The sequence below is a fragment of the Nicotiana tomentosiformis genome, chromosome 5 (assembly GCF_000390325.3).
Source record: "Nicotiana tomentosiformis chromosome 5, ASM39032v3, whole genome shotgun sequence".
NCBI lineage: Eukaryota > Viridiplantae > Streptophyta > Magnoliopsida > Solanales > Solanaceae > Nicotiana > Nicotiana tomentosiformis.
In genome coordinates, this window is record NC_090816.1 from 94,736,024 (window position 1) to 94,808,112 (window position 72,089).

Here is a 72,089-nt window from a genome sequence, read left to right on the forward strand (position 1 = left end):
TAATGATGTAGCAGTATGACATGGACTTTTATTTTTAATCTATATGTACTCTAAAGTCAGCCCCTTTAAGCTTACTGATATGTGTTCCTTATCCAGTGTCAAAAGTAATATGTGTTCTCTTGTGTTATTATTAAGAGAAAAAGTATATATTTTGTGGTAAGTATTACTTTAGTACTTAGTTTATATTGGAAGGGGCTCATTGGCACTTAAACCCGTAGGGAAAACATGTTCTTAGTATTTAAGGGTATTAGGGAGCGGAGTTCGACTCTAGGTTGGGCGGCCCTCCATGTCACAAGCATTTCCATGGGCCTTGACTCCCTTGGGAACTTTGAAGTGTCGGGGATCCAAAAGGGAGCATCGGTCTAGAGTTGGGTTCCCTCCTTAGCTATTAATTCATTGACACATTCAGCTCTTTAAGGGTTTAATGTTTAATGACAACGAAAGGTTTCCGATGTGAACTATTTGCTAAGTAAAGCCACCACATTAATATATATAATTTTCCCTTATAGTATTAATCTTATTCTTGTTTCAATTATCTGTTTGTATACCTAGCATATGCATCACAAGTGTGATATTTTGTTAGAGTATGTTTAGTATATGTTGAATAATATATCTAATGACTTTCTTATTTTTTTGGCATGTATATCTGTTTGAGACGCTAAGTTCCTGATGAACTCAGGCCCAATTCCAGCCTTGTTGCATTTCGTCGAGGAGCCCGAAATCATGTTGTACTCACGTCTCTTTACAGATGGGCCTACCTTCTTGAGGCCCAATCACCAGAGTCCACTCCTCTTTCCCACAACTCCTTTACCATTATTTACTGTCTCGATTAGTTTAAGTTTACCGCTTCTGCTAGTTTAATTTACTGTTAGTTGCATTTGTTATGCCTTTGTTGTTGTCTTATATCTCATGTATATGACACTCATATATTAGATCACATGCATTTTCTTTTATGTTTTAATATCATATAAACTTAGGCAAGCCATAAATAATATAGGATTTAAAAAGGGAAATTAGTTAGTAATAGATCCTTAGTTCCATAATTATAATTTGCTCGCTAATTATTGTATTTCACTCATATTTCCTTCCCACAAAAGATTTTCAAAGTCCGGAACTTAGCAAAGTAGCAGCTCTATTTTAAAAAAAAGGAAATCAGATCTCAGCTTCATTTTCAAAGGGAAAATCAAAGCTGTCGCCCTTAAGGAATTTCCGCCAAATAACCTCTTCTTTGAAGACCCTCCGAATCTAAGGTAATTTTAGGTTCACTTTTCTTATAAAACTCCCTAGAATTATATATAAATAACCATCCCACCAATCAAAGTGTTTTCATAACTCAACTTCTTTTACAAGCTTGTAAAATTAGACCACTTATATACCAATTTCAAAACTCTATATCTTATGAACTTCTTCGTAAACTCGCATCCCTTTAGGGTCTCACATTCCTTTTATCATACATTCCCCTTAGGTATACAGTAATCAATACTCCTTATCACTAATCAAAGCATTTTATAAATAATTGATTCTAAACCTAGTCTAAGTCCTATGGAGCTACCTCAGGTAGATTTTATGGGGTGCCTAACACCTTCCCCTTAAAATAAAAAGAACCATTACCTATAATTTCACTGGTTATCAGACTAATGAAGAATATGACTTAGTAAATAAATAGGTACCCTAGTATACCTTTAAAAATTAGGCGGGGACTCTCTTTCATCAATAACAGAACCACAAGTTGAATCCTGTCTTGACTAGTACAAAATAGGGTGCAACAACCCCTACCTGGAGAGGTAGAGAGGTTGTTTCCGATAGATTGTTTCCGATAGACCCTCAGCTCAAAAAAGGTGTAAAGGAAGAAAAGGGAAGAAGAAGAAGAAGAAAGAGGGGGAGAAAGAAAGAAAGAATAGGGAAACAAAAGACGATAAGGAAAAAGCGGAAAAAAGTAACATCGAATAGTAACAAGCAGGGAGCATCAATTTCCAGTAAAAGGGGAAAAAGAGTAGCATCAAATAGTAACAATCAGGGAGCAACAATTTTCAGTAGCTGTTTTCAAAAACAATGGACGTGCTTGCTAAGTACGACATATAATAACAAACTAAAAGGAAGTAACTTTCAACCAACATCAGGAATATTACTAGTACTACTGGTAAATTTAGGAGAAACTCATAACTACCTGTCAACCCACCACCTTAATCTTCGATCTCACACCATCCTATCGCTAGTCATGTTCTTGGTTAGGTGAAGCACCGACATGTCCTGCCTAATCTCCTCTCCTCAATACTTCTTTGTCCTACCCCTTCCCTTTCTCAAGCCCGCCATGGTCAACCTCTCACACCTCCTGACTGGGGCATCTATGTCTCTCCTTCTCACATGCCCAAACTATCGCAACCTCGATTCCCGCAACTTGGCTTCCATGGATGCATTTCTAATCTTGTCTTTCCCGATATGTCCACACATCCATCTCAATAACCTCATTTCAGCTACGCTCATCTTCTGGATATGAGACTTCTTGACGGACCAACACTCAGCTCCATACAACATAGTCGGTCTAACCACAACCCTGTAGAATTTGCCCTTAAGTCTAGACGGCACAATCTTATTGCATAAAACCCCTGAAGCTAGCCTCTATCTCATCCAATCCGCTCCAATGCGATGAGTAACATCCTCGTCAATCGCCCCTTTGCCATGGATTATAGACCCAAGATACTTGAAACTATCTCTTGTGGGAATGAACTGAGTATCAATCTTTACTTCCACTTCTTCTTCATGCCTCTCATCACAGAACTTGCACTCCAAATATTCAGTTTTCGAGCTACTCAACTTGAAACTTTTGGACTCCAGCGTCTGTCTCCAAACTTCCAACCCAGTGTTAACACCTCCTCGCGTCTCGTTAATCAGAAATATGTCGTAAGCAAATAACATGCACCATGGCACCCTCCCTTGTATGTGTCGTGTCAGCACATCCAATGCTAGGATAAACAAAATCAGGCTAATGGCTGATCCCTAATGCAACCCCATCTTCACAGGGAAATATTCTGAGTCTCCTCCCGCAGTCCTCACCCGTGTCTTAGCACCTACGTACATGTCATTAATCACCCTAATGTACGCTATCGGGACTCCGCTAACCTCCAAACATCTCCATTGCACCTCCCTCGGGATTTTTTTATAAGCCTTCTCAAGGTCAATGAACACCATGTGCAAGTCCTTTTTCCTCTCCCTTTACTTCTCCACCAATCGTGTAACAAGGTGAATGGCTTCTGCAGTTGACCGTCCCGGCATAAATCCGAACTGCTTCTCAGAGATAGATACACTTATCCTCACTCTCTTCTCCACCACCATATCCCAAACCTTCATAGTGTGACTCAACAGTTTGATACCCTTATAGTTGTTGCAATTCTGGATATCACCTTTGTTTTTGTACAAAGGAATCATCAAACTCCACCTCCAATCTTCGGGCATCTTATTCGTCTTGAAAATGACGTTAAACAGGCTAGTAATGCACTCCAAGCCTACCCTACCCGCTTCTTTCCAAAATTCCACCGGGATCTCGTCAGGCCCAGTTGCCTTACCCCCCTCATCTTCCGTATTGCCACATCAACCTCCTCACACTTAATACGCCTACAAAACCTAAAATCTCTCCGACTCTCTGAGATCTCCAACTCGACCAGTACGATGTTCCTATCCCCTTCCTTGTTCAAGAGTCTATGGAAGTACTCCTGCCATCTACGCCTGATACACGCCTCTTCCACCAATACCTTACCGTCTTCGTCTTTGATGCACCTCACTCGATCTAGGTTCTGAGCCTTCCTCTCCCTAATCTTGGCTAACTTTTATAGCTTCCTATCCCTTCCTTTGCCACCAAGATCCGCATACAATATATTCTCTCCTTCATTCTAGTTTAAAATACTCACTACTAGAAATTCGCTAAAAACCGACCAAAAATACCGACCAACGTTGGTCGGTTATGGCAAATTACCGACCAAAACGCGACCTTTACTGTGTGGACGGTATTTTGATGGTCTGAACGGCTTACCGACCAAAGTTGGTCAGAAATTACCGACCAGCTTTGGTCGGTATATTAAAACGACTATCTGACAAGTTTAATTACTTACCGACCAACTTTGGTCAGAAACATATTTTATTAATTTAATTTTACCGACCAAAGTTGGTCGGATTATCTTTTTTTATTAATTATTAAAATTAAAAAAAACCGACCAACTTTGGTCGGTAATTGAAAATATATATTTTTTAAAACTAATTAAAATTAAACATTACCGACCAACTATGGTCGGTAATCTCAACAATGCAAGCAAAATACCGACCAAAGTTGGACGGTAGTCTTGAATTCTGGGAATTCAACGTTCATTAACCGACCAACTTTGGTCGGTATTTTGGAATAATTTTTTTTTAATTAAAAACCGACCAACGTTTGTCGGTTTTTCTGGGATTATTTTTGGCATAAAATGCCTGTTTTGGCAGCTAAACCACCTGCCAGCATACCAATACAACAACACAACAACAACAACAACAACAACAACAAAAACACAACAACAACAACAACAACAACACAACAACAACAACAACAACAACAACAACAACAACAACAACAACAACAACAACAACACAACAACAACAACAACAACAACACAACAACAACAACCAAAACATTCAATAAATACTTTAAAACTAACAAATTAAAGTTCAATTGAACATAAAAATCCAAAACCAAGTTAAAACTAATTACAACTAGTTCAAAACTGGTTCTATTTGTCTAGTTCAAAGTATATAAAAGTCAAGGGGTGTTTTGTACAACATCATCATCACCGTCTGATGAACTTTCATCTACAAGACGATATAGAGAACGGTCTTGTGGAAGACGGGAAGCACGATCACGGGGAGGACGGGAGGAACGATCACGAGCAGGGCGGGAGGAACGATCACGTGGAGGTCGACCCTCTGGAGATGACTCACGAGATCGGGGCAACGGAAAAGCTCCACTAGATAGGAGAGTTCTGATCTGAGCTTGCATGCCAAGGAATTGAGCATCTCTAAGCCTTTCTCTTTCCTTGGCCGCTTCTAGCTCTGATGTGAGCTTTGTCACTGTCTCCCGCATAGCGGAGAGGCTCTCCCTATTAAGTTGCTCGCCATGCGAGGAAGTCCCTATTCCTCGCATTCCACACTTATAGCGATGGAAGTTTTTAGTAGGAAGCCCGTATACCTTCCCCATTTTGGACCGCCAACAGACTCCAACCATATTCTTTCAGCATCCTCGTCCGAAGGTTGGGTTGGCTCACCCGATTCACCAGTTGGATGACTACGGATGAATTCCTCCACGTTACTTTGGTAGCGACCCTATATTATTTTAAATTAAATCAGTATTTCAAGTTGTTTATAAAAGTAAATTATAATACTTAAATAAAATTAAAATCTTACATATGCAGTCGAGGCCCGGTCCTCGACCCACCTATCTTGATCCCTCTCTTTCTTCTTCTTCACAACATGTGTCTCCTTGAATAGCTCATCATGACTCATTGGACGCCCATACTTCTTTTCCTGAAAACAAATTAATTTAGTTAATAAACAGAATAGATATACTTAGAAAAGTAAAATAATTTAAGCAATTACGTACCAATCTTCTTTTTATTGTCCCTAGGCTGATCGCACCTCCAGTGTGCAAGGAGCCTCCCTTCTCGGATGCACGAGCTTTCTTTCCTTTTTAGCTCATCTCTAAGAACTCTGCGGTAAGCCATTGCCTTTGCAAATCATTCCACAAATTCTCAAGTAACCAGCCATGCCTCTTGTTCTTCTTTCTAGCATCCGAGAAAGCATCCGCCAATCTCTTGCGAGCTTTATGATGAAAATTTGTAGCCACTTCCGCGCTATAGCGGTCTTCCCATACACACTTGCTCTGTATTTCAAAAGTTAAATATTAGATAGAAACATCATAAGTATAAATTATTAAACTGTTTAAAAGAACATTTATACCTTAAATTGATTGAAAATTTGCTCCTTCAGTGAGAATGGGCAATCAGTCCAAGTCGCATAAGGGCCATCATAAAGCTTTCTGATGGCATTGGTGATTATCCTCGTAGTTTTATTACCCGGCCTGAACCTACAATTTAACAATAAAAACACATTAATATCTTAGTAAAAATGTTACAAATCAATAGACGCAAAAATAATGAATAACACTTACCCATCACCCTCAGGGACTATGATGATCCTGCCATATCGATCATAATGCACTACCTCGTCATCACCATCCGAAGCATGTGTATCAGATGCATGTGAAGACGGTGTAGGCGGGTCAGAGCTAATGCCTCCCAGGCGAAGGCCTGCAATAGATGGAGTCGATGATGAAGATGGTTGCGATCCCTGTGACTGCGACATAGCTGGATGCGACCCAAGTGGATGTGATACCGATGGCTGTGACCCGAGTGGCTGTGACTCGAGTGGCTGTGACATGGGTGGATGCGATCCATGTGGCTGTGATATGTAGGGATGTGATCCATGTGGATGTGATGCAGATGGCTATGAGGCAGCTGGACTGTATGCCAGACGTATAGTCCTGTGACCCTGTGATGGAAGACTGGGTGTCTGAATGAAGGTGTACGGCTCGTGATGCTGTGGCAGCTCAGTATAGCCGTGTGGTGGAGGATAAGACATAGGCATCTCTGAAAAAGGTGGACAAGAGGGAGTATTATTTTCTACCCTCCTCTTTCCCTTCCTACCCTTTTCTCGACCCCGAGAACTAGTAGGGTCATTGTTACCTTGACCCTTGCCTGCCATCTGCATAATATAATACACATTTAGATTGAAACATATAAGAAACTAGCTATAAAACGAGAGTGCTTTAAAAAACCAACTTTTTAATCCTCATCGACGTATTGTTCCTCGTCCGAGAATTCTTCGTCCTCACTTGTTTGAGCTTCATCAGTTGATTCCTCGTCCTCATTTTCTATAATTGTTACTTCATTTATATCAACTTCTTCCAATATGCGTTCAGGATGTTCCAAATCATTTTCTAACTGATCGTCCACTATTTGGTGAATATTGGAGATATCGTTTTGATATGCAACATCTAACACATTCTCGACTTCCACCCTACCTACAGGCTTAGTTTTTATTACAACCCACCAATCGGACTTATTCCGCCGCAATGGATAAGGAGCATAATACACTTGCCTAACGTTATGTGCAATTATGAAAGGATCATAGCGATCATACTCCCTCGTATGATTAACCTCAATTATGTTGTATTGGTTGTGTACTCTTGTACCTCTTGTTGGATTTGGGTCAAACCACTTGCATCTAAAGAGTATCAATTTCTTATATGGCCAACCTGTATATTCTAGTTGTAATATTTCTTTGACCACACCATAATAATCAATATCTCCAACTTGATTGCCATCACCACCTAGAACCCACACCCCGCTGTTGTTGCTATTTTTATTTTTAGAGCAATCCTCTGTATGAAACTTATAACCATTCACTACGTACTTAGACATTGTTGTGACCTGAAGCCCAGGTCCCCAAGATATATCTTTCAAAAATTGATTTACACCATTATTTGGATTATTTACCTACATAGAGTTAAAAAAAGTCATAAGTTAGCACAACTTATGAATCAATTTTTATACATTCACTACATATGTATATATATATATATATATATATACACTTACAAACTGTTTGAACCACGTATCAAATCTCGTATATACAGCATCATAGCCAAATTGACCCACGAAGTGACTGTGACATATCAAATATTTTTAGTAGTTGCATCAATATGTAGTCACAGTAAATTTTACATTTTGATAACTAATAAATCAATACTTACTTGAGAAATGGTACAACTTCGGGACAATTTAGCAACACATGAAGTGTAGCTAACTTGTACTCCATATCACTCAAACTTCTCTTTCTAACATCCTTAGAACATCGGCCTGGTTGATTGAATATGGACATTGGTGGATATAATGGATCATTCACACATTCGACCGTGTGCCTATTGGGCCTATTCCTAGAACATGGCACGTTACTCTCAAAATAATAAGAACAAAAATGTGCAGTTTCCTTTGCAAGATAGGCTTCGCATATAGATCCTTCAATCTTATTCCTCTGCTTAACAAATTGTTTGCATTTGCCAATTGTCCTACATAATCTCATGTTAGCCAATAACATTCAAATAAAATAGAATAGTACATCAAACTTATAATATTACCTCTCAAAGGGATACATCCATCTGCATTGAAGAGGCCCTCCAAGTCGTGCCTCGTGTACAAGGTGTATTGGAAGGTGTTCCATCACATCAAAGAAACCACATGGGAATATTTTTTCCATCTTACTAGAAATTACAGGGATGTTCTGGTCCATCCGAAGTAGGTTTTCTTCCCTTAATGTGGTAGAACACAAGTCTTTGAAAAACAAACTAATTTCTGTGATGGGTTTCCAGATTCTTTCAGGCAAACCACAAAATGCAATAGGCACTAAGGTCTCCATGAAAACATGGCAGTCATGACTTTTCAAATGACTCAACTTCCCTACCTCCATACCTACTTTTTTTCCAAGATTCGACGTATAACCCTCAGGCATCTTTAATTTCGTAACCCAATCACAAATTTGTCGTCTTTCCTCCAAAGTGAATGTGTAACTTGCTTTGGGCTTGAACACTTTACCATTGTTTGCTGTCTGCAAGTATAATTCAGGCCGCCTGCAATATTCTTGTAAGTCCATTCTAGCCTTCGGGTTATCTTTTGTCTTACCTTTAACATCCATCACTGTGTTGAACAAATTATCAAAATAATTCTTCTCAATATGCATGACATCAAGGTTGTGTCGGAGAAGATTATCCTTCCAATAAGGCAACTCCCAAAATATACTCTGTTTCGTCCAATTATGATTAACACCATATCCGGGGAATCTATAAGGTGGAGCCTCAGTAACTTTACTGAAGTTCTGGACCCTCTCCCAAATTTCCTCACCTGAAAGTATCGGAGGTGGAGAATCATATTCCACTTTATTCTTTTTGAATGCATTTTTCATCCTTCTAAACTCATGATCATCAGGCAAGAATTGACGGTGACAATCAAACCATGATTGCTTTCGGCCATGTTTCAAAGTGAACGCTTTACTATTTTCCATGCAGTAAGGACAAGCTAGCCTCCCAGCAGTCATCCACCCAGACAACATTCCATACGCAGGAAAATCATTAATAGTCCACATTAAATTAGCACGCATATTAAAATTCTGCTTGGTTGATATGTCATATGTTTCAACACCATCATACCACAATTGTTTTAGCTCATCAATCAAAGGTTGCAAATATACATCAATCAAACTTTTCGGATTACGTGGACCGGGGATAATACAATTTAAGAATATATATGGACTAGTCATACACAACTCAGGTGGTAGATTATAAGGTGTAAGAAAGACAGGCCAACATGAATATGGTGTCGCAGATATAGAAAAAGGCGTGAATCCATCGGCACACAGACCTAACCGAATGTTCCTTGGTTCACTAGCAAAATCTGGATATGTCCTATCAAAGTGCTTCCAAGCTTCTCCATCTGAAGGATGACACATAACACCAGGTGGTCTTCTATTTTCAAAATGCCATCTCATATGAGGAGCAGAACTCATCGACGCATATAACCTCTTTAACCTAGGTATAAGAGGTAAATAATGCATTGCCTTGACAGCGACCATATTCCCGCTGGAAAGCCTCTTGAAATGAGGCTTTTCGCAAAATTTACAACTGTCTAAAGTTGCATCATCTTTATAATATAACATGCAACCATCTTCACAACAATCAATTCTCATTGACGAAAGTCCTAACTTAGAAACCAATCTCTTCGCCTTATAGAAATCACCAGGTAAGTTGATATTAGGGTCAACTAGTTCACTCATAAGGTCAATGAAACAGTCCATGGCTGCTTGAGAAATATTCCAATTAGATTTGATACTTAGTAATCTAACTGCAACAGACAGCTCAGAGTGCGGACTTCCTTCACGTAGTGGACAACTAGCTTCCTCTAACTGTTCATAAAAACGTTTTGCGTCATCATTAGGAGTTTGTTCAACATTTTCATTGAGCTCACCCCCAAAAGCATCCGCAACCATATCCTGAATTCTAGAATCAAGATTTGTATTCTCCACCGACCTACTACTTTCACCAACAACCATGTTATGAAATATCCCACGGCTACCATCGATCTCTCCATGATTAGTCCACACAAAGTAATTCTCTATAAACCCCTTCCTATAAAGATGAAGCTTAACTTCCTCCGATTTTTTAAACTTCATACAATCGCACCTGACACAAGGGCACCTAATTACTCCTTCACTTTGGTATGGTGGAAGTGACATTGCATGTCTAATAAAGTCATCAACCCCTTCTACAAAATCCTCCCGCAATCCCCGCCGATTAGGATAATTTCTATTGTACATCCAAGTACGATGTTCCATCTATACAAATAAAACAAGAATAAATTAATTTATTCTATAATTATAAATTAATTATATCCTTTTTAGTTAATTCAAGATAATTATGTTTTCCTAATTACATCAATTTATATCCTAAAAGTTCAATTCATATCCAATAGGTCCAATTCATATCTTAAAAGTTCAATTCATATCCTAAAAGTTCAATTCACAAGAACAAATCCTAGAAACTAAAATTTCAATTCATATCCTATGAGTTTAAACATAAACTAACTAAACTAAAGAAATTCAACCCATACCCTAAAAGTTCGATTCACAACAATAAATTAATTTATTCTACAATTATAAATTAATTAACAAAACTAATTAGTTAATAAAACTAATTAAAACAAGACCTAAACCCTAATCCTCAATAAAATGCAATGTTCAAATAATTGAAACACTAATCAATTGAAACTAATTCATAACTAATTAACAAAACCTAGAAATAATAAATAAATGGGTTGTAATAATTCAAACCTAGAATTTTTAGGAGATGGAGAAGGAGAGGGGCGGCAGTGGCAGTGGCAGCGGTGACGGCGATGGCGACGACGCGGCGACGGCGCGGCGACGGCGAGTGGGAGGGCTGGACGCGAGGGGGAGGGCTGGGAAAAGGAGAGAGGGGAAGAGGGAAGAGGAAAATATTTCAGAGAAATGGGGGTTTCCCCCGTTTTTCACTTCTCTGATTTTAGAATTACCGACCAAAGTTGGTCGGTAATTTTGGTCGGTACATTAAGTGCTGACCGTTTGACCAAAAACCGACCAACTTTGGTCGGTTTTAAAAAAAAAAATTAAATTCTTTTTTTTTGTGTTTGTTTTCTTAAAATATTATAAATTATAAAAAAAATATTATAAACTACAAGCATTTATTTTATTTAACTATGCAATTATTATAAATAATTATAAACTATAAGCATTATCTTTATAAATAATTATATTAACTATTTAATTTTAATAAATTATAATAGCATCTATCTAAGTAAATTTTCTAAGTTATAATTAAGTATGTGAGTAATTTCTCACACACACACATACACTATATTGTAATTGATGCTAATAACTTCTTTTTTCATTCGTTCATCACTAATAATGCATGACATAGATTAATCGATATATAGGTCGAGACGTTTTGATGAATCATCGATTAATATTCATCAATACATCTAAGTAAGTTATAAGTCGATGAATCAATTTACAAATAGATATAATTGATGATAAAGTATATATACTAATTAGTATCTTCCCAAGTCTATCCCTAAAAGAACCCGACCCTGTGGTCCTAGCGCTTCATATTCTTATATATATATATATATATATATATATATACACACACATACAAACACACTTCATTGTAATACTTTAACTATATATATAGCTTGTTATAGTATATGTTAGTGTGTATATATATAGCTTGTTAAAGTTTGACCATGTTTGACCTATTAATTTAACTCGTTTACTTAATATTAATATCTTCTTTCGTTTATTTAATTTGTGATCCATATATATATATATATATGTATATATATATATATATATATGTCACAGATGTTTAGTATTAATTCTTTTATTTTTCATTCATTCATCACTAATAATACATGGCATAGCTAGATTAATCGATATAAGTCGAGACGTTTTGTTTTTACTATTAGTCGATATAGGTCAAACGTTTTGTTTTTAATATTCATCGATGCATCTAATTAAGTAAGTTATAAGTCGATGAATCAATTTACAAATAGCATGTTATATATAGTATATGTTAGTGTATTAATTATTTGTATTACAAAAGTGTTAGCGAATTACATTTATATTATTTAGATAGTAAATATAAAAGTAATTCGAAAGTTTGATCAATATTGTTGACGTAATAACCGACCAACTTTGGTCGGTTATTTTGCAGAAAATAAAAATTACCGACCAAAGTTGGTCGGTAAATGCTTCCCCTACATTAACCGACCAACGTTGGTCGGTAATTTTAAATATAAATTCTTAAATATTATAAAATATTTTAAATAATAAAATAATTATTAAAATTTAAAAAATTGGATCCAGATTACCGACCAACGTTGGTCGGTAATCCAAAATTTTCTTGTCTGACCAGTTTGGTCAATTCATTGACCAATTTACTGACCAACGTTGGTCGGTATTTAGTTTTAAAAAATGTAAATATTTTTTTTCCTCAGTTTCCGTCCAACCCGGACGGTTTTTGGTTGCATTTTTTGACCGACCAACATTGGTCGAAAATTGTTTGTCGGTTTTTAGCAGATTTTTAGTAGTGACTACTCCAACATTTACTCGCTCGTCAAAGTTAGTTGCTTTCCTACCCCCCGCATTAGCTATTTCGTCAAGCAGCTTTCATAGAAGATATGCTTGCAACTACTTTGCAGCTTTCTCCCCTCGTCTCCATTCTCAAAGCGATAAGCATGCGGCACATTCTCCCCTCGTCTCCATTCTCAAAAAGCGATAAGCAATAGCATGCGTTACATTCGAGTGACCTGTTATCAGACTAACCCATAAGCTTCTATCTTCTGAAAACTAACTTAGACCTCTTCCTGTTCAACATTTCCTTGTAATTAACAATAGCTTATCTACATGAGTTCCAGGAAACAATACTAGCCAGTATCATGAAGATAACCTTAATGCTTGAAAAAGCCATCAATGAAACAAATTAGAACACACTTAATGGAAAAGAAAAAAGCATCCAGTTTCCTTGTCCTAGAAGCACAAGTTCTCATGGTAATTCTCTCACTGAGGTTAAAGCATATGAGCTCATATCAACTGTTGTATCCGGGAAGAATACCAAGCATGTTATGTAACCTGAACGGTGATAAAATGGAGTATAATTAAGACGCAGAATTTGTAACTTTTCTTTTCCTTTCCGTTCTTTATTAGCCAACTAGGGAGATTATATTGGAGTAAAGTTTCGATACCAAAGAATATTCTGTACAAGTGACACTGTAATTAATGAGAAATCGTGAATAGTAGGACAAACTACTGGTAGTACTGAATGGAGATATTGCAACTGGTTAAAAACATGGCATTTTTGAAAAAGTGTATTGAGAAATTTATTCTCGGCATGCAAAGGCTGTTGAATTAAACAGTGAAGAAACGAACGACAGCTTACTAATGCTGTCTACGTGGGTCCAAACTCAAGTTAGTTCTAAATTTTGATCAAAGAAGAACATATTTATTTCTTGTTTTCTTTTCGGTTGAAGTTTACTTATAGCATGTGGAAATTTACTTTGAAGTGAAAATTTAATAACAGTAACAACAGAGATGACGACAAATGATGAACAACCAGAAAGGCAAATGTAAGAACAAACCAATGAAATTTAGTCAATGAAACTTGTGGAGGGAAACTTTAACATCCTTTTTTGCCAGTGCTTCTTGATTAGGGTCATGGCAAACTAATTCACATACAGAGGCGATTCGAAAGCATCCTTTATATCAAAGCAAGAGATGTTATAAAAAGTTGAGCAGGCTAATGTTGTTCATATAAACACCAATAGAGCTAAATTAGCATACTTTTTAGCTGCGATTTTTTATTTTTTCGGTTTGTCAATTTTTTTGATTCTTTCCCGGTTGTTTTCTTGGCACATGAAATTCAAATTCATGATAATTTTCCCCCTTACACATGATAATTATTCCCTTTCATTAATTTAACTTCCACAGTTCCACTCATATATACTTTCAGGCCTAACTAAATTTTAATTATTAGAAATAATAACAAATGACTCCCAAAAACGTTTTGATATGAATGCAAAACTTAGTACAATGCTATGCTTTTTTCACGGGATACCTGCTACTTTCCGCCAGCAATAGATAAGGTAACTCTATCCACCAAGGCTTGAAAGAAATCACATAGTATTTTTGCCTCCGCTGAGAGTTGAACGTGAGATCTTTTCTCATCCCATTGGCCGCTAAGCCACACATTTGGGTGCAACATGCTTTATTTACTTCTAAAGAATTGTGGGTAAAAATATCTCAGAATCAAAAAAGATATATGGGCTTAACAAATATATTAACGTGTGAAAATGAAAGAATACAAGAAGTATTAAATAACACTTGCTAACTAAGCAATCGATCATACACATTAGAATTAGGTAGATAATTATGTTCAAAAAGCAAGAATCAGAAATATGTCTAGGCTAATTTTTAAAGAAAAAATATTTATAATTTTAAATTGTTTATAAAAATAAATATATTTATATGTCTTTGATTCGATTTTTTTGGGGGTCAAAATTAAAAAAAAAAAAAAAACCAAACACATGTTGTCTTTTAAAATCGTTTTTTTAATTTTGAGTAAGAATCGTACTACTCAATATAGGCTCTTGGTAATGGATTTAGCTATCGTGAGGAAGAGGAAAAAGAGGAAAATGTATGGTCAATCCAAGAAAGTGGGGAGCCTTGTCTAAGGACGAAATTCAGGAGTTGGAGGAGGAGTTGCTGGCTCTGAGGGCCTGGAGGAGTAGCGGGGACGTGAGAGGTACGTTGACCACGACAGCGAATTGCATAAGGGAAGCTGCCAAAAAGGTTTTAGGGGTCTCGAAGGGTTACTATGGTGGTCATAAAAGGAATTGGTGGTGGAATGAAGAGGTCAAAGGAAAAGTAAAAAATCAAAAAAGCGACGTATTTGAAATTAGTGGAGAGCATAGACGTGGAGGAGTAAAGGGTGAATAGGGAGTGGTATAAGATAGTTAAGTAGGCGAAGTCAGCGGTTACAACGGCTAAGACCGCAGTATTTGAACGTATATATGTAGATATTAGAGACAAAAGCGGGAACAAGAAGTTGTCCAAGATGGCCAAGGTGATAGAAAAGAAGACCCGAGACATGGACCAAGTGAAGTGCATCAAAGACGAGGAAGGCAAAGTTTAATGGAAGAGGCACATATTAGACGAAAATTGCGGACTTACTTCTATAAACACTTGAACGAAAATGGGGAAAGGAATGTTGTATTGGATGGGTTGGAGCACTCCGAGAGTAGTAAAGATTTTTTTTATTATAGGCATAAACTAGTTGCGGAGGTCGAGGGGATTATGCGTAAGATGAGCAGGGGAAGAGCAATGGGGCCAGGCGAAATCCTGGTGGAGTTTTGAAGGAACGCGAGCAGGACCAACTTGGAGTGGCTTACTAGGTTGCCTAATGTCATTTTTACGACGAAGAAGCTGCTCGAAGAGTGAAAGTGAAATACGATGATTGCGGTGTATAAGAACAAGGGTGATATCCAAAATTACAATAATTATAAGGGTATCAAATTGCTAAGTAGGAGCGGATCCACCTTATCCCACGCGGTACCACGTGACATCGCTTCGTCGAAAATCTTTACTAATTATATGTATATAATTCAAATGAAGAAACAATAAAATAAAATAAAGTGATACCGCTTTTCACGAAGAGCTCTGTAACTTATCCGGTTAGAAGTTGAGGATTGCTATGCGAGGTTGCGAGTTCAAACCTTCGTAGCCTCATTTTGTGTTTTAATACTTTTGTGCCTCATCTATAAACAATACGTACCCAGTGGGGTTTGAACCGCTAACCTGTTGGACCTTATCAAAGCACCGAATTAGTGGATCATAAGCTATTACTGAATACACCAGCACAATACTTTTTTTAATTGAAGGAATGTTGCTTCTTCCTTTGTAAGTTGTATTTTAAAAAAAAAATGATATTATTATAATTTATTTATTTTTCACGTATAATGGTGACACCTCTTACAAAAACTCATGTGTACGCCACTGTTACTAAGCTATACTATAAAAATTTGGGAGAGGGTGGTAGAAGTGAGGATGAGGAGGAGTGTATGTTTCCAAGAACCGATTTGGATTCATGCCGGGGCGTTCAACTAGGGAAGCCATTCACCTTGTTAGGAGATTGGTGGAGCAATATAGAAAGAGGAAGCAAGACTTATATATGGTGTTCATTGACCTAGAAAAAATATACGACAAAGTCTCAAAGGAGGTCCTATGGAGATGTTTGGAGGCTCGAGGTGTTCTAGTGACTTATACTAGAGTGATAAAGAACATGTATGATGGAGTTTAAACCCGAGTGAGGACAATGAGAGGAGAATCCGAATACGTTTTTGTCGTGATGGCGTTGTGCCAGGTATCAGCCCTTAGCCCATTTTTATTTATCTTGGCGGTGGATGCATTGACACGTCATATTCAAGGAGAGGTGTCATGGTGTATGTTGTTTGCATATAATATTGTATTGATTGACGAGACGCGGCTGATGTGAACACGGGATTAGAGGTTTGGAGACAGACTCTGGAGTCTAAATGTTTTCAGTTGAGCAGGACCGAGATTGAACATTTGGAGTGCAAGTTTAGTGATGTATCTCATGAAGCGGATATGGACGTAAGGCTTGATACACAAGTCATCCCCAAGAGAGGAAGTTTCAAGTACCTTGAATCAGTAATTCAAAATAATTGAGAGATTGACGAGGATGTTACCCATTGTACCGGAGCGAGGTGGATGAAGTGGAGGCTTGAATTTGGTGTTTAGTGTGATAAGAATGTGCCACCAAAACTTAAATATAAGTTTTACAAAGCGGTGGTTAGACCAATTATGTTATATGATGCTGAGTGTTAGCCAGTTAAGATCTACCATGTCCAGAAATACTACAAGAAAATTGCGAATTACATGGAAATTTTCTTAGGGATTATACAGAAAAATTCGCAAGTAATTCAGTTTCCTACGGATTTTCCTGCGAAAAATATTTCGATGGAAACCTCCGTAGGTAATTGGAAGTCGGTCACTAAAAATGCCCATATCCTATTGTCTCTATCCGGTGTGGGACAGACCTAAGCCATTTCTTTCACAAATTTTCAGTTCACTAAATCAAGATGAAAACTTATATATATTTTTCATTTTTTGTTTTGAAGAAATATATCGTGAGTATGAATTCCATAATCCACAAAACAAAATTTTTATTCAAGTATAACCAGGTGGATTGAATTATGATCGTTTCTTTAAGAATTAACTGACTGTTCAAAAATGTATTTTTTTCTTTTAAGAAAAAGAACAAGAATACAATATTGGGAATTAGAAGTCTTAAAAAAGAAAATAAACTGATAATGAGACATTTATATACCTTGACTAATGCATTAAATCTTTATGTAATAATTTTTCTAAACAAGAATTAAACACACTTTACATAACTAAGCAATTGATATAAAATATTTTGTCAATTATAACACGAACAAAAGATTCAGATAGCTCAATAATATTATAGGTTAATCAAAAGTACGCTTAAGAATAATGTTAAAAGATCACTCAATACTTAATTCTCACTCATAATATTTACTATATTTAAGTTAGAAGATCACTCAATACTTAAGTCTCACATATAAATTAATGATGTTAACGATAAATGTAACTGTATATTTTGTTCTACTTAAAAACTATACTTACGTTAATAAAAAACAAACAATTTAGTTTATGTTTTAACGATATTATCTCAACACTAAATAGATTTAAATAATAATAATTGAAATGTCTCAATTGATTTAATTTAATTTCTTCATATTTAATTCTTTTGTTGACATTAATTAGATTTATGACAATTATTTTGTTATTGGATTAGTAGCTACATTTAGCTTTAAATATTGATAAATATGCCATGACATTATCATCAATAAATAAATCAACTAAATACGATAATTTTATTAATAATTGTGTCAAAATTATTACTTTAAACCTTTTTTATTCTAGAACTTATTAGAATGAGATTATTGCACAATAAACTATTTGAAATGAAAGAAATTTGCAAAGCAAACATCCCAAAGTAATTTTTTCAAGTAAGAAAACACCTGGTAAATGCCCAAGAAAAATTCCAAACTAAAGTTACAATAACGAAATCCCTAGGTAGATTCCCAGGTATGAAAATCCTCAAGCAAATTCCTAAAACAAATCGCATCTAAATGAAAATCTCCAAGTAAATTCCTAAAAAAATCACATCTAAATCTTAAATAACAAAATCCCCAAGTAATTCCTTAGGTAAGTAAATCTTCAGGAAAATCCCCAAGTAAATTTTCCCAGATAATTTCACAAATCAATAATTCCCAGAAAATTTTCCGAGTAAAACAATCTCCAAGTGAATTCCCTAGTAACTATCCGCAGCTAAATTCGCAGGTAGCTTTATCTAGGAAATTTCCTACGAATTAATAAAAGAATTCATTATTATTTATTTACTTGCGGATATACCTATGAAAATGGTACTTGCAGAAAATATTTTCAAATAACTCCCCAGGTAATATTTTTGCGCAAAGTGGCGCCAAATTTATATGGGAATTTTCTTGAAAAAATAATTTTCACAGGTAAAGTATTCATCAATTTAGGAATTTTAGATATCCGCATGAAAATCCGTAGAAAATTCATGAGGAAAACATTCCCAGGTAAAATTCCCAAGTAATTCAAACTTTTCTTGTAGTGAAAATGAAGATGTTGAAATGGATGTTTGGACAAACCAGACTAGATAAGATTAGGAATGAAGTTATTCATGAGGACAAGGTGGGTGTGGCCTCTATGGAGGACAAAATGTGAGAAGCGAGACTTAGATAGTTTGGACATGTGACGAGAAGAGAGGATGATGCCACAGTAAGGAGGTGTGAGAAGTTGGCCTTGGTGGGTTTGAGGAGAGGTAGAGGTAGATCAAAGAAACATTGAGGAAAGGTGATTAGGAAGGTCATGAAGTTGTTTCAGCTTACCGAGCACATGATCCTCGATAGAAAGATATGGATGTCGAGAATTAGGGTAGATGGTTAATAGGAAATTATGAGTTTTCCGTGTCCAAATTACTAGTATTAGTGTTAGTCTTGTACTTTTTTATTGTTTTTGAGATTTTCTATTAATGCATGTTGTTTCTTTCGCTTTGGCCGGCGTTCTTGTTATCTTGTTGATATTACTATCTAGTGCTACTGGTTCTTTTTATATCATTCTGTGAGTCGATAGTCTACCAGAAACAGCCTCTCTACCTTCTCAATATAGGGGTAAGGTCTGCATACACACTACCTTCCCAGATCACGCTCGTGGAATTACGCTGGATTTGTTGGTGGTGGTGGTGTTGTTGGTTTGGTTTGATTCTTTTTTCTTGATACCCATTGATCACCCCTACATTCAACGATTGTAGAAATCAAATTTGATTTCAAATGATGTTTGCCTCTACATCAACAAACAAAATTCATATTTATGTGATGAACGGATCATATTGGGGTTATTTAATTCTTTTCTTTTTTTCTCTCAATATTGCCATGAAAAATGCCGAATATATGGAAAGCATTCACTATCATTCAGTTCACTCCACTCATCTTCTTCAACTTCTAATACTAATTCTATTCACGTAGGTTTTACGGCGGTGGAAGCAAGCTTACTAGGCAGCGCAAATTAAGGCTTGTTAGTGATGATGATCTTGTTTTGCCACACCCGCCGCCGCTTCCTGAGCTCAATTCTCTGTCAAAACTCCAAACAAAACACGGTTGACTCTAATTTGCCCGCTAGAGTTGACGAGGATCTTTTAAGCCCACCTCTTGCAAGGTTAGTCTTGTTTTTAGAGTGAATAAAGGATTTAAACTTGATGGTTCAATCTATATGTTTAGTTCATTGTTCAGAGAAGAAAACCCAGTTTTGACTGCAGACAACGGCTTAGGAACAGTTCAAAATCGCAACTTCATTAGGCTTATCTTTCCCTGTTTCTATAAGAGTGCTTGGTTCTTCATTTTTGAATCTTTTATTAAAGGCTAAAGAAGCTTCTTCTCTGCAGCTTCTTGATTCTTTGCATGGAAATTACTTATAGTTACAGATTAAGGTTAAAAGGGCCTTTCAACGTGTTCTCTTAGCCATATAAGGAGGCGTTTCATGTTCTACTTGTAGCTAATTTTTCAAACAATAAGCCATTTTCTGTTTACATTTACAGCCAGTATGAAATACCTGGACTATACCATCATATGCTTTTCTCAGGTAGACGGTTAGTCTGGCACCGGCAATTTTAGCCATCAACAGAAGCAAGCTACCACATCAACAGAAGCAAGCTACCACATCATCAGAATAATTCCAAATGCTTTTACCAATAACACTGAGCTCCGGTGCATCATGCAGGCACAAGAACAAGAGAAAGGGTTAACAGATTGGATGAGAACAAATTCTTTGATTGCTTGATATTGGTTTCCTTCTTTTCTTAATATCGGAATGCATCTATCTTCCCCTATTTGTTTCATCACATTATTGTTAGAAATTTTGGGAGCAAGACAAGACAAAAGAACACTCAAAACTCACAAAGAAGAAAGTGAAGAAATGATGATTTCTATTTAACTTGACTTACTCGTTAGGAATTAATACATGACTATATTTATAGGAGAAATCTTTCATGTATATAGCTTATACTACATGTAAAGATAATAATTAAGTTCACACCTTACATCTTTTAAGGTACATGGATGACTACTAAACATTGTATCTTCCAAAGTACATCAATGTGTTCATACTCTAATACATGTACTAAATTAATATTCTAGTTCATGAACTAATGTAGACAAATGTAAACAAATAAAAATAAATTTATATAGTTCACATTTCAGCATCCCCCTAAACTTGTTTCATCACTCCAAGAGCCATCCTTAACTTTTGAAAAAGCTCAATCTTCAACGGCATGGTGAAAATATTCACAATTTGGTCTTGTGACTTCACGTTCTCAAGCTCCATAACTTTATTTTCATGTCCTTCAACCTCGTAACCCAAAGGTTGATTAATGTAAACCTCTTCCTCCAAAACACCATTCAATAAAGTCGAGTTCACATCCATTTGATGAATTTTTCATTGATTTTGAGCTGCCAAAAAAATAATAAAACGAATTATTTTCAAACGAGCAACCAGTACAAAAACCTCATCATAATCAATACCGGCCTTCTGCTTGTATCCCTTGGCAACCAATCTTGCTTTGTACTTTTTCACCTTACCCTTGGAATTTTTCTTCAACTTGTTAACCCATTTGACACCAATGGTGCTTTTGTTTTTTGGAAGTGTGGCTAATTCTCAAGTATCATTCTTCTTGATTGCCTTGATTTCTTCATCCATAGCATCTCTCTATTTGGCACTTTGGGCAGCATCTTCATAAGTTAAAGGCTCACTATCCACCAAAAAACCAAAGTGAGTCAAATCATATAAATATTTTCTTACCACTTTAACGCATCTTCTTCTTGAACTTGTGCTGGAGGTGTTGAAGATGGTGTGGTAGGCTGCTCTGCAACTTCTTCATCATCATCTTCATCAAAGAAAAGACTAAAATAGTAATCTTGCTCTTTAGTTTTTCTTTCTCAAGCATTATCTTCATCAAACTCAACATTTCTGCTTATGGTGACCTTGCCATTTCTTGGGTTATATAATTTATAACCTTTAGAACTTTGATCATAGCCAATGAAAATATGCCTCACTTTGATCACCAAGCTTACCTCTTCTCATCTGGCACATGTGCATAGGCAATGCTCCCAAAAACTCACAAATGACCAACTTTTGGCTTGAAACCACTCCAAGCCCCTTGAGGTATTTTGATACGAATACTCTTGGTGTGACACCGATTTGACAAATACACTACACAAGTAACTACTTCATCCCAAAACTCCTTTGGTATAATTTTGCTCTTCAACATACTCCGTGCCATGTTCAGAATAGTCCGATTCTTTCTTTCCACAGTGCCATTTTGTTGTGGTGATCTTGGAAAACTCAAAAAATGACGAATTTCACTATTTTTACCAAAAACCTTGAATTCATTTGAATGAATTCTCCACCATTATCGGACCGCAATGACTTAATTTGATAGCCATTTTGTTTCTCCACCATTCTCTTAACTTTTTTGACAGTATCAAACACCTCTGATTTTTCCTTCAAAAAATACACCCAAGTTTTCTAGAAAATTCATCAATGAAAAGTAAAAAGTAATTACTTTTACCAAGTGAAGATGACTTGATTGGTCAGCACACATCCATGTGAATCAACTCCAATGAGCATCGGGCTCTAGTCAAAGACTCTTTAGGAAAGCTTTATCTTGCTTGATTTCCAAAGAGACATTCTTCGCGAAGTTGGCTTGGATGATAAATAGTAAGCAATCCATTCACCATTCTTTCTTTCTTCATCAACCTTAGACTATCAAAATTCACATGACCAAATCTTATATGCCAAAGCCAAGATAAATTTGGCACATGAAAGCAAACATCCTGGAACATCACTTCGAAGGTTCAAAATAAATATTTTATTATTAGCCATAGGAACTTTGGCTAACAATCTCCCATTTTTATCTCTCATGAACAACTTCTTATCTTTCAAATGAATATCATAATTTTTCTCCAAAAGTTGTCCCAAACTTTAAATATTACTTTTCATCTGAGGTACATATGAAACATTAGAAATTAATTGGTCTACCATCTTTCAAGCGAATTAAAATCGTACATTTTCCTTTGATTTTAACCTGCGAAGAGTCTCCAAAAGTGATGTTTCTACCATTCAATTCTTCAAGTTCCACAAATAAATTCTTCCTTCCACAAATATGGCTACTTACACTAGAGTCAAGGTACCATTGATTTCTCTCTACACTTTCTTCTCTTTTGCAAGCGAGAACTAAAATATCATCTCCATCTTCATTTTTGCTCTCCGTAATTTTTTTTTTCTCCACATTATTTTTATATTCCTAGTAAAAATGACCAAATTTATGACAAGTATAACATTCAATATTAGACTTATCATACCTTTCTTGATTTTACCTCCATCCTCTACCTCTTCCTTAATTAGTGTCTTGGCTCATATTTTCTTTATTTGGTGGTTGGCTACCACCTCTTCCTTTTCCACCACGACCTTGTCCACGTCCGCAACCTCTTTGTTGCAAGCCACGCCTTCCATATTTCTCATTGAAAGAAAGTTTTGCTTGCAACGCTTGTTCAACCGATTTTTCTTTCGGTTTCTTCAACCTTTCTTCATGTGCTTGCAAAGAATCCGTGATTCTTCAATGGTTATGGTATCCAAATCTTTGGACTCTTCACTAGCCACAACAATATAATTAAATTTTGAATCAAGGGATCGTAGTATTTTTGCAATGACCCTATCATCACTCAAGTCTTCACCATATCTCTTCATTTGATTGATAATAGCCAAAACTCTTGAAATATAATCCGAAACGGATTCGGATTACTTCATATGCAATAATTCAAACTCTCCTCTTAAGGTTTGGAGACGAAATCTTGTCATTTTATCCAAACTTTTAAAGGAAGTTTGAAGAATCTCCCATGCTTGCTTTGAGGTGGTTGCATTTGCAACCTTCTCAAACATTTTGTCATCCAAACTTTGATGGATAAGAGTGAGCGTCTTTTGATCTTTCTTTTTAAAGGCGGCATCATCTTTCACTCCATCACCTCCGACTTCTACCGGTTCCCAAACATCATAGCCACCAAGCAAAGCATTCATCCGGATACACCAATTTCCATAGTTCTCTTTTGTGAGCATAGGAACTTTAAATGGAATTCCATTACTATTTGTCATTTTCTCTCCAAGTTTGGTTGTCTCTCAAACACACCGGCTTTGATACCACAATGTTAGAAATTTGGGGAGACCAAGACAACACAAAAGAACACTCAAAACTTACAAAGAAAAAAGTGAAGGAAAGGATGATTTCTATTCAACTTGTCTTGCTCCAAATGACTAGGAATACATGGCTATATATTTATAGGAGAAATTTTTCATGTATCTAGTCTATACTACGTGTAAACATAATAATTAAGCCCACACCTTATATCTTTCAAGGTACATGGATGACACTACTAGACATTTTATCTTCCAATGTAAATCAATATGTTCATACTCTAATACATGTACTAAATTAATATTCTAGTTCATGAACTAATGTAGACAAATTTAAACAAATAAAAACAAGTTTATATTGTTCACATTTCAACAATTAAAACCTTTGGAAGAATATCATTAGAGAGCTAAGGTGTGTACAGAAACTCATAGATGATCAATCCTTTTCCTTTCTTTTCCATATGGGAACTAGGGTGTTAATGAAAAATTAAAAGTATTAATTTCATTCTACTCCCCCCCCCCCTCCCCCGCCCCAAATTATGGTGTATCCCCTGCACACCATACATCCTTCGCTCTTTCTCTAATTATTTACTGTCATGTATTCTTCTTCTGCTCACTAGCTGAATGATACAGGTCCTCTGTGATATTTTGACATCTGGAGGTCTTCCTGGGAAGAAGAGTGAGCATCAGCTATATTTATATTTTGCTGCCGATGATCTTGAGTACCAGGTTGCTAATAAACCTAATCCTAGATATAACTCACTCACTTTTGTTAGAGAATCCAGTACATCTGCAGAACTTTTAAGACAAAAGTTATTCCTCAGAGTGATTCTGATCATTTTAGAATGAATTGTATCATAGATGCAAAGGATAAGAACATAAAAAAGAGCATGCTATTAATCATCTAGTACCAGATAAGAGATAGTAGATGCTTTTTTTAAACAGTTGTTATTTGCAATAGTTGATTCTCTGCATGGATCTCCAATACTATGACATTATGGGCCAAATCTGACCTTCTTCTAATTCTGAATGTATATTTACTGGAATAGCTTCTACTCTAACCTCTTATATGATGTTTCCTTATTGAGAGTACTACTCAGGCGTCAACTTAGGCAGGCAGCATTTTCTTGTGAGCGTCTTGGTATGGGCGCATTCAGAATTGCCCTAGAAAGTGTCTTTAACAGGTAGTTTATGTGTTCGTCCAACTTCTACTTCTGCCTTTTGTTGGAGATATCTATATATACTGGCGGTATGCATAGCCTAAAGATGTGCAAGAGATTTTAAATTTCGCATTTCATACCAAGAAATGTAAAATGCAATGCGAAATTCTGAACAATTCCTAGAATTCATTTGAAGCCTTTGGAGTATACATCTTTTGGGAAGCCAAATCCATTTGTTTTCCAAAGTGCTGGTGCCATATTGAGAAATCTTCAACTCTCTCGTCAAAGTAATGACCTCTCTGGTGATAAAGATGCTATACGTGCTTTCAGAACTCTGTACATGATTGATGACAATCCATTTGTCGACGTAAAAGGTGCACAGCAGGTTTGTTACTTGTTAACATGATTCCTTCGCGCCATCTACAGACATATTGCTTCAGATCATCACTATCTTGAAGTTATTGTCTATATGATTGTAACGACAATTTTAGGCAGGGCATCCTGGTTTTTAATTTTGACGAGGACTGGTGTTTTCAATGCTATTTCAATGAAAGAGGAAATCATGCAAATTTTCCTGCTGATCTATTTCAATGAAAGAGGAAATCATGCAAAATTTCCTGCTGATCTAGTAAGCCTGTCTATTCTGTGCTGATGCGTAAGTTCCCTTGCTCATTATCAATTCTCGTGCTTCAGTTCTTGTGTGTCAATATTCCAAACTCCCATACTCCTAAGTAATCAATGTTTCTGATGTAATTATTACTATTGTATACGGAACTAATCAATATTGGAGCATAATGGACCGAGGTTCGTCATTATAATATCGAGTTATGATGTAAAGCTGGAAGGTCGAGCTCGAGAGCCAGAGACCGATCATTATCAAGATCGAGCTCGAGACCCAGAGACTGATCAATACCAAGACTGGCGAAGATCGAGACCGAGCCAAAGAACAAAAAAACCGTTATAACCGCATTCGACAGGCATACCGGGCCTAAGGAAGCACCGCGGTTATTAGAATATAACTTCAACATTGATGCATCCGCCATCGTATCAGCTATCGGACGCATCAAAGATACTAAATGGCCTCGTCCTCTGCAGTCTGATCCAGCCCAGAGAAATCCCAATCAAATGTGCAAGTATCATGGCACCCATAGCCAAAGAACGGAATATTGCAGGCAGTTGAGAGAGGAGGTATCCCGGTTATTCAATTATGGGCACCTTCGAGAGTTTTTAAGTGATCGGGCCAAGAACCATTTCAAAAACAGAGAGTTCAATAGACAAAACGAACAAGAAGAGCTAGAACACATCATCCACATGATCATCAAAGGGATCGATGTCCCCCAGGGGACAATGCTTAAACGCACTAAGATGTCGATTATAAGAGAGAAGCGATCTCGAACTCAGGATTACATACCTAAAGGAACCTTGTCCTTTAGTGACGAAGACGCGGAAGGAATCATGCAACCCCATAACGATGCACTGGTAATATTTGTGCTTATGAATAAAACTCAAGTTAAGCATGTGTTAATTGATCCAGGTAGTTCGGCCAACATCATTCGACAAAGAGTCGTAGAGCAACTCGGTATACAGGACCAGATCGTGCCTGCAACCCTGGTACTAAACAGATTCAATATGGCGTGTGAAACCACTAAGGGTGAGATAATTTTGCCAGTAAACATACCGAGACCATCCAAGAAATGAAGTTCCACGTGATCGAGGGCGACATGAGATATAACGCCCTATTTGGGAGGCCATGGATCCATAACATGAGAGCACTACCCTCGACCCTTTACTAGGTTCTAAAATTGCCAACACCAGAGGGAATCAAAACGGTCTACGAGGAGCAACCGGCCGCAAAGAAAATTTTTGCCATCGATAAAGTGATTTCGATATCATCACTATCATCGACAAAAGAGATCAGATTCGAAGGAGAAATAGGACACCAAATAGATTGGATCAGCCTCGACCCAAGTAGAGAAGTAGAAGACTGAAGAAGATGATGATTATGGGATCCCTTGATCCTTCATGGTTCCCGATGATTCCAACGCTACCAAATCAACGATCGAAGAACTGGAGAAAATCACGCTAACCCAACAACTTCCCGAGCGAAAGGTATACCTGGGCACGGGGTTAAATCCCGAGCTCAGGAAAAAGCTTGCTAAATTTCTTATAGCTAACATGCACTGTTTCGCTTGGTCCCATATTGATATGACAGGGATTCCACCGGAAATCACCACTCATAGACTAAGTTTGGACCCGAAATTCCATCCGGTAAAGCAAAGAAGAAGGGCCCAGTCCGAGGTCAAACATGCCTTCATCAAGGACGAGGTAACCAAACTTCTTAAAATAGGATCTATTCGTGAAGTAAAATACCCTGAATGGATAACAAACATGGTGGTAGTGCCTAAGAAGGGAAACAAACTTAGAATGTGTATAGATTATAAAGACCTAAATAAAGCATACCTAAAGGATTCTTTTCCTTTGCCTAATATCGATCGTATGATCAATGCCATGGCCGACCACGAGACTCTTAGTTTTCTCGATGCCCACTCCGGGTACAACCAGATATAGATGAACCTGGAGGACCAGAAAAAGACCTCGTATCTCACTAGGTACGGTACTTACTGTTATAACGTAATACCATTTGGTCTATAAAATGTTGGTGCAACTTATCAACTCCTAGTAAACCGAGTGTTTGAAAAAACAAATAGAAAAAGCAATGGAAGTTTATATTGATGACATTTTAGTTAAGTCCCTGCGAGAAGAGAACCATTTAAAGGATTTGCAGGAAACGTTCGATATACTGAGGGAGTACAATATGAAGCTCAACCGCAAAAAATGTGCATTCGGGGTTGGCTCGGGCAAGTTTCTTGTTTTTATGGTGTCCAATCGGGGAATTGAGATCAACCCCGATAAAATCAAAGTTATCGAGGATATCATGATAATGGATAATGTAAAGGTCGTGCAGAGGCTAACGGGACGGATAGCCACCCTAGGACGATTCATTTCGAGATCCTCAGATAGGAGCCACCGATTTTTCTCACTACTTAAGAAGAAGAGAAACTTTGCATGGACTCCGGAATGCCGGTAGGCTTTGGAGGAACTAAAGCAATATTTATTGAGCCCGTTGGTGCTTCATACCCTGAAAGTGGACGAACAGCTTTACATGTACTTAGCTGTCTCGGAGATAGCGGTAAGTGGAGTCCTGGTTCGAGAAGAACAAGGTATGTAATTACCTATTTATTATGTCAGTTGGACCTTAGGCGAGGCCGAAACTAGATATCCACACTTAAAAAAATTAGCGCTTACTTTAATAAGCGCCTCTAGAAAACTAAAACCATATTTCTAGTGTCATCCAATAAGTGTTGTAACAACTTATCCTCTTCGAAATATTTTGCACAAACCTGAGCTTTCGGGTGGATTGGACAAATAGGTCACAGAAATTAGTGAGTACGATATTAAGTATCGACCCCGAACCGCCATCAAATCTCAAATCTTGGCGGACTTCGTGGCTGACTTTACACTGGCCTTCATAAACTCCATAAATTTAACCTGGGATTGGAGAAACAGATACATAGAGTACTTCAAGAATGGGAAGCTTCCATCAGATCCAAAGGAATCGAGAGCTCTGCGCACAAAGGCAGCACAATTCACCTTGTCCGAAGACGGAACGCTATTTAGAAAGACATTTGATGGACCATTGGCAATATGTTTGGGACCGAGAGAAACCGATTACATCTTACGGGAAATTCACGAGGGCACTTGTGGAAATCATTCTGGTGCCAATTCGCTGGTCCACAAAGTAATCAGAGCAGGGTACTATTGGACCGATATAGGTAAGGATGCAAGAGAGTTCGTTCGAAATTTCGATAAATGCCAAAGGCGTGCGCCCATGATTCATCAACACGGAGAACTACTCCACTCGGTCCTATCTCCATGGCCTTTCATGAAATGGGGAATATACATCGTTGTCCCCCTCTCATCGGCCCCAGGTAAGGCTTAGTTTATTTTGTTTATGACGGATTATTTCTCTAAATGGGTTAAAGCACAGGCTTTCGAGAAAGTGATAGACTTTATTTGTGACCACATTATATATCGATTCGGGATGCCATCCGAGATTGTATGTGATAATGGAAAGCAATTCATCGGTAACAAAGTATCTAAATTTCTCGAGGATCACAAGATCAAAAAGATCCTATCAACACCTTATCATCCCAGTGGGAACGGACAAGCCGAATCAACCAACAAAACCATCATCCAAAATCTTAAGAAGAGATTGACCGACGCCAAAGAAAAATGGAGAGAAATACTAACCGAGGTCCTATGGGCATACCGCACAACATCGAAATCAAGTACCGGAGCAACACCATTCTCGTTGGTTTATGGCGTTGAAGCTCCTATTTCGGTCGAGGCCGGAGAACCTAGTATCATATTTCTATATGCAACAGAGGACTCGAATAACGAGACCATGAATACAAGCCTAGAATTATTGGACGAAAGACAAGAAGCCGCTCTCGTCCTATTGGCCGCTCAAAAACATTGGATCGAAAGGAACTACAAACGAAGAACCAATCTTCGACATTTTAATTTCGGGGACTTGGTGCTAAGAAAAGTCACCCTCAACACTCGAAATCCGAATGAAGGGAAACTGGGTCCAAACTGGGAAGGACCGAATCAGGTTCTTGATATCGTCGGAAAATGATCCTACAAGCTCGGTATGATAAACGGCAAACAACTACCTAGAAATTGGAACGTATCGCACCTAAAACAATACTAATGCTAAGGTACGGCACTCCCAAATTCATTTATACTTCAAAACTAACCCATGCAGGTGTTCGAACAGAAACATGGATGGATTCTTCAACACGAAGCCTTTACATCTGAAATCACGCATTGCACTTTTTTTCCCTTAGACAGGTTTTGTTCCAAATGGTTTTTCCGGTGAGGTTTTTTAATGAGGCAACTATTGATCGTGCTAATATAGAACAATTCAACAGTATTCGAGGCCTCTTTACAATCAACCTCGAATACTGGGGGGCATTGCCCTCGAATATCAAGTTCGGGAAAGCTCGTTACTTAATGGCTACAGGATCTCGATAGGAAAAATTTGTAAGGACCAAATGGTCAAACGAACAATGCTCGCATAGTTTGCTTGAGCCCTGGCACAAAACATGTACGCATGTATAATGACCTATAAAGAGAAACTTCCTCTTTTTCGATATCGCATACCTCAAAAAGGTTCTTCTACTTCATATTCTCGATCTATTATGAAAACAGGCTTAAGATCCAACCATGCCCGGAGTTCGAATGATTATTCCAATAAATCGGGGACTGCCTTCCGAAAAATCAACGAGATCGAATTATATCAAGACTGAGGGCTACCTAAATTCGAGTTTGAGAAATCATTCTCACTCGACTACAAAGCCCAAGGGCTACCTTGATTCAAGTTCAAACTATTACCCTGAATCAGGGACTACGTATAAAGCCTAAGGGCTACGTTGCTTCAAATTTGAGCAAATTCTCACTCGACTACAAAGCCCAAGGGCTACCTTGATTCAAGTTCGAACTATTACCCCAAATTGGGGACTACGTTCAAAGCCAAAGGACTACGTTGCTTTGAGTTCGAGCAAATTATCACTCGACTACAAAGCCCAAAGGCTACCTTGAGTCAAGTTCGAACTATTACCCTGAATCGGGGACTACATATAAAGACTAAGGGCAACCTTAATTAGAGTGCGAGAAATCATTCTCACTCAACTGTAAAGCCTAAGGGCTACCTTAATGCGAGTGCAAGAAATCATTCCCACTCGACTATAAAGCCTAAAGTCTACCTTAATTTGAGTTAGAGAAATCATTCTCACTCGATTGTAAAGCCTAAGGGCTACCTTAATTCGAGTTCGAGAAATTATTCTCACTCACTATAAAAGCCTAAGGGATACCTTAATTCGAGTTCGAGCAAACCATTCTCACTCGAGGACTATGTATCAAGCCTAAGGGATACTTTGCTTCAAGTTTGAGAAAATTATTTCACTTAACATCTATTTATCAAGCCTAAGAGCCACCTTGGTTCGAGTTCTAACATTCATTCGGGGACTACCTATAAGAAATGGTCGAGTACAGTACTTACTATCGGTCCTTACTGTCTTAATCTTGGACCATCAAATAATTATTCTATGCTAAGGCACTTTTGAACTTTGTATAAAGTAACAAAAAAGGCGAAAGATTCATAAGCCATAGAAGGAAGTAAGTTTTCTATATATGTATCAAAAATCATTTACAAGTGCACCATGGCCCGATCAAGTTTATCTACAAAATACCAAAACGGTCTTAAAAGAAAACACGAAAAATACTAAAGGACTTAGTCCTCTCCAGGAGCATCATCTTCGCCCTCGAGGCCACCTTCGCTTTCAGATCCGCTCATACTCCCGGTATCATCATCATCGGGAATGGCCACCACTCTGCCTTTGGCTTCAAGCTCCTTAGCATTGTCGATATCGGCTGTAAGATCAAAGCCACGAGCGTGGATATCCTCTAGAGTCTCCCTCCAAGACTGAAATTTAGCATGCAACCAAATTTGCTCGAGCCTGAGCAGCCTCGGCAACCTCCTTTGCTCGAACCTGAGCAGCTTCAGCATCGGACCGGTAGATGGCAACCATTACATTAGCATTAGCAGTGGCTATCTCGACCTCCGATTTGGCCGTTGCATGTTACTGAGCCCAACCGAGACTGGAACTCCTCGATTTTCTTGGCTTGTACCAAGGCCTTCTCTTTCAAACTACGGAGTTGGGTCTCAACCGAGGCCAATTGAGCTTGGGCAGCCTCCTTCTCTAAGGCAAGTTGATCCATGTTCTTTTTACACTCCTCGGCCTCTACTCTCACTGCGTCCACTTCAACACGAAGCTTCCTGATCACATTGAGTTTTTGCTGGACCTATGGGACCGAACTGTTAGACATCACGCCCCGAGTCAGTCTCATTAACTTCAAAGATTCTTTTTACCTACTCGGACAAATCGACTTGTTCTTTCCGAGCTACTTCTAGCTCAGCCCGATGTTCTTTTGCTTCCCCTTCTCTCTGCTAATTGAGAAGCTTGAAGGCATCACTCTCCTCAGTAAGCCCTCAGATTTTGTCTTCGTTCCGGCTAGCTCCCCTCGGGATCGGAGAAACACCTCGTGATGAAGCGCAGAGGCCTACAAAAATAGAAAGAAGGGATTATACAAGGAAAGAAAACACAAGTATTAACAAAGGGAAAATAAACTTACCCGATTCAGGGCATGTTGAGCTTCGTTGAAAAGACAAGAAACTACCACCTCGCCCGAGCTCTTCTTCGGATCCTCCGAGTCACCAAGACCGGTGACATCTTCTACCCCGACAAAATAACCACGGAAATGGTCTTCCTCTTTATGGGCTCCTTCCCCGTGATAGGCCTCCATGACCTGAGCATCGCGTATCATCGACTAGGAAAATAAAGGAAACGAGGAATCCCCGATCTCTATTGTCCCGAGTAGATCTTTTGGGGCGCCGCCTTCGTCTTGGGGAGCCTCAAACCCGGTTTCTGCACCAGCTTTCACCGCCTCTTCGGCGATCTCTTCGCCCCGAGGTAAAGCATATTCGGTTCCCTTCGGCTCAAGAACTTGGGCCGGAGTCCCCTCCCCGACCTCATCGAGCCTAAATGGAGCAGTATCAACTCCTACCGATTCCAAAGCTTTCTGAATATCGATGTCAGCTCGTACACGGGCCACGAGCCCAGAACCACCTTTTTCTTCTTCTTCATCCCTTAGTCTTTGGACTGACACCATATTCAGTGGGATTATGTTTCCCTTAGGTTTATGGGCCACTCTCTTCTTGGGTTTTCGAACCTCGGGGTTCGAGGCCCTTTTTCTCTTAATCTCCATTGCCGGTTTTGAGATAAGCGGTAAAACCTCTTCATCTCCGAGCGAGGGTCTCATAACCGCATCCTTTCCGAGACCTACAAAAGGAGAAAGTAAATAAACTCATACTTGAGAAAAAAAATGCTTTAACGATAGGCAAATCGGTAAGCCAAGAAAAAGGCTTACCATGAGTACGAGCCTCCCACCGACCCTTTGACAAATCGCGCCACGCGCGCTCGGCGTATGACGACGTCGAAACCAGCCTCCTGACCCAGTTCACATGATGGGGAACCGCACCTCGCATCCAAGCAACAGATGCGTCAAGAAAAACACTCATAAGAAAAAATGAAGAAGTAAAAATAACAAAAACTAAAAACGGGGTAATACTTACGTTTCATATTTCATTTCTTAGGAAATGGCATACTCTTAGCCAGGATTAGGTCCGAGGTAGTCACCCGAACAAACCGGCCCATCCAACCCCTATCTTTGTCTTCATCTATACTCGAGGCAAATGCCTTGGTGGCCCGGCGTTGAAGCTTTATCAGCCCACCTCGGTAAAGTCTAGGGATATATATATAATCTTACGAGGTGGTCGATGGTGAAGGGATGCCCGTCGATTTTGCTCACAAAAAAATGAAGCAGTATCACAATCCTCCATAATTAAGGATGAATTTGACCAAGGGTTACCTAGTATTTCATGCAAAAATCGACGATGACTGAATCGAGGGACCCAACGTGAAAGGATAAGTGTAAACACTTAGGTACCCTTCCACGTGGGTAGTGATCGCCACCTCCGGTGTCGGTACCACAACCTCTTTATTTTCCTAATTGCAACCCTTTTTCACCAAATCAAGAAGACTTTTTGGTATCGAGCATATATATCTCGATACTGGCTCGCATCGACCAACAACCGATGAAGGTTTTTCGACCTTAAAGTAGGAATCAATAACACACCCCCGGGAACAAGTTCTTCAAGGCGTGGATCCACTATTGTTTTCTCGCCGGCCGACCGAGATGAGGAAGCAACCTCTTTCTGCGAAATGATTTTAGATGTTTTGGCCATTTAGTTTTTGTGAATGAAGAAGAATGGAGATGGAAGTATTTTGGTGTATTATGATGAACATGCAAAGAAATTTGAATACATAGAAATAGGGAGCTTTGGAGAAGGCAAACAATTATGAAGATAGAAATGAAAAGATTTGAAAGTAAAAGTTTGGAATGATGAAGAAAGGAGCTATTTATAGATTTTACAGTGACGGTTCAAAATTGGCAGTGACCGACCATCGACTGACGCGCATTTAATACCTTGATAACTGGACCGACGGGACGTTTGTCACATACGTCACAATCGGGCTAGTCATAGACGTCAGTGCTCATCTAGTCGGAGGTTGAAAAATCATATCGTTTCTCGCCATCTTCTTTCCGAGAAACGAGGGGACTATGTATACGGTCAAAAACGAGTTTGCCCTTCGTGTGACTAATCAATATTGGAGCATGATGGACCGATGTTCGTCATTATAATATCGAGCTATGATGTGATGTTGGAAGGTCGAGCTCGAGACCCAAAGTCCGATCATTACCGAGATCGAGTCAAGATCGAGCTCGAGACCCAGATATCGATCAATACCGAGACCGACCAAGATCGAGACAGAACCAAAGAACAAAAAAGCCGTTATAACCGCATTTAGGGAGAGAATCTCGGCAGAAATCACGGCTTGAATCAAGGAAAAGCTTATTAATTGATCTATCATGGGATCCTCACTATGTATTTTTAATTATATCCAAAGTAGGAATCTCTCACTATACTAAGAGTGGTTATCATTTGTAAAAGGGGAGATTTATTCATTCACATTCAGATTCACTAAGATTTACATAATATCTAGCAAATATTATCCTTTTTGGACTTTGATATTGATTCATCTTGTTTTCTTATCAATCACTATCTATTCAATTAGGGTTTGTATTCATTTTCTTCTATAACTAATTTAAATATCCATTTATATATTTTTTCAGATTTGCATTAATTTATATCACGTATCCTTAAAATTACGTACAAATTTAACTCTATCCGTTTTTCGATTAAACAACTATGTTTGGTTCGAAGGTAAGAAAGCCAAGAGAAACCGTGAACCAGAATATACTTTTTGTCTTTTGGTAAGACTGGAACAAGTAAAAGAGATAATTTCCCGGGACAACCGACTTTAGAGGGACTAAAATGATTCCGATTGTTTCTTTTTTACTTGCCCTCTTTTTATACCTCACCCCCTGACCTTTAATTCTTCTCCACCCACCATTCCTCTTTTAGATCCACTCAAACATTGCGTTAGTTTTCCACTCTAGTGAATGATTTACATCATGACCTCTGAAGTCCCCCAACATCATTCGGAGCTATTCCCGGGCGTTGTGTCTTCTTTCTCCTTACTCTGGGAATGAAGCCGTAAGCCGAACTTCTCCCAGTAGGAGGCAAGTGTGTTTCTTAGAATTTACTCTCTTTTTCATTTGGCCCGAATGTACTTCCCTGAGAGAAATTTCCATTTTATCTGTGAACCGAGTTTTCGTTTGACTCTCTTGAGAGAGGCTTGAACGTGAATCGTCCTAATCTTCCAACGTTTTTTCATGCATAAGCACCGACTCATTTTTCTTTGCTGCTTCTGCAGGTGGTCGACACTGTTGAAGAGGCAGTGGATTTCATTTTGAAGAGAGAGTCTAGTTAGCAGCATTATCAATTTTGTTTTCTGACTTGCTGCCATGTTGCCTTTGCTCATAGATGTTTGTGATTTTCAAGTTGAAGTTTGTTAAAAGTAACTCAAACAGTAATTTGTCATCAGGTCTAACATTATTTTTAGCATGTTAATTAGCCCCCTCTCTTCTGAACTCAGTAGTCAGTACTGTTGTTACATCACTTTTATTGATAATAGTAGAAAATAGCGTGGGTTGGAAATGGAAGATTATTTTGACAGAAGATTCTTCCTTCATGGTACTAGCTCTTTCTTGGCCCCATTTTCCTGATTTTCTGTTTCTCTTATCTTATATTTCTTCTACCTGTAACTTAAAGCTGGATTCAAAGCATGGTACAAACTTTTTGTGCATAAGAGACCATCTTCTAAGAAAAACATGTATATGATGGACAAAAAAAGGCAGATGATAAGAAGGCAACTATTGTGGATTCTACAATGACATGTAGAGAAAACTTTGAAACTCAAAAAACCAATCAAATCAAGCTATCTACATAGTTAGACATATTCCTGATAGGATTTTTCTTTCATGTGGCGGCAATAAGTTGAAAAGTGAACCCTAGAATACTAGGACATTGATTATAAGCTTTTTAGTTTAGGTTTGATACGGCTTTTCTGTTTTTTCTTTTTATGTTATACAAGAAAACTCATGATTAACAGCCTAACTACCTTGACTTATATTTTCGTGGTATCAAATTATCAATGAATGTCGTCACAGGTTCAATTGTCACATCTCACCTTTTCCTTCCCCCTCAGTGCTATAAAAGTTTATACTAATAATTAAAAAGAAATATGTCAAGTATTTATAGCTAGCTTACTTGGTCAAATTTCTAAAATTAGCTTATTTTAAAAAATATTTTTTAGAAACGTATTTTTTATTAGTAATTAGTGTTTGATCAAGTACAATTAGTGTTTGATCAAGTTTCTAATAAGAAATTTTTTTCAGAAGTACTTTTTCAGAAAAATACTTTTGGGAAAAAGTTTCACTTTTTTGCTTCTTAAAAGTTATTTTTGCTTGTATTCAAAAATATCTTTTTTCCTTCCAAAATCTGGCCAAATAGGCTCTTAGCCTGTATCAATCAATTGACACATCCAAAGAAGCAAACATTATAAAGGACTCTTTATGAGAAGCTGGTAATATCATTGGGCTTCTTTAATAGAATTAAAAATCAACATCAATATGCAGAATAAGTAGAGCACCTAAAGAGAAAATGAAATTCATCATAAAACAAAAAGACAAATAGAATACACATACGGATGGGAAGCAAAGTAAAGTAGAGCATATAAATGGAAATTGAGTTTATCACCATAGAACAAAAAGATAATGGAGTACATATAATGTAACCTGCCCGTCTAGAGCACCAATAGCATATTTAACTCCTTCTATAACTTTAGCTTTATTCTTTACTAGCATTTGCATGTACGAAATTTTAAATGCATAAGTTTGTCGACGTAACATAGAATGGGCGGCCCAACATCATCTGAGACATAAAGCAAAGCCTTAATAAGATGCCTTAATATATATATATATAATTTAATGAACATCTTTTTTTTAAAAATTAGACAAGTGGGGATGTGAAATTAAAAAAAATGAGAACTTAGTTTTATAAAATACAGAAAATTAAATGAATTTAACTTTGATTGCATCACAATTGAAATGAGAGAACCCAGAAAATATACTTCCTCTGTCCCAACTTAAGTGACTCCTTTTTTTAGTAAGTCTCTTTCTATATTTGATAACGATTCAACTTTAGATTTTTATTTTTACCATTAATGAGATGATTTCTAACCCACAAATTTCTATGATTTATTTAAGATTACAAGTTTCAAAAGCCTTCCTTTATTTCATAAATTCCATGTCCAGTCAAATACTTTCATATAAATTGGGACGGAGGGAGTATAATTTATGTAAGGAAAATAAATAATAAGTTAGATTATTAGATATAGTTACGTGACCAACTAATGAATAAAGAAATATAATTAAGTAAAAAAGTAAAATATAATTGATAGAAAATTATTTTAGTTATATTAATTAGAGAAAAAATAGAGTTATTAAAAATTAATATGACAATAAAAAAATAAATTTATCAATAATAAAAGATAATTATATAAATAATATATTGCTATATATATATATATATATATATATATAGTGAAATAGTAATTATGTGGCACTTAAATATTTGGGCCTAAAGTTCAGGCCGCCCCCCGCACAGATGTGTACTATTTATTCATAGAAATGAAATACCATTGAAAAAGAAGAAAACTTTGCACATGCTAATAAGTAATAATGTACGTAAAGTTTTAAAGAATCTGTTTCAAGTTAGTTTTCAAAGTAAAGTGGTTTAGTGGGTAATTTATTTAGTCATCTAAACGCCTTTTGGAGCAGGAGACAAAAATTAATGGCAAATTAGGAAGAAGGTGACATGATTTTCCATATTGTTCTTGTCTGTATCATTCTTCTTCCCACTCCTACATATATTCTCACGTTACCATCAAAATTAAAAGCAGAAGTCAAACTCTCACTCTTTTTCTGTGATGATAATTCATACTCTCTGAGTTAGCGTTGCAAAAACCTTCATTTCTGTTCAAGTTCCATGGCACCCATTGATCCACATTCCTTCACTGATTCAACACACCCACTCACTACTCATATCTCCCTCACTTTCTACTTCGATTTCCCATCTTCCACTATTTCCTCTGCCACTCTTCTCTCCCTCCCCACCCCTTACACTGGACCCCTCACTCTCGATACTCGCTCTCTCTCTGTCTCCTCTGTGCTTGACCCACTTTCCCTTTCCCCACTCCCTTTCTCCCTCTCTCCTGATTCCCGAGTTCTTGGACAGTCACTCACCGTTTCCCTTTCTAACCAAACCCAAATCTTGATTCTCTCCAAAACTAGCCCTTCGAGTTCTGCCCTTCAGTGGCTTTCCCCTCCTCAAACTTTTAACAAGACTCACCCTTATGTCTACACCCATTGCCAGCCCATTCACGCCCGTTCCATCTTTCCTTGTCAGGACACACCCGCTGCGCGTGTCAAGTACGCAGCGAAGTTGAACATCCCCCGCCAGTTATCGGCTGTTATGGCTGCCAGACACGTGGAGAGGCGGGGCCCACTGCCCTCCGAGACGCAAGGGATCTGTGCGGATTCAGTGTGGTGTGGGGATGATAGGGTGGTGGAGGAGTTTGTTATGGAACAGCCTATTCCTCCCTATCTGTTTGCATTTGCTGTAGGACAGTTGGGTTTCAGGGAGGTGGGACCCAGGACAAGGGTGTATGCTGAGGCTGTTAATGAGGTATTGGATGCTGCTGCTAAGGAGTTTGCTGGCACAGAAGAGATAATTCAGGTTGGGGAGAAGATTTTTGGACCTTATGAATGGGAAAGGTTTGATCTTTTGGTGTTGCCTCCGAGTTTTCCTTTAGGCGGAATGGAGAATCCGAGGATGGTTTTCCTGACTCCCACTGTGATCAAGGGAGACGCTAGCGGATCGCAGGTGGTGGCTCACGAACTTGCTCATAGCTGGACAGGGAACTTGATCACGAACAAAAACAACGACCACTTTTGGTTGAATGAGGTACTATAGCTTATTGTGTTAAGCACTTGAAAATAAAACATTAAGAGTATAGGAAAATGCTTTATTTATATATAGGATAGTTAAACTGTTTAAATACAATCTTTAGCATCCTAATGGACTTCCCTGGTTTTAATTAGTTGTCTTTTCTATTCTCTGACTAAACATTTACACCAATAGAAAGCCCTTGAGGGGGGTAGCCTATAGGTTGAAGAGTCTGATAGAGACGACACTAAGTGAATTCTTCTATTGAACGCCGTTAGTCATTTTTGTTTTGGCTCTATTCACATTTGGAGTTCCTTGACCTTCGTGTGCCATCACTTTAAAAACTCCACCTTAGACCATAGCCTTCTAAAGCACTGTTTGGGAAATGAACTTGCAAGATCTGCAATGATGCAATGTTGCAACTATGACATGATGCCATATCTTTTCCTTATTTTTTTGGCGTGAAGGTGTATTAGCTTGTTTTTTAAATAACCGCAAAAGATGCTTCTTCTGTTAAGTTGTGGAGATAGACATAGTACTTTTGTTCTTTCATATGAATTGTAGATTAGAGTGTGAAATATGATTTCACTATAACGACAGGGGAAGAAATGAAGTCCAATGCTTGTATTAACTTTTGTCTGCAAACTCAAACTTAGGCATGTACTATGATTAATTGAATGAATCTTCTGATGGCAGTCCTATTAAGTTTGTTATAGAAAAAAGGGATTCTTTCTTTCTTTCTTTCCGTCTTTCTTTCAATAATTAACAATGTAATAAGTTAGACTGATTCTGGTGTTTGAAGGGTTTTACAACATATGCAGAGCGAAGAATTGTTGAGGCTGTGCAAGGCGAGGAAATAGCTTCATTAAATATTGGAATTGGTTGGAAGGGACTTGTTAAGGAAATGGAAAGATTCAAGGATAACATGGAGTTCACCAAGTTAAAGACAAATCAGGCAGGTGTCGACCCGGATGATGTGTACTCTGTAGTTCCGTATGAAAAAGGCTTCCAGTTTTTACAGCGCATTGAGAGACAGGTTGGTAGATCATCTAGTCTAGGAGGTATTCTACTTTCTACTTGCAAGAACGAACTTAACTTTTCGTCCACTTTCATTTCTCAGGTTGGAAGACCTGCTTTTGATGAATTTCTGAAGAAGTATATTGCTACCTTCAAGTTTCAATCTATTGACACCGATATGTTTCTCAATTTCCTTAAAGTTAATGTCCCTGGAATAGAGAACAAGATTGATTTGAAACTTTGGACCGAAGGCACAGGGATCCCTCCAGATGCCATAGAACCAGTTTCTAACATCTATTCAAAGATTGTTTCACTCGCTAATGAGTTCAAGCTAGGTAGGACGCCAAGAGATGATGAAGTTGCTGACTGGAAAGGACAGGAATGGGAGCTTTACCTCGAGAACCTGCCTAAATCTGTTGAAGCATCTCAGGTAGTAACTGGCCATTTAATGAGAAGTTTCTCTCAGTAAATTAGCAAATTATTTCTTTTCCCATTTGATGAAGTGTGTGCTTTTTCCTTATTTTCTAGTGATAAATCTGATTTAACATTGTGAAAACTTTTTTTACTTTATACAGTGCTGAATCCGCTATCTGTTATTATTTGATTGCTATTTGTGGTCACACACCTATATGTACATATATACACACATTTCTTGGATACACCATAGAAAAATATGTCCATATATATATATATGTTCCTCCTTTTGTAAATTCCTTTTACCTGTGGATCTCTAATATGATGAGTTTATTCTCTCTTGCTGGTCTTGGTGCTCGACTGCAGCCTATCTCATTTTACAACTAAAATTTTTGTTTCTACAAATTTAAGCTGCAGGCAAATTGATTCAAATGTTTGTTCATGCATGTCGTCAGTCGAATCGAACGCATGCACCATAGGATTGTGCTGCTTCTCTTCTGTGCTTGTACATGTCCCCATGATTTAGTTGATGGTTTTGCACCCGTACCTCACTGCTAGGAAAATGTCTTGCCTTTAAGACATTGCTTGAAACCCACCCCTATTCTGAAAAGGAAAATAGTCGTTCTAAGTCACTTTGTGCTATTTTCAGGTCAGAGCATTAGATGTTGTCTATCATCTTTCTGAGTCAAAAAATTATGAGGTGAAGGTAGCTTTTCTTCAGCTGGCCATTTCAGCAAGGTGCAGAGAATACTATGGTGTGGTAGAAAAAACTCTGAAAGAAGTTGGCAGGATATTGTACCTTCGTCCGCTCTACACTGCACTCGTACAAGGTGAAGGTCCTGGGAAGGAAGAAGACACAGCTTTCGCTAGAAGGGTATTCTCTGAAGCTTGTGATTGTTATCACCCCATAGCTCATGCTGTCATTGAAGCTACTCTTGCCAAACATGTTTGAAGTTTGTGTAATCCTAATGTAAAATAAAAACAATTCGAGGTTTGTGTAAAGCCAAACCTTGCTAATGTAAAATAAAAAGAAAAGCAGTGAAATTTTTTGCTACATTGAATTGTGAAAAATGCTTCTCCAAGAAAAACTTTTCTACCAAAAGTGGAAAGGTGACTTCCCTCCTCAGTTATGAGCTTGAAATCATTTTTCTTTAGACTTATTATATCTTAACTCTTACTATCACTTAGTATTTCAAAAATAACACTTATCAACCTTGCAAGATATAACAGATATCTTGTAAAAATGTCACCATACCTTCTCTAGGATTACCATATCTCACCAACTTTTGTATCAAACCAAACACTAACTAATAATTCGAGGAATTATTTTTCAAGATGAAACATCTTGCCCCCAGATGCACTCTGAATTTTCCCTAATGGACAAACTTTAAGAAATGTGACTACCCCCCCCCCCCCCCAATAAAAAAAAATACAAAGAAGAGCTTAAAATTGAACTACAAAATTGTCACATTTTGGCTGGTATCAACTACAAGAGGTTCACTGTAAAGCAATTCCAAAAACTCAGGATCCAGCTCCCATAAACTACTAAGCTTATAGTTGCCAAGAACACTTTGATCCTTAAGGCCATTGAAGGGACTATATGCAGGGGCGTATCTAGCCTTATGGTACCGGGTTCATTTGAACCCAGTACTTTTGATACGGAGCATAATTTATGTGTAAATATTTATTAATAATGCATCAAATGGTAGTTATGAACGCATAACTTTAAAGATATAACTAGTATTAGAACCTTCGCGATGCACGATCAATATTAAAGAATTTTAATTATTTTAAATTATAAATTATCTTTTTATTGTTCACAATTCTTTAGTTATATTCATTTTGAATTTTACATATAATCGAAAAACTATCATATCTAAATTAAATTATAATTTTAAATTTTTAAAAAATATAAACAGACAAGTTCTTTTACTATTTTGTCAAAAGTCTACTGTTATTCTTAATAATTGCTATTTTTTTTATTTACTATAAGCAAATGAAATTTTCTTTTATCTCAACTCAAATATTTATATATGTAAATTCGAATAATATTTTTATATTTAAATTCGAAAAAATATTATTTTCTTTATAAAAAAAAAAAATATTCGCAGTTTGAATTGATAATATTTTTTATAGATATATACTAGCATATTAGAAAGAAACTACGCCCCAATAAAGTGACATTTTTTCGTTTATTTATTTTAAAATAATTTTAAAACTCCAACTTTGTTGAAACTTTATCCTAAAGATCTACACTTGTCATCTTATGATTATGCTACTTAGCGTCCTATGATTGTTTTGGTTCTCTTATTATATACAAATAGATATAAAGTTATATTATATGTTGGAAACTTCCCAATTTAAAATAGAATAGGTTTCAGAATAAGTAATTTTTAATATATAAAAATTATTGTTCCCATAAAAAAAGTAATTAAGTATGTTTAAATTCAAATTCAAAAGGAGAAACTAATTATTAACAACACATAATGTATAATTTAAATTTTTTTAAAATTTAAATTCAAAGAGTAATTAAGTATGTTTAAATTTTGAATTGGTAATTTTTTTTTATAGATATAGACTAATATGTTATGAAGAAAGTACTCCCTAATTTGAAGTGTATTTTTTTGTTTATCTATTTTAAAATAATTTTAAAATTTTCCAATTTAAAACAGAACAGGTTTCAGAATAAATAATTTTCAATATACATAAATTATTGTTTCCATAAAAAAAATAGTTAAATATGCGTAAATTCAAATTCAAAAGGAGTAACTAAATATTAACAACATATAATGTATAATTTAATTTTTTAAAAAGTTAAAATTCAAAAAGAAATTAATTACTACATAACTTAACTATATGGCATGTTGTAAGAGCATGTATTCAACCTCGTTATCTTCGTCTTCCAAAGAATGTTGAGGAAGCTTGTTGATAAAGGAGTAAGCTCACATTCACAATTTGTCTTTAGTCTTAGATATGAATACTAAACTGTAAATCCAGAAATTATTCTTGCATGTAAAGCTGGTATAACATGGTCTATTGCAGGATTCTAAGATCTCAAGCAAAGCACAACGGAAACCAGACTCAGATGCATGCAAAGTGGAGTTTCTTCAGTTAAATTGACAGGGAATATAGTTTACCCTAAAAAACGGATAATAATTAAATTTATAAGTGGTTTTAAAGATACGCAGATTAATTCGATACAAATGATAAATTACGTTAGATTAAACAGATAGAGGACGTAATAAATTGTCAAACCGCTTGGGGGGAGGGGGGGATTCCGGACTCAACAACAACCTTAATGAAATATCTGCCCTCGATCCCAGACTCACAACAAGTAAGTACTGATGAAAAAAAAGTGAGAACTTTGAATAACAGAAAAAATAATAGTATATTGCCTTGATATGCGTGTTATCGTCTCTTTAATGAATAATCAGACCGCTATTTATATAGTAGGGGAATCTTACTCTAAATACAATTCCATAAATGGTAAAAATCTTCCGTTTAACCAATCACTAGATTCCTGCCGATACGTGCCGAGATCCACGCCGTGATATCTAGCTGGTCACGGATATCACAGCCTATTGTTGGTCGTGCTCGATTGCCTGGTAGTGCTCTCCGAAGCCTTTGGGATTCGAATCGAACCCGGGGTCATGGCCCGAATACTCCCAAGTTCGGGCGCTTTGCTCGGATCTCGGCTCGAGGGGATCCTTACCTCGATTCCGGTCCCTTGTCATCACGCCTCTTGCTCCGTTTATCCATCTGCTTCGGGACAGCCCGGGGCTATAGTAGGAGAGAAAAAGAGAAAGAGGGCTCCGAGTTCCCCGAGCTCAGAGAAGAAAAAGCCGAGGAGACGGTTGGTCCGCAAGTCAAAGGAGAGCTCCAGCTCCCGAGCGCCCGACTCGGACTCGCTTTTCCGGCTCAGGGACGAGCCCGAGGAAAGCGATGTTTTTGTGGCCCGCGAGCCATCTTTCCCCGAAGAGCAGGCGGCAGCCGAGGGGGAAACAACAGAGGTGGGGGGAGATTCCGGACTCAACAACAACCTTTATGAAATATCTGCCCTCGATTTCGGACTCACAACAAGTAAGCATTGATGGAAAAAAGTGAGAACTTTGAATAACAGAGAAAATAATAGTATATTGCCTTGATATGCGTGTTACCATCTCTTTAATGAATAATTAGACCCCCCTTTATATAGTAGGGGAATCCTACTCTAAATACAATTTCATAAATGGTAAAAATCTTCCATTTAATCAATCACCGGATTCCTACCGATACGTGCCGAGATCCACACCGTGATATTCGGCTGGTCACGGATAACACAACATATTGTTGGTCGTGCTCGATTGTCTGGTAGTGCTCTCCGAGGCCTTTGGGATTTGAATCGAACCCGGAGTCATGGCCTCGATACTCCCAAGTTCGGGCGCTTTGCTCGGATCTCGGCTCGAGGGGATCCTTGCCTCGATTCCGGTCCCTTGTCATCACGCCTCTTGCCCTATTTATCCATCCGCTCCGGGATAGCCCGAGGCTACAACGGGAGAGAAGAAGAGAAAGAGGGCTCCGAGTTCCCCAAGCTCAGAGAAGAAAAAGCCGAGGAGACGGTTGGTCCGCAAGTCGAAGGAGAGCCCAAGCTCCCGAGCGCCCGACTCATACTCGCTTTTCCGGATCAGGGATGAGCCCGAGGAAACCGGTGTTTTTGTGGCCCGCGAGCCATCTTTCCCCGAAGAGCAGCCGAGGGGGAAACAACAGAGGCGAGAGGGGGGGAGATTCCGGACTCAACAACAACCTTTATGAAATATCTGCCCTCGATTTCGGACTCACAACAAGTAAGCACTAATGAAAAAAAGTAAGAACTTTGAATAACAGAGAAAATAATAGTATATTGCCTTGATATGCGTGTTACCATCTCTTTAATGAATAATCTGACCCCCCCTTTATATAGTAAGGGAATCCTACTCTATATACAATTCTATAAATGGTAAAAATCTTCCGTTTAACCAATCACTGGATTCCTACCGATACGTGCCGAGATCCACGCCGTGATATCTGGCTGGTCACGGATATTACAGCCTATTGTTGGTCGTGCTCGATTGCCTGGTAGTGCTCTTCGACGCCTTTGTGATTCGAATCAAACCCGGGTTCATGGCCCGGATACTCCCAAGTTCGAGCGCTTTGCTCGGATCTCGGCTCGAGAGGATCCTTGCCTCGATTCCGGTCCCTTGTCATCACGCCTCTTGCTCTGTTTATCCATCTGCTTCGGGACAGCCCGGGGCTATAGTAGGAGAGAAAAAGAGAAAGAGGGCTCCGAGTTCCCCGAGCTCAGAGAAGAAAAAGCCGAGGAGACGGTTGGTCCGCAAGTCAAAGGAGAGCTCCAACTCCCGAGCGCCCGACTCGGACTCGCTTTTCCGGCTCAGGGACGAGCACGAGGAAAGCGATGTTTTTGTGGCCCGCGAGCCATCTTTCCCCAAAGAGCAGGCGGCAGCCGAGGGGGAAACAACAGAGGCTGGGGGGGAGATTCCGGACTCAACAACAACCTTTATGAAATATATGCCCTCGATTTCGGACTCACAACAAGTAAGCACTGATGGAAAAAAGTGAGAACTTTGAATAACAGAGAAAATAATAGTATATTGCCTTGATATGTGTGTTACCATCTCTTTAATGAATAATTAGACCCCCTTTATATAGTAGGAGAATCCTACTCTAAATACAATTCCATAAATGGTAAAAATCTTCCATTTAACCAATCACCGGATTCTTGTCGATACGTGCCGAGATCCACACCGTGATATCTGGCTGGTGACGGATAACACAACATATTGTTGGTCGTGCTCGATTTCCTGGTAGTGCTCTCCAAGGCCTTTGGGATTTGAAGCGAACCCGGAGTCATGGCCTCGATACTCCCAAGTTCGGGTGCTTTGCTCGGATCTCGGCTCGAGTGGATCCTTGCCTCGATTCCGGTCCCTTGTCATCATGCCTCTTGCTCCATTCATCCATCCGTCCCGGGATAGCCCGAGGCTACAACGGCAGAGAAGTAGAGAAAGAGGGCTCCGAGTTCCCCGAGCTCAGAGAAGAAAAAGCCGAGGAGACGGTTGGTCCAAAAGTCGAAGGAGAACTCCAGCTCCCGAGCGCTCGACTCGGACTCGCTTTTCCGGATCAGGGACGAGCCCGAGAAAACCGGTGTTTTTGTGGCCCGCGAGCCATCTTTTCTCTAAGAGCAAGCGGCAGCCGAGGGGGAAACAATAGAGGCGGGAGGGGGGGAGATTCCAGAATCAACAACAACCTTTATGAAATATCTGCCCTCGATTTCGAACTCACAACAAGTAAGCACTGATGGAAAAAAGTGAGAACTTTGAGTAACAGAGAAAATAATAGTATATTGCCTTGATATGCGTGTTACCATCTCTTTAATGAATAATCTGACCCTTCTTTATATAGTAAGGGAATCCTACTCTATATACAATTCCATAAATGGTAAAAATCTTCCGTTTAACCAATTACCGGATTCCTGCCGATACGTGTCGAGATCCAAGCCGTGATATCCGGCTGGTCACGGATATCACAACCTATTATTTTTCGTGCTCGATTGCCTGGTAGTGCTCTCCGAGTCCTTTAGGATTCAAATCGAACCCGGGGTCATGGCCCCAATACTCCTAAGTTTGGGCGCTTTGCTCGGATCTCGGCTTGAGGGGATCGTTGCCTCGATTCAGGTCCCTTGTGATCGCGCCTCTTTCTACGTCTATCCATCCGCACCGGGACAACCCCGGGCTACAGCGGGAGAGAAGAAGAGAAAGAGGGCTTCGAGTTCCCCGAGATCAAAGAAGAAAAAGCTGAGGAGACGGTTGGTCCGCAAGTCGAAGGAGAGCTCCATCTCCCGAGCGCCCGACTTGGACTCGCTTTTCTCGCTAAGGGACGAGCCCGAGGAAAGCGATGTTTTTGTGGCCCGCGAGCCATCTTTTCCGAAGAGCAGGCGGCAGCCGAGGGGGAAACAACAGAGGCTAACCCCCCTCAGGTTCAGGAGGCTGGTGTAGAGTTGAGGGACAAGACCTCTCGAGATGCCAGTTCTGCTCTGCCCGGTGTCATAAAAATTTTGAGGTCGCCTTCGTTCAAAGAGTCTATGTTCGATGAAGGAGCGATACAACGAAGGGGCCCATCTGCGGATGATACCCTCCGTTCCTTTTTTGAAGGTATGTACTCTAGTGCTATGGAAGACTTCTCCGGGTTGGGTGATTTAGAGGTGCCTAGAAAAGGCTCATCCTCGGAGGTCGGCGGGCCAAACTCGAGCCCAAAATTAATCAACCGGTTCCCCACCCCGAGCATAGACCCTGACCGGAAGCGGCCAGTTATGACCACCATCCCAAAGGATGCCCGAGTTGTTTTTGCTCCCGTTGGAGTAGCTAGCTATATCCGGTGCCTGGTAATTGAAGAAGACTAGACAAAAATGAATGAGGTGGATGCGTCGTGCTTTTACGAAGCGCAACAGGCGCTGAACCAGGTAAGGCGTCATTACACTTTTCCATCTTTAGACTTAGTTTTTGATATCTCTCATGCCTCTTCTCTTTTATATTTTTGTAGGCCTCGGTACTTCATCATCAGAGTTTTCTCCGGTACCGGGCCGAGGTCAAAGAGCTTGCTGAGAAGAGGGACATGTATAAGCTTCTCAGCGAGCAATGCGAAGAAGTAGTCAAGAGTCTATGGGCTGAGTTGGATGCGGCTCAAAAGGTACATGCCGACCTGGTAGAACCGGTAAAGATCTTTGAAGTTAGTGATGACGAGTTAGATGTAACGACTAACGACCAAAACACGCAGGTCCATTAGAAGGTTGACAAGATCGACTAACTCCAAGCCGAGGTGAACGAGGTTAAGGCCATGACCGAAGGGTAGAAATTAAAAATGGATCGATTGGCCTCGAAGAAGGAGACTGTCCAGGAGGCGATGGAGTTCCAACTCAGAGTGGCGAGAGAAAAGGCCGAAGCACAGGCTCAACAAATCGAAGACCTCCAATTTCAGCTAAGCTCGACCACTACTGGATGGGATACTCTTAGCAAGGAGCTTGAGATAGCGAGGTCTGTTTTGGAAACAACCAGAGCTGATGATGAGGAGATGGTGGTCTAGTACAGGGCTGATGCCGAGGCAGCCCAGGACCGCCTGAAAGTCACTGTTAAGTACGTGAAGTGGCAATCCCGAAGGGAAACACTTGAGGAGGTCCACGCCTGGGGTTTCGACCTGTCAGTCGAGATTGAAGATGCGAAAAGGCTCGAGGCCGAGGCCAAGAAGCTAGCTAACCCCAATGACAAGGAGGGCATTAAGGGCTTCGGTTAACCCGAGGATGGAGAAGACCCTGATGGCCCCGGTAATGAGGCAGGTTCCGGTGATGATCGGGCTTAGGCGCCTTAGGGATTTTTCTTTGTTTTTGTATTTTGTTCATTTTGTTGAGGCCGTTATCGTTGGCCTTTGTAAAAACTTTTATTGGAACATATATAAAGCTTTTTTCCCTTTGGCAATTTTCGAATTCGTTTCTTTTGGTTTCCTCTTTATGATTGGAAATATTTCAAATGCCTTAGCGCGGAATAAAACATACGACTAAGGTCTTGTTTGGAGGTTCGAAAAAGACTCGTGGGGGCTCGGTATGACCGGAAGCTTTCCCCGAAGTGCTTGTTTAGATGCTTTTAGATTATAATTTTGCCAAGGGTAGCCTTTGAACCGATTTGGAATTTTTGAAGGCCTTATGTTTTGATTACGGATTTCGGACATCTCCGAGCCATTTCTAGGGTGGTCGTAGCCTTTTAAATTTAGGTATTGCCTAATAGGCTTTGTACCTTTGGACTTCGATAGCCTGAGCCGTCTGAACTTGCCTTGGATGACATTCCTCGAGCGGGGGTGGCCATAGCCTTTTAAGTTTAGGCTCTGCCTAATAGTCTTCTGTTCTGTGCCCCCGAGCTTCGATAGTCTGAGCCGTCCGAGTTTGCCTTGGACGACAGTCTCCGAATGGGGGTGATCTCTTGGATCCGGATAGAGCCGATCCTTGGGCTCGATATCCTTTAAGGAACAAAATGGAATAGTTTTAAGGGACAAAATATGTATCTGCAAGGTAGAAACTTTCTTTCATTTCTGTACGCAATATATAAGATTGTAAATGTGTATAAGCTTAGTGTTATGGCTTAAGTGGTCTATGTGGGCACGATTTATTTGACCGTTTGACCCTTACAATAAATCCTATCTGCTGAGCCCATACTGTTCAAGCACAAAGTTTCCTTCCTTGCTAAAATTGTTATCTGAGGGTGATGGCCCCCAGTATTCGAGGTCGATCGCCGAGAAGGCTCGAATACTATTGATATGACCCTCGCTTCTGATTCATAACCGGCATTCAATTCTAAGTTAGCACGATCTACTGTTGCCTCGTTTAAAACCTTGCCGGAAAACCCATTTGGGACAAAACCGGTTAAATGGAGAAAGAGTGCAACACGTGCTTTTAGGCCTAATAGCTGCATCATTCTTTGGCTAGTGCCTGCAAGTGCTAGTCCAATTCGCAACATATGTAAAGAAAAGAATAAATGGGGTCGTACCTTAGCAGTAGTATTATTTTAAGCGAGTTACGTTCCAGTTGTTCGGTAGTCGCTCATTGTTCCCTGCTTTGAGTTTGTATGATCCTTTGCCAGTAATTTCGATAATTCGATATGGACCTTCCTAATTCGGTCCTAGCTTCCCTTCGTTCGAGTTGCGCGTGTTCGGTGTCACCTTTCTTAACACCAAGTCCCTGATATTAAAGTGTCGAAGGTTGGCTCTCCGGTTGTAATACCTTTCAATCCGTTGTTTTTGGGTGGCGGGAGGCCTCGCACCTCTCGTCCAATAGTTCCAGGCTCGTGCTCATGGCCTCACCGTTTGACTCTTCGGTCGCATATCGGAACCTGAAACTCGGTTCTCCTACTTCGACCGGTATTAGCGCTTCGGCACCGTATACCAACAAGAACGGGGTGGCCCCGATATAAGATTTTGAGGTCGTACGATATGCCCACAGGACTTCAGGCAAAATTTCCTTCCATTTTCCTTTAGCATCAGTCAATCTCTTCTTAAGGTTTTAGAGTATGGTCTTGTTTATAGATTTTGCCTGCCGTTGCTACTAGGGTGATAGGGTGTTGATAGGATCCTTCTGATTTTATGGTCCTCAAAAAATTTGCTCACTTTACTGTCGATGAACTGCTTCCCGTTTTCGCATACGATCTCGGCCAGCATTCCGAACCTGCATATTATGTGGTCCCAAATAAAATCAATAACTTCTTTCTCCCTGACTTTCTCAAATGCATGGGCTTCAACCCAGTTATAAAAATAGTCAGTCATAAATAATATAAATTGAACCTTACCGGGTGCCCGTGGCAGGGGACCGACGATGTCCATTCCCCATTTCATGAATGGCCAAGGTGACAAGACCGAATGCAGTAGCTCCCCGGGCTGGTGGATCATCGGTGCGTGCCTCTGACATCTTTCGCATTTTCGTATGAACTCCTTTGCATCTTTCTCTATGTCGATCTAGTAATAGCTAGCTCTGATTATCTTATGAACCAACGATTCAGCACCCGAATGGTTCCCGCAGGTGCCTTCGTGAACTTCCCTCAAGACATATTGGGTATCTTTCGATCCCAGACATATGGCGAGTGGGCCATCGAACGTTCTCCTGAATAGGGTGCTATCTTCGGACAGGCTGAACCTGGCCACCTTTGTACGTAGAGCTCTCTATTATTTAGGGTCTGAGGGCAGCTTCCCGGTCTTCAGGTAATCTATATACTTATTTCTCCAGTCCCAGGTTAAGCTTGTCGAGTTTATCTCGGCGTGGCCTTCTTCCACTACTGATTTCATGAGTTGTACGACCGTTCCCGAGCTGAATTCATCATCATGAATCGACGATCCCAAGTTAGCTAGAGCATCGGCTTCGCTATTTTGATCTCGGGGTACATGTTGCAGGATCCATTCCTTGAATCGATATAGTGTTACCTGTAGTTTATCCAGGTATCTTCGCATTGATTCTTCTTTTACTTCGAATGTCCCATTGACTTGATTCATCACGATGAGGGAATCACACTTAGCTTCGATCACCTCGGACCCTAGGATTTTAGCCCGTTCGAGACCTATAATCATGGCCTCATACTCAGCCTCATTGTTAGTCAATTTTACAATTCTAATAGATTGCCTAACTACATTACCCATCGGTGGCTTTAACACGATGCCAATTCCAGAGCCCTTTGCATTTGAGGCACCATCCGTAAAGAGGGTCCATATCCCCGAGGAAGTCCCCAAGTTCAACAACAATTCCCTTTCGATCTCGGGTATTAGGTCCAGCGTGAAGTCGACCACGAAGTCTGCCAAAATTTGGGATTTGATGGCGGTTCGGGGTCGATATTCGATATCGTACCCGCTGATTTTCATGGCCCATTTGGTCAATCGTCCCGAGAGCTCGGGTTTATGCATTATGTTTCTCAATGGGTAAGTAGTCACGCCATAGATGGTATTGCATTGAAAATACGACTTTAACTTCCTAGAGGCGCTTAGCAAAGCGAGCGCCAATTGTTTCAGGTGAGGATACCTAGTTTCGACCTTGCCTAGAGTCCTGCTAACATAATAGATAGGAAATTGCGTACCTTCCTCTTCCTTTGGACCAGGACTCTACTTACCACTATCTCAAATACCGCTAAGTACAGGTACATCTGCTCGTCTACCTTCAGAGTATGAAGCAAAGGCGGGCTCGAAAGGTACCGCTTGAGTTCTTCCAAGGCTTGTTGGCACTTCAGAGTCCATGAGAATTTATTCTTCTTCTTCAATAATGAGGAGAACCTATGACTCTTATCGAATGACCTCAAAATGAATCGACCCAAGGAGGCTATGCGCCCGGTTAGCCTTCGAACGACCTTGAAATTGTCCACAATGGTGATGTCCTCTATGACTTTGATCCTATCGGGGTTGATCTCGATTCCACGATTGGACACCATGAATCTGAGGAATTTCCCGGACCTGACTCTAAATGCATATTTCTCCGGGTTCAGCTTCATATTGTATTTCTTCAATATGTTGAAGGTTTCCTGTAAATGTTTCAAATGGTCCTCTTCTTGCAGGGACTTAACTAACATGTCGTCAATGTAAACCTCCATTGATTTTCCTATTTTCTCTTCGAACATCCGATTTACTAGGCGTTGGTAAGTGGCACCAATGTTTTTTAGTCCGAATGGCATTACGTTATAATAGTAGGTGCCTAATTTAGTGATGAATGAAGTTTTTTTCCTGGTCACCAGGGTCCATCTGGATTTGGTTGTACCCAGAATAGGCATCGAGCAAGCTGAGTTTCTTGTGGTCGGCCATTGCATCGATCATACGATCGATATTAGGCAGAGGAAACGAGTCTTTAGGACATGCCTTGTTCAAGTCTTTATAATCTATACACATTCTTAATTTATTTTCCTTTTTAGGGACTACTGCTACGTTTGCTAACTAATCAGGGTAATTAACTTCCCAAATGTAGCCTATTTTAAGGAGTTTAGATACCTTATCTTTGATGAATGCATGCTTGACTTCGGACTGAGGGCTCCTTTTCTGTTTGACTGGGTGAAACTTCGGATCCATACTCAGCTTGTGAGTAGTTATTTCTGGCAGGATCCCTGTCATGTCAAGGTGGGACCAGGCGAAACAATTTATGTTAGTTATAAGGAATTTAATGAGCTTTGTCCTGAGCTCGGGACTTAACCCCGTGCCCTAGTATACTAGGTGCTCAATCAATATGACTTTCTCCAGCTTCTAGACCGTTGACTTGGTGGCATCGGAATCGTCAGGGGTTATGAAAGACCTAGGAACTCCGTAGTCGTCATCCTCGCTCGTCCCTTACTTTTCTGGCTCGTTCGGGGCCGATATCGGTGATTGCTATTTGGTTTATTCCTTGGTGACCAAACTAGGGTTCTTTGATATTGAGAGTGTGGATATCAGGACCACCTCATCGACCGGGAACATCTCTTTTGTGGCTGGTTGCTCTCCGTAAATTGTTATAATCCCTCCTGGTGTTGGGAATTTCAACACCTGGTGAAGTGTCGAGGGTACTGCCCTCATGTTGTGAATCCATGGCCTCACGAACAGAGCATTATATCTCATATCTCCTTCGATCACATAGAACTTTGTTTCCTGAACGGTTGCAGCGGTATTCACCGGCAGGGTTATCTCCCCTTTAGTGGTCTCACATGCCATGTTGAATCCGTTTAGAACCCGAACTGCAAACACAATTTGGTCTTGTAGACCCAGCTGTTCTACGACCCTCGATCTGATGATATTAGGTGAGCTACCTAGATCAATTAACACACGCTTAACTCGAGATTTATTTATGAGTACAAATATTACCAGTGCATCATAATGTGGTTGCATGATGCCTTTAGTGTCCTCGTCGTTGAAAGATACGGTTCCTTCTGGCACGTAATCCCGAGTCCATTTTTTCCTTGTGATCGACACTTTGGTGCGCTTTAACATCGGCCCCTGGGGGACGTCGACCCTACCAATGATCATGTTAATGACGTGCTGAGGTTCCTCTTGCTTGATCTTCTTATTGGAGTCCCTATTCCTGAAGTGATTTTTGGCTCGATCGCTCAGGAACTCTCGGAGGTGTTCGTTGTTGAATAACCGGGCTACTTCCTCTCTCAGTTGTCGGCAACCTTAAGTTCTGTGGCCGTGAGTGCCATGATATTTACACATTAGGTTGGGTCCCTTTAGGCAGGGTCGTACTGCAAAGGTCGAGGCCATTTGGTGTCTTTGATGCATCCGATGACAGATACAATGACAACAACGTCGACATTGAAGTTGTACTCTGATAACCTCGGCGCTTCCTTAGGCCCGATGGGCCTATCAAAACCACTTTCTCTCATGAGTCCCCGGTTATTTTGACCTCGATCACTTCTTCTTTCACTTCTCACATGGTTTACCCATTACCCCTTCGATCTCCATCTTCAACCGCTGTGAGACCAATGAGCTTCGAGTATTGAGTCCTTGGGTGAAGGCTTGAACGACCCAATTGTCCGCTACCGGAGGTAGGTTTATTCATTCCATTTGAAATGGGGACATGAATTCCCTGAGCATCTCGTTATCTCTTTGCTTCATTTTGAAAAGGTATAATTTCTTGGTCTCAACCTTGATAGCCCCGGCGTGTGCTTTCACGAAGGCGTCTGCAAGCATAGAAAATGAGTCAATAGAATTAAGGGGTAAGTTATGATACCATATCATAACTCCTTTTGACAAGGTCTCTCCGAACTTTTTCAATAGGACGAACTCGATCTCATCATCTTCCAAGTCGTTCTCCTTGATGGCGCATGTGTAGGAGGTCACATGTTCATTTCATCAAGAAAAGTACAATGGAAACCAAACTCAGTTGCCATGCAAAGTGGAGTTTCTTCAGTTAAATTGGCAGGGAAAACTGTTTACCCTAAAAAAAACGGATAATAATTAAATTTGTAAGTGGTTTTAAGGATACGCGAAATAATTCGATACAAATGATAAATTGCGTTAGAATAAACAGATAGAGGACATAATAAATTGTCAAACCGCTTGGGTGGGGGGGAGGGATTCCGGACTCAACAACAACCTTAATGAAATATGTGCCCTCGATCCCGGACTCACAACATGTAAGCACTGATGAACAAAAGTGAGAACTTTGAATAAGAGAGAAAATAATAGTATATTGCCTTGATATGCATGCTACCGTCTCTATAATGAATAATTAGACCCCCCTTTATATAGTAGGGGAGTCCTACTCTAAATAAAATTCCATAAAAGGTAAAAATCTTCCGTTTAACCAACCATCGTATTCCTGCCGAGATCGACGCTACGATATCCGGCTGGTCACGGATATCACGGCCTATTGTTGGTCGTGCTCGATTGCCTGGTAGTGCTCTTTGAGGCCTTTGGGATTCGAATCGAACCCGGGGTCATGGCCCCGATACTCCCGAGTCCGGGCGCTTTGTCCCGATCTTGGCTCGAGGAGATCCTTGCCTCGATTCCGGTACCTTGTCATCACGCCTCTTGCTCCGTTTACCTTATTGGAAACCGAGGCGTACCATGGGCCCGGTTTCACCCGTATACAAATACAATCTCAGGATCTTCTTCTTTCACCAACAACTTGACCACATCTACATGTTGATTCCTCACGGCCTTGTGCAAGGCTGTATTTCCATCATAGTCAGTCATCCTTAGCAACTCCTTCGCGTCTCCTTAGTTTAGTAACAGGCGGACCACTTCAATGTTCCCTTCATTTGCTGCATGGTGAAGTGCAGTCTCGTTTTTCTTCTTCTGACAATATAATAATGGCAGGGAAATGGTAAGAACTTTCTGCACAAAGTCGGAGTGGCTATGGAGGACAGTGTTGCCTTTTGGAGTAACTTGGTAGCCAAATTCTTCATCCCTTTTGAGCTGAAAAAGTAGAGAGACACCATCTCCTGAATTACCCTTCCACTGCAGCCTTGTACAAGGTAGTATCCATCTTTTTTCAGTTTACTGATTAAAGATAGTATTCCAACTACCAATCTCCAAGTCCCTTGTTTCTGTGGATTAAACCTTGCAACTCCTTGTTGACTGGTCTTTCTTGGAATCTTCCTTTATTGAATAGTGTGTTTTAAAGGCTGGTCCATTTTGCATGGTGAGAAAGGAAAGGTACCAATTGAGACTTTGGGAATAGTAAAATCTTATCCGCATAGACCAATCACATAAATACATGATACATGTCCACACAAATAATATTATCATTAAACTATAATTAATTAATACACATTTTCATCTTGATTTAATATTAAATAGTATAATTTGGTGTAAATATCCTGTGTTAAGTAAATTTGTCAGCTACAGGGGTTGGCGGAGAGATAGACAAAAGAACAAACGATGGAAATTCGGAGAAAATATATGGAGTTGAATCTTGTTTTGTTAATAAAATATAATAACTATATACTGTTAATTTTTTTCATATCAAAATGAAGGAAGACTACATTTGATATATTAGTCAAAAATTAATTCGTATGTCTCAGTAAATGAAAAGTAACAATTATTCTTTTATGTCGATTATTTAGTGTTTTGCTCTCTTTACATGATAAAAAGCGATTCTTTTCAATTCTATGTATCCAGGCAAGTAGTCATGACATCATGTTAGATCAAGAAATATACGAGTCAAGAAAGAGCGATGACTTCAAGACAAATTACAGCGACAGATTTTTTTTTATAACTTAGTCCCTACTAAATAATCTTAGAATGCAGATAAAATCCAATCAAAAAACTACAATTTTAAGTAAGGTGATAAAAATATTTCAGGAAAACGAATTGCATCAGTGTATATTGTACGTCACCTTAGTAACTCGCTTTTTAAAATGTCAAAACACCATTTTTATTAATATTGTTATTATTAATAACAGACATGTCTTAAGTTAGGCATTTAGCCATCATGTTCGTTCATAAAAAAACATATTTTGGAGTCTAAACTGATAGATTAAAATTGACTAAACTGTTTAACTCGTGCTCTGTTTGTTTGTATAAGTTGGTTTACTATGCGACAAACAAATAGAAGTAAATATTTATTTGATCTAAGACGTGAATTTTTAATATAATAATTAGTTTCTGGCCACCGACTTTACGCGTGTACCAATACCAATAAGTATACCATTTTTAAAAGTTATAGTATATGTTTTTAAATGTAGTGTTTGAGTTATAAAATATTTGTTTATTTAAAAAGTATAAGTTTCAGAAAATAATGAATGTTGATTCCATTTAGAAGAAATCCTACCCCACACAAGTATTCACATGCCTTATTGTGATTTTTGAGGACTTTTGTGAGAATATCTTATGAAAATTGTTATTTTTATGACATAATACTGAAAACAAAAAGTAACCAAAAGTACTTTTGTCATGATTCTTCAAAGATTTATCAAATAATACAAATTGAAATTCAATCTTTTAGTATGTTAGAGATTGGGAATTAAGAGATTGACCTTACAACTCGATAAAAAAAACTTATCAGTGACAATGTGAAGCTAAAAATGACTAATATTGAATTACTATTATACAAGGAATAACTTAATATTGCCACTTGTTGGAATGCATATAGAATGAAAGAAAATTAATTAAAGACAAATCATTTAGACAAATTTTTAATTTCATTCATCCCTGGTACTTCAAGCTTGCATTTGTAGCAATTTAACTCTTAGCACTATACTATAACGTTTGATGTTCTGTTTATTTTAGTTTTAGTTGCTAAATTTACTATATTTATTAGCAGAATAAGTTCCTATACATCTGATCACACATCCTTGTGTATCTGCTGCTTTAAGATATCTTGAGATGCGGCGACCGCTTTGTCAAGAGTAGACATTGTTGTTCGTTTATGCTGCAACTGTTAAAAAAGGATGTGAGAAATGCAAATGTTGGTATGATGGCAGTTGCACATGCTTCTAGACTTAATTTAGCTCTCGGATTCAATTTTTGCATAGTCCGATCCAAAATTTAAGCTCCATTATGTTCTTAAGATTGAACTCATTACGTTTTGAAGTTATAAATTCACAATTTTAATAATTTTTTACAAATAAATTCAAGTATTATTTCGAAAGTACTAAATTCAGATAAAGTTGATAATATAAAACTGCATCTGCCCCTGCGTTTAAAAGGCGATCATTGCTGAAACTGTTGCTACGAGTAAGGGTGTACATAGGTCGGATTTGTTCGAATTTTTCAATTACCAAACCAAACCAATTGTGTCGGATTTTTAAATCTATAAATCAAATCAAACCAAACCAACAAAAGTTCGCTTTTTCAATCACGTTTTTTCTCGGGTTTTTCGGCTTTCTCGGATTTTTTCCGATAAAATATTCATAACGCAAAACATATAACTTGTGCTCCAAATATTTCTTTTGGTTCTAATAGGATACAACTATATAAGGTGTTATCCAAGAAAATAATAATACAAATAATATGAGATGAGTCATGACATTTACTAAAATATTCAACAATAAAGATAATGAAATCGCATACAATAAATATTGCCAATTAATAGGTCATAAATAAAAATAAATATAATCTAAAAGTACTAAGTAAAGTACGACTAATAAGTAGTACTAGCTATTATTTACATGACTCAACAATTAAAAAAAAAGTTAAGCATTTTTACTCTCTAAACCAATACAAAATAAAAATAATAGATATTCAAAAATATTGTCATTCCTAGTATTGAATTGATTTTATTTTGTTAGTACTAATATTAATTTAGTTTTGCTTTGTGCTTTATTGAGTTACTAACATTTAGGGCTATATAACATATTGGACCATTCAAAATTTCTAAGCCAAGCTTAAAATATTATGTTAAAAGAGAGAACTATGAAAAAGTTTTAAAAATATTCATAAATAATATAATAATAAATATTTTTATATATAAAATATTTTTGAAACTTGAATACATATAATCTCAGGTTGGTTTAGTTTCAATTTGACTTTTTTTAATTAAAACCAAACCAAACCAATTATGGTCGGGTTTGTTTCCCTCAATCACCAAACTAAATCAAATCAAATCATAGTCAGGGTATTTCCTCCGATTTGACTCAAATTATCGATTTGGTGCGATTTGTCGGTTTTATTTGTACACACTTAACTACGAGAAGGCATTGCAGATTGCCTCTCAAAAAGGGCTGAAAGAAAGTTTCATAACCTATAAGGTTGTAGTTCAAGTTACCGTTTAAGTCACTCTTGTGCTATATATACGTATTTGATAAAAAAAATTGTATTATTTGTATGGCATTTGATAAAAGAAATTGACGAAGCAGTGGATCACGTGACACCGTTCGTTATACACGAGTCGCCCCTCTATGTACGTCGAACTATTGATTGTTTTACCATGTATCCGTGATGGTTGTGATATGAAAGATGTAATTGTCTTTATTTTCATACTAGAGGCAACAAAAATAACAAACTAAGTTCTTGAAATTATGTCCATATTAGAATTTCTCCAATACAATAGGACACTGCATTCCACTTCTCAAGTCAAATTTTTAGGTAGTTATCATTTACATGCCGTATTACATGTGCATATGTATAATATAATAACTATCTATCTATTTTAGTACACTGTCTCGCATATTAATTTTCAAAAGCAAATTTCATTTTTAGGAAATTATTTCATGAATATTCTTTTTCTATGTTGCTTTAGTTTTAAGATTAGAGATATTGATACTTATGCTTGTGAATTGTTCTAGCGAAATATTTGCTTGAAATAATATTGTTTAACCAAAAAATAGATTTCTCAGTTAAAGTTTATATTTAAGAAAAAACGGGTTACTGATAACCAAGTTTTACTTCACTTCCATAATAATCTCTTACAAAAATAACAAAAGTAATAGAGAAAATTATCAAAGAGAAATAAGGAATAAATCAACAATCAATTCCTCAAATCAGGGCTGGAAATTTTGATAAAGCAGAGAATAATGAAATGTATCTTAGTAGTGGTGGTAATCTCCCCTTACAAATGAAATTCTTTATCCTTATATAGGAGCGTACAATCATAACAAGTTTCACACTTAATTTGAATTCATTATGCGCATTAATTGTATTGATTGCCCATTATCATGGATAACCATAACTGACATATTTATGGCTGTAGATTCCTTGTAACTGCTCTGATTCCCCTTCCTTATTTACTTTTGGTTCGTGTATCTTTCCTTTTTTTTTAACGAGCTTGAAAGAAATAGACAACTTCAAGAAGATCTAGGCAGAGTTAAAAATGACCTAGAGAAATCTCTAACGTGGACCTGGTCCTCTGATATAATTACTGCCATGTATGCAAGCAAGGGTTGGAACAAAGAGGGAGTCAGATTCCAAAAGGAAAAGATTCCCTACAATCCACATAGCAAGTATGTTACTGTCCCTCAAAACTAGCTTTGCACTCACTGTGGCAACACTGGACACTTTAAAGAAAACTGTAAGGCTAGATTTCAGTCCCACCAGAAAAACAAGGTGTTTGTTGAAAAGGTAACCACTGCTAAGGAACCTGGTCCCTCTGTCAAAAAATGTGTATTGCCTGCCTGGACAAAAAGAAGTTTAATTCACCATTTTCCTCGTTACAAGGGACCCAAACTTGTTTGGGTTCCTAAATCTAATCCTTGATTCTCTTGTGCAGGAAGCAGTGAAAGGAAGCATCCAAAAATAGTATATGGATAGTGGCTACTCCAAGTACATGACTGGAAGCATCGATGATTTCCTTTCACTCAAAGCCATGTAAGGAGGGAATGTGTCCTTCAGCAATAGCAAAAAGAGATACATTTTGGGAGTAGGAAGAATTGGGAAGACACTCACCCACTCAATTGAAAATGTGTATTATGTGAATGGCTTGAAATATATCCTACTGAGCGTTTTCCAAATCTGCAACAAAGGAAACAAAGTAAATTTTTTGTCAAAAATCTGCACAGTCACAAATCTTGTGACTGGTGAAGTGGTCCCGATGGCAAAAAGATACAAAAATATTTATGTTGCTAATTTTGAGTCCTTGCAAAATGGGAATCTCACATGTCATGCAAGTTTTACGTTGCTGAACAAATTGGTCAAGAAGGACCTAGTTCATGGCTTGTCTAAGTCAAGCTTCAAAGATCACAAGGTGTGTGATGCGTGTGTAAAAGAAAAGCAAGTCAGGTCCTCCTTCAAGCCCCAAAAGGAAGTTAGCACCTCAAGGCCACTTGATCTCCTCCATAAGAAATTTTGTGGACCTATGAGGGTACCAAGTAGAGGAGGAAAGAAATACATTTTTGTCATAGTGGACGACTATTCTAGATTCACCTGGACCTTGTTCCTCAGAACTAAAAATGAAACTTTTGTAGTGTTTGTTGATTTTGTGAAGAATATCCAAGTGAAAATGAGCCATAATGTTGTGTGTATAAGATCTTATCATGGCACAGAGTTCGGTAATGCAAAATTTGATGAATTCTGTGCTAAAAATGGCATAAGTCATAATTTTTCAGCTCCAAGAACACCTCAACAAAATGGTGTTGTGGAGAGGAAAAATAGGACTCTTGAAGACATGGAAAGGACAATGCTGATTGACAGTGGCGTTGCAAAAGGTTTTTGGACAGAAGCAGTTAACACTGCATGCTACTTGGTGAACAAGTGCATGATCAGGTCCCTCCTGAACAAAACCCCGTATGAACTGCTGAATGGGAGGAAACCCAAGCTAACATATTTAAGGACATTTGGCTGCAAATGTTTTGTCCTCAACAATGGTAAGGAAGCACTTGGAAAATTTGATGCCAAAAGTGATGAAGAAATTTTTCTTGGCTATTCATCACAAAGCAAAGCATACAAAGTCTACAACAAAAGAACTCAATGTGTTGAGAAAGAGACCAGTTAATGGTTCCTGGCGAAGTCATTGATATGGCAAATGGAAAGGCCAACATGATGAGTCACGTCAAGGAATCAAATGAAGATGGTGCAACTTTATCTCCTACTGATGTAGAGGAACCTGGTCCTTCAATCACAACAACTGAAGCTGAGAACAGAGTTGTTGGTGTTGTGCAAGGAACCCTAAATGCTGAGCTGAGAAGTGGGACTCATGTCAATAATGGATCACATTCAGAAGAACCTGGATCCTCTCACAATGGGATTCAGGTGTCTAACTGGAAGCACAAAAGTTCACACCCTCTTCAAAATGTGATCACTCCTCTTGACTCAGGGATTCAAACTAGATGAAAGTCAAGAAACTCACTTGCCTTCTCAGCCTTTCTCTCTCAAATTGTGCCCAAACATATCAAGGAAGCATTGAAAGATGCTGGTTGGATTACTGCTATGCAAGATGAACTCCATCAATTTGAGAGGAACAACGTATGGCACCTGATTCCTTGACCTGCTGACAGAACTGTTATAAGAACTAGGTGGGTATTCAGAAACAAACTTGATGATTTTGGAAACACAACAAGGAACAAGGCAATATTAGTAGTTCAAGGCTACAATCAAGAGGAATGGATCGACCATGATGAAAATTTTGCTCAGGTTTCTCGAATGGAAGCCATCAGAATCCTCATCGCCTTTGCATCTCCTATGGAATTCAAATTGTTCCAAATGGATGTCAAAAGTGCATTTCTGAATGGATATCTCAAGGAATAAGTCTTCGTCAAACAACCACCTAACTTTGAATGTCATGAGCATCCTGAGCATGTATTCAAACTTGACAAGGATTTATATGGGCTGAAGCGGGCTCTTCATGCAAGGTATGAAAGGTTGTCAAAATTCCTCCTAGAAATGGCTTTACAAGAGGAAAAATCGACAACACACTATTTCTGAAGAAATGAGAGAGGAACCTGCTAATTGTGCAAGTCTACGTTGACGACATCATCTTTGGTGCAACAAACAATTCTCTATGTGAAGAGTTTTCAAGGCTCATGGGAAGTGAGTTTGAAATGAGCATGATGGGGGAATTGAATTTCTTCTTGGGTCTGCAAGTTAAGCAAACTCCTAAGGGCACAATGATAAGTCAACAGAAGTACATCAAAGAACTTCTAAAGAGATTTGAGATGGAAAGTTCAAAGATCATTGATACTCCTATTGCCACTGCCACTCGTCTGGACATGGATGAACCTGGTTCCCCTGTGAACGAGACCATGTACAGAGGTATCATTGGGTCACTCTTGTATCTCATATCAAGTAGACCAGATATCGTATTCATCGTAGGATTATGTGCTAGGTTTCAATCTAATTCAAAAGAATCTCATCTGAAGGCCGCCAAGAGAATTCTAAGGTATCTCAAAGGAACGCAAGACCTGGCTCTCTACTACCCTTCAGGAGACAATTTCGACTTGATTGGGTATGCTGGCGCTAATTATGTTGGTTATCTGGTGGATAAAAAAAGAACATCTGGTATGGCACATTTTCTGGTATCGTGTCTAATTTCGTGGGGTACAAGGAAACAAAACTCAGTGGCTCTTTCAACTATAGACGTTGAGTATGTGGCAGCTGCCTCTTGTTGTACTCAATTGTTGTGGATCAAGCAACAGTTGGAGGACTTTGGTGTGTTTTCTGATTGTGTATCATTATTGTGTGATAACACCAGTGCTCTCAACATGAAAAAGAACCCAATTCAACATAAGAGAATAAAGCACATTGATGTGAGACATCATTTTCTCAGAGATAGTATTGAAAAGGGGCTTATCTGCATGAAGTTTTGCAGCACAGAATACCAAATTGCAGATATCTTCACCAAAGCACTGAGCAGAGAGCACTTTGAAAAGAATCGATTGGCGCTCGGGTTGATAAAATCAAGCTGAGCACCTGGTCCCTCAATGATTGGCTATAAAAGAAATGAACAGGTAAAAATGCTAAAGAGTGTTTTCTGGCAAGTTCTAACTCATTTCTATATCGTTACAGGTAGACACACATGGCAATTACAGAGCAAACAAGAAGCTAGTGGTACTGCATTTTGGTAAAAGGATGAGGCTCACATTTACAAAACTTGTCAGGGAACCTGGTTCCCTTGACACAGGTTAGTATTTTCTTTGTAAACTCTTGCATAAATTTTTAACGACTAAGAAAGTGCCACATCATTAAAATGTCAGTTTCTCTTTCTTATATCTTTAGAATCCAAACGTCGTACCCATTACTAAACGACCCGCCTTCCCAACAAATCCATACCCGTTTGTAACCAGTCCCTCGCCATCTTTAAATAAATCCAAACGATGTCTTTTTCATCACTGTTCACATCAAAAGCCAAAAATTCCTTTTTTTCTCTCAAAAACCAAAATACTCGTTTGTTTAATTCGCATAGCAAATCCCCACCATGTCTGAGAGTCTAGAATCCTTACACATTCCCAGTGTAGTCCCCCCTGTGTCTTCCTCTCACGAAGCATAGGCGACAAAGTCTGAGTCTCTTATGTCACCTAGTCAAAACCCTACACCTGACCTCCAACCACCTACTACTTCCTCTCCAACCCATTCGAGTTCTAGTTCTCACCTGAGTCATAAGCCTCAGAATCCTAAAAGGTTTGTTGCTGAGACCTCGCCTACTACCTTGACAGGAAAAAAAAGGAAGAGGGAGAGACAGTAGATGGTAACGAAATCCAGGAAGTTTCCAGTCTGATAGCTGAAGAGAGTGCTGAAGCCCAACAAACTGTGGTCCGTAGCAGTGACGGTTAAGCAACGACCATTCCAAGCTTCGATTTTAACGTTACCAACTCCACAAGTAATATTCCTCTTGTGTCTTCTGAATCTACTTTGGGGGTAAATGAACAAGAAGCCATTGAGAATATGCTGTTAATCGCTACTGAGGGAATTTTGGTTGGTGGTTATGAGGATCTTGATGGGACTATTGGCTCTCAGGGGGAAGGTACAGGTAGAAGAGAGTAGGGAACTAGTACTTCTTGAAAGTCTAGCACCCGATAGACTACTAGGGAAACAAATGAAGGATATGTTCCCTCAGCTCAAGAGGAGACCTCTGCTCCTACTTGGGATGAAACTCCCTGCTCTACAAAAGAGCCCCAAATTAGTATTGATCCTGCTCCCTCTCCTCATTTTGATGATGAGCCATTAAACTTTGTCATCCCTAATATGAGATCACTATCTGAAGAGGAAAATAGTGAGAATGACTATTATGATATACATGTAGCAAGATTCATTGCTGATCTCAATGGAAAAGGAGTTCTAACTGTGCCTACTCTTAAAAGACCCGCTACAAGGTTGCAAACGAAGGAAGCCCTTGAAACTATTTTGAAGAAAAACAAAAAAGCGAAGAAAGGGAGGAGGTTGGTGAAAGGGGGAAAGCTGGTGAATGAGGAAGAAGTGCCTCCAGCACTTGTTGTTGATGTTGGTAAAGAGGTGAATGGGGAATCTGGTTCCTTAATTCGTAAGTCCTCTAAGAAACCTACAGTCCCAAGACCTAGGAAAGAGTCATCTGTGAAAATACTGGAAGTTAGCAATGTTTAGGTAGAAGAGTTTGGTGAGCAGGTGTTTGAAACGTTTGGTGAGAAGGTGTCTGAAAAGTCTGGTGAAAAAGTTTCTGGGAAATTTTCTGACAAAATCTGCCGAGAAAGGGAAAAGTGTGAAAAAGTCTATGAAAAGGAAGGTCGGTATCAATGAGGAACCAGGTTCCTCTAAGACAGTCAAGGTTGGTGTAGACAAGGATGAATGAAGAGAAAACCTGAGAAACCAGAAGGTGCTGTGGGGCAGAACATTTACTCCTGATATTCTTGACCTGACAACGATGCGCTACCTGGTTGATATCTGTGAATTTCAACAGTGGACACATTTGTTCACCAATGAGAGCCCTAAGGTGTTTGAGGCAGAGGTGCGCAGCTTCTATGCAGACATGTTCACGGTAGAAGATGACAACATCTGCCTAAAGGTGAATGATATTGTCTTTTTGATGGATGAGGCTGTGTTGGGAACAATTCTAGGAGTGCCTTCTGGCAGAATATAATCCATTGAGGGGACTTGTTCCCCAAACTTCAGAAATGCCATTTTAAAGGATGATGCAGTACAACAAGGGGAACAGGTACACAAGAAGGACCTCCTTCCAGTGTACCAACTATTGTTTGAGATTGTGAACAAGGTTCTGCTCCCACGCGCAGAAAGGCGTTCAATTACGTCTCGAGCAGACCTGTTCCTAATGAAAGAACTGGATGCCTATTCCACTATCAATCTGCCGGGTATCTTGATTGAGTACATGAAGAAAGTAGTAGATTTTAAGGATGGTAATCATGGGTTTCCCTACAAGTTCTTACTCACTAAGGTATTTAACTTCTTCGAAGAACCTTTGGGAAAAGCTACAGTGAGTACTCACAAGCAAACCTTCTCCAAGACCACCTTAGAAGAGTGTGAGTGTATTGATAAAAAAGGAGGGGTCGGAAGCAATTCCACTATCTTTCAACTGATTGAGGCTTAGAATGTTTCCAATGAAGAGATAAGGAATTTGAAGGCACGTAATGTTATTCTTGAGGGACAACTTAGTCAGGCTCAGGAGGCACCTGGTTCTAGCAGTGCACAAGGCACAGAGGTTGCCCATTTGTCTAAAAAAATACAGATCTTAGGAAACAGGTCGAGGGCCTGAAGGAGCGACTGCTCAACGAGCAAATGTCTGCAAATTCCAGAATGGATATTCCCCTTTGAATTTTTTCCTCTTCATCCCTGCCTCCCCCTTCCAGTTCTCCTTCAACTCATCCCCTTACTTATGTCCAGTTCAAAGTTGTCTGTCTTTTGTTTTGGCACTTTTGTCTTGATGTGTTTAGTGACTGGTACTTTTTCTGTTGTTTAATTATGGATTGTTATGTAACAAATGGTACTGCTAATTCTGCTCCGTTTTCAATTAATGAATATCCCGTCCTTTTGCTACTTAGTCATGTCTGTATGCGCACATGTGGCATGAGTTAGCCATAGTAGACTTCTTTTTGCTTATTACTTGTAACTAATCTTTTTATGATGCCAAAAGGGGGATGTTTAATTTAGGGGGAACGACTTAGGGGAATACATGAAATATATATGGTACTATGGTTCTTAGGGGGAACTTCAATTACAAGTTTGTCATCATCAAAAAAGGAGAAATTGATAGATTATGTGCCCTGTTATATTTTGATGATCTAACAAAATTAATGATAAGAACCAGATGGGGAACCTGTTACACATCCTCAAAGTGCTCAGGAACAACAAGTCTCAAGTTGGGCACAAGTTCCAACAATCAGAGTTAAAGAGACGACAGAGAGAACAGATGGACATCAGTTCCCTTGCTGACTGTACTAGTCAACTGCCCACAGCTGTAAAGTTGCTGCAATTATTCCTCTGCACACACGCAATAGTGTGACTAGTGTAGTAGCCACCTTCTAGGACATGCCTTCTACTAGATATTTCTTGCATTATCCAAGTGACATCACTTGGATATTATTAACATGGAAGAAAACAAGCACTTGCACATCCGAGAATTAATTAAGTTTGCTCTCAAGTGTGTTGCCATCTTGCAAGTGACTTCCAGGCTTTAAGAACAAAGAACAACATAACAAAGGACCAATTTCCAGCATTGTGTTATTATATGTCCTTAGTTATGTTGCACCTTTGTTAGAGTGATTTACATGTAATTCCTACTTAGCTTAGCTAGAAACATTGTCTAGGAAACCAATTGTAAAATCATAAATCTTGTATTTGTGTCTTGGCTAGAGTTAGTCAAGTTGTGAGCTTTGTAATAGAGCTGTTACAAAGGGGCTTGTAATAGAGTTATTACAAGTGAGTGAGGGATTAAGAGTTTAATTCCTAGGTTACAATAGGTTGTAATCTAAAGTTGCTCGGTTAGTGAAGTTGAAATTCTACGAGTGTATGTCGTGATTTTTAATTCCGTGAGTTGGGAGTTTTCCATGTAAAACTCTGCTTTGTCATTTACTTATCTCTTTGTGTGTGTTCTGTGGGAACTGATAGTAAACCCGGTTCTCTATACAGTTTGGTGGACCGTAAGTTTCTATCATACAATATTTTCTTGTATGAACACCAAAGTAGTTTTTTAAGTGAATCTCATAAAAATAATAGTTTGCGGATACCATGTTCAATTTTACGATATTTACTAGCTATATTGGTCCTTGTGGACAGTGAAAAACTATGAGTACATTTCGGTTAAGGGTAAATATACCCAATTTTGAGCGTACCATTTAAATCATACCTACAGGCTACATGGTACATAATTACCTATTTTTATAACAACTTAGCTCCTATGTATGAAGTTGTAAAAATCATGTTTGAAATTGGGAGGACGATGAAGTTCAAGCATTTTTTTTTTAAGTTTAGCTTGGACCAAATTTCGAAAATTTATGCTTGAAGTTTAGCTTAAGGCAACCCAAACTTCAGCTAATTTAGCCTTAAGTCCAACTAAATGTCTTAAGTTTGTCTCGGTGCCAGCCTAACTTTAGACATTTTGCCTGAAATTTGACCTAACTATCCCAAACATTAGACGTTTTAGTCTGAATCCTTAAACAATCCTAAGGCTTCGTTTGTTCATAAATTATTTTTCCTTTTTTTTTTTTCAAAAATGTGATTGTCATTGAAATTTTGCAAGATTTTAGAAACTTTTCAAAAATGAGGTTTTCAAATTTAAAATTTTCAGAAAAACTTTTTTCCCCACTCACAAAACTGTGACATTTTCTCAAGTGAAATACATATCAAAATATAATTTCAAACTTCAAATACTATTTTTCAACTTAACTTCAAATACCTATATTCGTTTTTTTAAAATTATAATTTTTATGTCCAAACGCCTACTAAATGATACTAGGCTTAGTTCCTCCCCGTGTAATTACCACCAGAAAGATCGCTGAACACAACCTCGACCAAACTCAAATCTACGATATTTTTAACTGCCTTTCATCCTCCTAGCAGTAGTAGCTGAATTTGCAATTTGTGCTCAAACAAATATCAAATTCTGGAAATCATCTAGAGATTCTAATAAAAATGCTACAAACAACTATTGACCCTTTTCCTACTAATTAAAAGATAAAAAAATCATTTCACGTCGAAGCAAATTTTCCCAAAAAGGAAAAATTAAAAGAAAACGAAGGAAGAAAAAACCGAGAGAAGAAGATTGCCCACAAAGGAAAAAGGAAGAAAGACGGAAGAAAGACTCGAGAATATAATATTGGAAGACGATTGTTGGAAGTTGGTATGCAAGGAAGAAGAAGAGGAGGGAAGGAGAAAAGAAGAAGACAAAAAACAATAAGCAACGACTGAGCTGTTTTGCGTCTGATGTTCTCCAATATGGGTACGGGTTAAATATTTTAGAAAATTGGATATAAGTTAAATAACGAGTGCAAACTAGCCAGATTATTTGGATGGTTGTTATCCATTGTATTGTCTTATATTCCTACATTAAATATAAAGTTTAATTTGATTATTAGTTAAATTTTATTGTATCGTATTATTAAATTCGTTGTTACGTAACGATAAAAAATTCTATTTTATATAGAATGATTTGGTGTGATCGCTCTATTACCTTATTTCTCTTTCTCACTACCCTTATTTAGTAATCCTACTTTTATTTTATATTTTTTGCTGCTCCCACTAGTCAAATAAATATCTTTTTTCATGTTTAATCAAGTACTTTTGTATAAAATGGGCCATGTAATATTTTTATGGCGATAATAGAATAATATGAGTTTTCTTGAATAAAATTCTTATGGAAAATAAATTGTGTAAACATGTGATGAACCGATAGGTCAATTTCAGTTTTAGCTCTCATTTCTGTGTTCCGAGACCTCGAATAGCTCCATTTAACCTTTCTCGTTTTGCGTATGCAGTTCGTGTCTTCTTCCGGAAAATTTTTATCTGAAAATTGATAAAAATGTGAAGTTTAGTCTTAAAACTCATTTGAGTTGACTTCGGTCAACGTTTTGTTAAAACGGACCCGGATCACTATTTTGACGGTCCCTGTGGGTACGTATTGTGATTTGGGATTTGGACATATACCCGAAATCGAATTCGAAAGTCCCTAGCTTAATCTATCGCAATTTGTTGAAAACTAGTAATTTAAAGGTTTAAAGAATTTCTAAGTTTGACCGTAAGTTGATTGTGTTGCTACCGGGTTTGGATTTCAATTTCGGAACTTGGTATAGGTTCATTTCAGTATTTATGACTTGTCTGCAAAATTTGGTGCAATACGAAGTTGATTTGATATGATTCGAACGTCCGGTTGTAAAATTTTATGTTCTTGAGTTTCTTTGAAAATTTTATTTATTTTGTTGTCTGATTCATGGTTCTAGGTATTATTTTGATGTTTTGATTGTGCGAGCAAGTTTGTATGTTATTACACTTGTGTGCATGCTTGGTTTGGAGCCCGAGGGGCTCAGGTGTGTTTTGGATAGGCTACCGAGTGAGTTTGAGACTTAGGCTATTGTTGGTTTTTGGAGTATGCGGATGTCTGGTTTGTCTATCTTCGCGATCGCGAAGAGTAATCTGGGCTGGGGAGGTTTTTCCTCTATCTGAACATGAGGCTATGTATGTGAACGCGAAGCCGTGATGGGATCACCCTTAGCGAACATGACCAACACTACGCGAACGCGAAGAGTAAGGGGATTGGGGGGGGGGGATCTGGGATTTGTTCTATGCGAACACGAGCCCAGGCTCGCGAACGCGATGTCTAGGGGGGGGACAGACAATCGCGAATGCCTGCAACCCCTCGCGAACGCGAAGGCCTTTGGCCGCTGCTGCTTCCCGATCGCGTCAGGTGTCTCGCGAACGTGATGAACACCTAACGCCCAACCATTTAAACTTCCAAAAATCGGGATTCACCCATTTTCACCATCTTCTCATTAGAACTCAGCCTAGAGGTGATTTTGAAAAGAGATTTCATCCCCACTTTGTAGGTTAGTTACTTTAACTCGTTTTCTTCCATTTCCATCAACACCCATTGATTTCTAACCTTAATCTATGCTCTTTCATCGTAGAAAATTAGGGATTTGGGAAGAATTGGGGAGTTTTTGTAAAATTTAGATCTAGACCTCAAATTGAGGCCGAATTTCGAAACTAATCAAATAATCGGGCTCGGGGGTGAAAGGGTAATTGGGTTTTGGTCCGAATCTCGGGTTTTGACCTAGCGGGCCCGGGGTTGCCTTTTGTTGATTTTTTGAAAATAAGTTTAAAGATCCTAACTGTATCTATTATCCTTGATTTTCCTAGCATTGTAGTCGATTTTGGTTAGATTCGATTGGTTTGGAGACGAAATTTAGGGGAAAAGGCCCCGATTGAGCTTTGATTTGCTTGCGGAGCGAGGTAAGTATTGGGTCTAACCTTGATGTGAAGGAGTAGGAACCCTTGAGTTATGTGTTATGCGAATTACATGTGTAGCGGCATATTGTAATGACCCGGCCGGTCGTTTTGAGTATTACAAACCCGTTCCCCGATTTACTGCTAAATTTATGCCTTACATTTGTTATGTGACTTATCGGGGGTAATTGGTTCAGGTCCGGTGAAGTTTTTGAATAATTTGGAACACTTAGTTCCAAAGTTTAGAATTTAAGTTGAAAAGGTTGACCGGATGTTGACTTATGTGTAACGACCACGGAGAATTTTTGCTAAGAAAATTAAGGTTTTGTGGTACTGAGGTAGATCAATTAGTACAAAGGTTATAGAAAGCTCGCTGCGGCTCGTACTTTTTGGTTTGAACAATATATTGGGGATTAAAGGAAAATTTTCGGCAGAAGAGGACATTTCTGCGGCCCATTATGCACTCGCATAATCACTATGCGGTCCGCATAATGGCCGGAGAGTGAAGCAGATGCGAGGCAAGATTTGAGGAAATCTGCGGTGAATTATGCAACCGCAGAACAGGT

At 38.6% G+C, this 72,089-nt stretch overlaps 3 protein-coding genes and 1 long non-coding RNA gene across 6 annotated transcripts; 3 read left to right on the plus strand and 1 right to left on the minus strand.

The window, feature by feature from the left end:
• Nucleotides 1–2,619: 2,619 nt before the first annotated feature.
• LOC138892814 (uncharacterized) lies at nucleotides 2,620–3,136 on the minus strand. Its single transcript, XM_070176557.1, has 2 exons — nucleotides 3,121–3,136; nucleotides 2,620–2,963 (listed from the first exon to the last, which is right to left on the minus strand). The coding sequence occupies exons 1-2, from the start codon at nucleotides 3,134–3,136 to the stop codon at nucleotides 2,620–2,622; spliced, it is 360 nt and encodes a 119-aa protein (XP_070032658.1).
• A 21,489-nt stretch (nucleotides 3,137–24,625) lies between these two features.
• Nucleotides 24,626–25,730, plus strand: LOC108943866 (mitochondrial hydrolase YKR070W-like). Of its 2 annotated transcripts, none has more exons than XM_070175527.1 (4): nucleotides 24,626–24,762; nucleotides 25,146–25,217; nucleotides 25,377–25,578; nucleotides 25,685–25,730. In XM_070175527.1, the coding sequence occupies exons 1-4, from the start codon at nucleotides 24,746–24,748 to the stop codon at nucleotides 25,703–25,705; spliced, it is 312 nt and encodes a 103-aa protein (XP_070031628.1). In that variant the 5' UTR covers nucleotides 24,626–24,745; the 3' UTR covers nucleotides 25,706–25,730. The 2 variants fall into 2 exon arrangements, with proteins under 2 accessions (XP_070031628.1, XP_018623883.1); XM_018768367.3 differs by having other exon boundaries at nucleotides 25,150–25,217.
• A 48-nt stretch (nucleotides 25,731–25,778) lies between these two features.
• On the plus strand, nucleotides 25,779–35,913 carry LOC104088893 (uncharacterized). Its single transcript, XR_684652.4, has 2 exons — nucleotides 25,779–25,821; nucleotides 35,717–35,913. It is a non-coding gene; the product is annotated as an uncharacterized lncRNA (long non-coding RNA).
• A 2,299-nt stretch (nucleotides 35,914–38,212) lies between these two features.
• On the plus strand, nucleotides 38,213–41,843 carry LOC104088892 (leucine aminopeptidase-like). 2 transcript variants are annotated; one of them, XM_009593652.4, is made up of 5 exons: nucleotides 38,213–39,369; nucleotides 40,154–40,387; nucleotides 40,472–40,798; nucleotides 41,432–41,735; nucleotides 41,774–41,843. In XM_009593652.4, exons 1-4 carry the CDS (start codon nucleotides 38,392–38,394, stop codon nucleotides 41,732–41,734), a joined length of 1,842 nt encoding a protein of 613 aa, XP_009591947.1. In that variant the 5' UTR covers nucleotides 38,213–38,391; the 3' UTR covers nucleotide 41,735; nucleotides 41,774–41,843. The 2 variants fall into 2 exon arrangements, with proteins under 2 accessions (XP_009591947.1, XP_009591946.1); XM_009593651.4 differs by having other exon boundaries at nucleotides 41,432–41,843.
• Nucleotides 41,844–72,089: the final 30,246 nt, after the last annotated feature.

Coding starts and splice junctions, on each gene's coding strand:
- LOC108943866 (XM_018768367.3), top strand. CDS start 24,658: ATGATACAGGTCCTCTGTGATATTTTGACATCTGGAGGTCTTCCTGGG. Junction 25,218..25,376: donor CTAGAAAGTGTCTTTAACAG/GTAGTTTATGTG, acceptor AACAATTCCTAG/AATTCATTTGAAGCCTTTGG. Junction 25,579..25,684: donor ACGTAAAAGGTGCACAGCAG/GTTTGTTACTTG, acceptor CGACAATTTTAG/GCAGGGCATCCTGGTTTTTA.
- LOC104088892 (XM_009593651.4), top strand. CDS start 38,392: ATGGCACCCATTGATCCACATTCCTTCACTGATTCAACACACCCACTC. Junction 40,388..40,471: donor TACAGCGCATTGAGAGACAG/GTTGGTAGATCA, acceptor TTCATTTCTCAG/GTTGGAAGACCTGCTTTTGA. Junction 40,799..41,431: donor AATCTGTTGAAGCATCTCAG/GTAGTAACTGGC, acceptor TGCTATTTTCAG/GTCAGAGCATTAGATGTTGT.